This window comes from Borostomias antarcticus (genome assembly GCF_949987555.1).
Source record: "Borostomias antarcticus genome assembly, chromosome: 6".
NCBI classification, from domain to species: Eukaryota; Metazoa; Chordata; class Actinopteri; order Stomiiformes; family Stomiidae; genus Borostomias; species Borostomias antarcticus.
The window spans coordinates 23,617,968-23,678,915 of NC_140239.1; the positions used below are offsets into that span (position 1 = coordinate 23,617,968).

General features: G+C 43.0%; 3 protein-coding genes across 3 annotated transcripts; 2 read left to right on the forward strand and 1 right to left on the reverse strand.

Moving 5' to 3' along the window:
* Positions 1-24,424: 24,424 nt before the first annotated feature.
* On the forward strand, positions 24,425-30,260 carry lrfn2b (leucine rich repeat and fibronectin type III domain containing 2b; the record flags this gene model as incomplete). The annotated part of the gene is made up of 2 exons (XM_084439276.1): positions 24,425-25,803; positions 29,288-30,260. Exons 1-2 carry the CDS (start codon positions 24,431-24,433, stop codon positions 30,258-30,260), a joined length of 2,346 nt encoding a protein of 781 aa, XP_084295402.1. The 5' UTR covers positions 24,425-24,430.
* Positions 30,261-42,037: 11,777 nt separating this feature from the next.
* LOC311310831 (ankyrin repeat domain-containing protein 9) lies at positions 42,038-43,253 on the forward strand (the record flags this gene model as incomplete). The annotated part of the gene is made up of 1 exon (XM_084440403.1): positions 42,038-43,253. The coding sequence occupies one exon, from the start codon at positions 42,038-42,040 to the stop codon at positions 42,920-42,922; it is 885 nt and encodes a 294-aa protein (XP_084296529.1). The 3' UTR covers positions 42,923-43,253.
* A 4,293-nt stretch (positions 43,254-47,546) lies between these two features.
* On the reverse strand, positions 47,547-58,483 carry LOC311310853 (4-galactosyl-N-acetylglucosaminide 3-alpha-L-fucosyltransferase 9-like). Its single transcript, XM_084440431.1, has 2 exons — positions 58,342-58,483; positions 47,547-48,733 (listed from the first exon to the last, which is right to left on the reverse strand). Exon 2 carries the CDS (start codon positions 48,722-48,724, stop codon positions 47,612-47,614), a length of 1,113 nt encoding a protein of 370 aa, XP_084296557.1. The 5' UTR covers positions 48,725-48,733; positions 58,342-58,483; the 3' UTR covers positions 47,547-47,611.
* Positions 58,484-60,948: the final 2,465 nt, after the last annotated feature.

Here is a 60,948-nt window from a genome sequence, read left to right on the forward strand (position 1 = left end):
AAATGGGGTCATTACAGCTGTTTGTATGTGTATAAAAACTTTTGTGTACAAGCACTTAAAGTATTGCCATTTAATTTCAGTGTGCTCATGTGCAATGACAATAAAGTGAACTTCAATTTGAGCGTCTAAATAGGCCTAAACAAAATAAATAGCCTAATAATGGACACAGAGTGTCTTCAAATCAATCAAAGCTTTATTTGTATAGCGTATTTCATACCCAGAGGCAACACAATGCGCTTTACAGAGAACAAGGGAGGTGGGCATACATTCCACCCCTACATATTCCAGAGGAGAGACATGGCAAACACTGGTGTATGTCTGTGTGTGTGTGTGTGAGTGTGCCTGGGTCCAGGTAGAGGCAGGGGTCGGGGGTAGGGTGGGGGTAGGAAAAGGATATGGACCTGGGTTAGGGTGAGGGGAAGGGGGACTGGGCCCAGGCCTAAAGCCGGAAGTGGACTGGTGTATGTCTGTGTGTACGTGTGTGTGTGTTAACTAAATGCTACGACATCCACAGCAGACACAGGGGTATCTATCGGACTCAGGGTGGTCTGCTGGTGACAGTGGGGCATCCACTGGACCTGGTTAGAAGATAGGAGGGAGAGAGAGAGGCACTAGGGAGAGGGGAGGCAGAAAAGGGTTAGTAGCACGTAGAGCCATAAAAGCAACGCAGATATTAAAACAGGCAACCTGGAGCAAGCTCCTGGAGTATATTTATCTAACGGCTAAGAACATTTATAGAGCAATAAATTACATTAAATTACATTTTCAGAGCAAGAAAGTCTAAGAGCATCATGGGAGAGGTATGGCAAACACTGGTGTATGTCTGTGTGTGCGTGAGTGTGCTTGGGCCCAGATAGAGGCAGGGTTTGGGGTAGGGTGGGGGTAGGAAAAGGATACGGACCTGGGTTAGGGTGAGGGGGAGGGGATCTGAGCCCAGGACTGGTGTATGTCTGTGTGTGTGTGTGTGAGTGTGCCTGGGTCCAGGTAGAGGCAGGGGTCGGGGGTAGGGTGTGGGTGGGAAAAGGATACGGACCCGGGTTAGGGTGAAGGGAAGGGGGACTGGGCCCAGGTCTTGTGACATAAGCCTTACCTAGCCTATACTCTTTTCAGGTTGTGTGCCAAGAAGTTGAGTTTGAGAAGGGAATTTTTTGTCTTGTTGACATTATATCCAGGATATGTGCTCCGATATATCCACACAGCATGTCTTCGCCATAGTGCTTAACCATGTTACATGTGCATTGAAGCAGAGTGAGTGACGCATTTTGCGTGCGCTCTTTTTTATTTTATTTTTTTACAATATGATGCGGTTATCTAGGCTTAATAGGCTAACCTATCCTAAAAGTAATAAACAGAATTGTGTACTGATTATCAAATTCTGAACATTTTGAATTTCGAATGTCTGAATTGAGATTCTATTGTCAATACAACGGAACGGGGCCAGCCCTAGTGCTACCTAGAACACACACACACACATGGTATTGTTTACTGTACATAATGATCAAGTAAATATTGAGGTAGAAAAAAAAAATGTGGATAGGCCTACTTTGGACTCAGTTTGATGGATGAAATGTATTTAAATGGGAACTGTTAAATACTGCCATACTGTACCAGCTGCAATAACAAAACAAAAACCAAAAAATATTGGTATCAGCAGATATGGCTCAAAGACGATCGGTGATTGGTATTGGCCACAAAAAACGTTATTGGGGCATCCCTGGCTAAAAGTGACGGACAAGAGCACTTGGACTGGTCCCCGGGCATGGCTCAGGCACACGCCTACGGCCTGCTCCCTGTCGGCCTTGGGGGAAGGATGATTGGATGGGTTAAGTGCAGACAAACATTTCATCGGTAACGGCCTACTGCATGTGTGTGTGTGTTCATGTCGCCCCTTGCATGCGTGTGTGGGTGTGTCAAGTCGTGTGATAAATAAAGACTTCTTCTTCTTCATTCCAAAAGCATGTTTCACACATACATTAGGAGCTGCAACAGTGTACATTACATTACATTACAGTCATTTAGCAGACGCTTTTATCCAAAGCGACTAACAATAATTGCATTTAACGTAGGAAAAGCCAATGTACTACTACTTGCCAGAACTCACAAGTGCATCTCCTTTCTAAAACAAGTGACTTAGAGCATAATCTAGTGCTGAAGGCAAAGTACAAAAATCTACATGTATATACTGGCAATATGCAGGATAGATAAGATTAACGTGATCTTCTCTCATTTTAGTAATGAATTGATCCCTCAAAATGGTGGAGGAAGACATAACTTTTCAGACTTTCGGTTCGCCCAGTAGTGCAGTGACTTCCTGTGAATTAGATTTCTTGCAACAGTTTAATTCAGTTAATTACAATCAGTATTTGGAGGCTATACCCATATCTCTGTTTAGATAAGGTCAAATGCTAATGACGTATGGTGTTGTTGAACAGCCATGATTAAGTAGAGTGCTACAGTAGGCATCCTAAATTAATAAGGGGAAATGCAGTCAAGGTCATGCAGTTGCTTTAACATATTGTTTAATTCAGCTATTCTGTTTTGCCTCTCTTGACCTGTTTCATTGTGATGGAAAGGCTGTGCAGTGAGTGGAACGTACTTATTTAAGATTTGATTTCCATATGGTAATCCTTGCTTACTTCATCCAAACAAGTTACAGTAGAAAATGTTTTTGCTTGCTATGCATAGCATTTCAACGGACATTCAGACTAAATCACCGCTCCTATTATTTATTTATTTTGCTGAAAACCTAGTGATAGTCAGTGTTATTACACAAAATATGAAGATGAAATGCATGATTGGGTTACCTCCCTGTTAAAAGCAGTCTTGTTAGGAATAGAGCTGTCACAGCTGAAGTGCCCCGTCAGCCTGGAGCACCCAGCTGAGACTGTCTCCATCATGGCTGCTCTCTGCTGAAGAGCCAAACCAAATGCTGGAGGGCCCAGTGACATATTTTAATAAAATATATTGTACAGAGCAAACATCATTGTTATACACAGCGATAAAACAGGAACCCATACTGTTTGTACTTTGATTATGCAAACAGTCTGTGTTTACCATACTGTTTATACATTCAAAGCTTTATCAAAGATTTATTTGTATTGCGCATTTGTGCTACCCAGAGGCAACACAATGCGCTTTACAGAGAACAAGGGAGGTGGGCATATGACCCACCCCTACATATTCCAGAGGGAAGCAAAAAAACAGTATCACCCGGGGGTCAGATAAGTGAGCTGTAAAAATTCTTCCCTGACCACTCTCAACAAGGCTATCGAGCAGGCTCCTGGAGTATGTTTGTCTACCGGCTAAGAACATTTATAAAGCAATAAATTACATTAAATTACATTTTCAGAGTAAGAGAGACTAAAAACATCATAAGAGAGACATGGCAAACACTGGTGATGTCTGTGTGTGCGTGAATGTGCCTGGGCCCAGATAGAGGCAGGGGTAGGGGTAGGGAGGGGGTAGGAATGGGAAACGGACCCGGGTTAGGGTGAGGGGATGGGGATCTGAGCCCAGGACTGGTGTATGTCTGTGTGTGTGCGTGTGCCTGGGTCCAGGTAGAGGCAGGGGTCGGGGGTAGGGTGGGGGTAGGAAAAGGATACGGACCCGGGTTAGGGTGAGGGGAAGGGGGACTGGGCCCAGGCCCAGGCCTAAAGCCAGAAGTGGACTGGTGTATGTCTGTGTGTATGTGTGTGTGTGTGTGTTAACTAAATGCTACGACATCCACAGCAGACACAGGGGTATGGGTAACCAGCATCTGTATATATACATCTATATACAGGATATACACCAATGTATACAAAGGATTCACAAGCAGATAACATACAAGAGATCAATAAAAGAGCATGGTTTAAAATAAATATATTGTCTTAAAATAAATATATTGTCTTACAAAGAGAGTCTCCACAGTTGGGATGAGCAGTGTGTAGTCGCCAATAAACATTGTTTGATTTCATTTTCACACTCATTAAACCAGCAAATATATTTATGTATATATTTAACACAGCTTGAAATGGTGCATGTGTGCAGCTGCGCGCACCAACATGGTATCATTTATATGAATCGGAAGGGGGTCACCTCCATTAATATCCAGGTGGTTTGTGATGCACATTCGAGGGTGTTTGCCAATTATCCTCGGTCTACTCATGACTCTTTTAAATTGGCTTATTTCGTCATTACTACAGTCTTGCTGGATGAGTGTCTAATAGGAAACAACAGCTATCCATTGAAACCTATGTCTATTGTGCCCACAACAGCTACACACTATTAACATTTAACTATCTTTTTTCCAGGGCCAGATCAGTGATCGAGAGAACCTGTGGAATGTTAAAAATGTGTTTCAGATGTTTTGACATGTCGGTTGGTGCATTACAACACAGCCCTCAGAAAGTGCGTTCTTTCCTCTTTTGAGCAGCGCTCCTACTGTAGCACAGCCACGCAAAACTGTCATCTCTGTCAGGAAATTGCCAAATCTACTATACGTATAGTGTTGGCACACTGGTATTTAAAGGGATGGAAAACAGGTGTTGTGATTGGGAATTATGAAACCAAACCCTCACCACACCCACATTGTATTTTACTACCTCATGTATTTTACTACCTTAATCCAACCTCTTTTACAACTGCGCTGAGGTTGCACTATTGTCCTCGGTCACAAAATGACAGTGTTCGGATTCATCGAAACAGGGCCCACGTATGTGTGAAACTACTGGTTGAGCACAGTGACTCAGGCGGGGGCGGCAGGTGTCTTGACGTATCTGCTGCCTGGCGCAGTAGCACTGGTGCAGCCCCTCCATGGGTGTCCGGAGGTGTCACTTTGATTACAAGCCCGGTCGCTCACAATTTCCAGATAACCCAGGCTGCTCAGTCATGATAATGGCGTCGATTTGCGGGGTGATGTGGAGGGAGATTGATGTGTGGACCAGGGTCGAAGCATGGCCCTACAGACATACAGGTGGGAGGGGACCAAGATCTGGGAGACCTAGGAGAGATGGAGGAGGAAGGAGCAAGAGCGGGAGGGAGAGAGAGAGGGATAGTATGTAGATCCCATCACAAAAGATTTCCGATAGCGTCGTTAAAAATGCTAAATTACGGGATTTAAGGTGAGACTAATCATCATAATGTGTGGTGACTGGTGACACAAAAAGCATTTAAATCCATGGTTACAGTTTCATTGCAGACAACTGTTATTAGTGTTCCTTTTTGGTGGTATTACGCACCCCCTACGATGGTAGAGAGAGGGTGTGTGGGGGGAGAGCCCGGAGTGCACCACACTGCCCCCCGCCGGCTGTGACCCAAGGGGGGCGCCACAGAGCCGGCCAAATGCAGCCACTCATTCATCTCTAGACATTTTTACCTCCGCCCCAGTGAATCACGGGGCGTGTCCACGTGGCGGGTCCACTGCTTTTCATGAAACTCGGTGGAGGGGGTGGAGCCTGTGCCAATTTAGAACCCATTCAATTTTGGTGTGCACTGAGCCCCGAAATGCATTCAAGGGCGGAGATCTGTGCTCTCTGAGCAGCATTTCTAGTTGCTTATGACATTGTACATGCTGACACCACACAGCACAACATCCGTTTCATCCTTTCAACATCCTCCGCCCACAAGCCCCTAATTGATATTTAGCCAGGGGTGGCGGGGTGTGTTAGGGCCTAGGGCAGCAAACTAATGTGAAGTAAGTGTTCCGGGGGTCTAATGAACACTGAAGCCTGAGTGATGGTTTCAGAGAAGAGCCGGCCTCTGTCTCGCCTGCTCATACATCCTGTCCCTGCTTTGGGCTCAGTCCATTTTCTTGGCTGCCGTTATTGCTGTTGTTGTTTGCTGTCTGCCCCACTAACGGACGGCGCCGGCACCCGCGCCCACTAACAGAGCTCCAGCAGGAGCGCAGGCAAACAGTTGAGGTTGAGATGATATGTCCCAGAAGAGAGAGCGAGGGGCAGAGGCAGAGAGACGTGCCCTGGAGCAAGCGCCTCATCGTGTCCCCAACATCATGCATACGGATTAGAAGAGAGAATTCTGTGTGCATATCTGCTCTGTCTGCTTCCTCTTCATTTTAAAGCATCCCTGTTTGCCAACCGTATTTTTAGCAGACACTGGTGGCTTGCTCTAAGGGCGCAGCAGTCAGCGCTGGGTTGGATTGCTCTCGTAGAAGAACAGAGCAGACTTTTCACTTTTTTTATTCTTTTTTTTTTTTATTTGTGGAGGGAATCATGCATTTCGAGTAGGAGGAGGTAGTGTGAACAAACGTTCATCTGGAGTTCCCAAAGTTAACTCCTGTTTATCGTTTCACAAATGGGTGGAGTGGGGGAGTAACCATGTTCTACTGTGTGAAAACAAATGTTTCACCAGATGATGTTGCAAATTAGACCTTATGGGATTACTGTAAGACCCTTTCCAAATGTCTGTCTGAAGTAGGGAATTGTTTAGAAGTGTGATAACTGTGTGTGATTGAGTGGTATTCTGATGGGTATGGTGGTGTAATTAGTGCATGGATAGTTTAAGCCTTATAGGGATAAGTTAAAGTTTGTCTGACTATGTTTTTTTTAAAGTGTTATACTTAGGGTTTCAAAGGGGCGGAATGTTTCTGGTAAATTTCCAGAAACTTTTAATTTTTACCTTTTTTGTAGCCTTTAATAGCTTTTTTTTCAATTTTTATTTTATTTTATATACTTATTTTAGGATTTTATCCCTTTTTGATCCAATTGACCTTGACCTAGTGTGTGAGGATTCGTCACACAACCCGGCCGGTTGGCAGTGCGAAAGTGAGAGACAACTCCTTGACTATTTCAGCTCACAACCATAATTCCAACACCAGTCAGGGTTGCTGTTGTGTGACGAACTCTCAAGTCAAGATTAAACTAACCACCCTCAGGGAGCAGCTGCCCAATAGGTCCATTTGGGATCCGGCCATACTGGGATCTGGCCTGACCACGGTTCCCGACGGGCAGCTCCAACGGAACACAATGCAATAGACCGCTACACCACCGCAGACCTTAAATGTAGCCTAGTTGGGGAAAAAACATAAAATGCAATTCTAGATCTTGCAGCATGATCTTGGTTCAAATCAAATTCAGTTGAATTTCAACCATGGCAGTGCATTCCTCCATCACATGCACAGCTATGTCCTAGCATCATGCACACTAAGAGGACTGTAGGATCCATTTAAGTTCTACTCACAAATAGATTAAGCAAACAATAGCATTTTAAAAAACTGTATTAGAAATGTTTGCCTGCATGTCTGCTGATTACAAAACAAAATGTTTATACAGTATGTATGTCTGTATATGACAAGGTCAATACAGTTGGTATAAATAACCCCAAAATTCCCATCTTATTTCTGTTAATTCCCATACATTCCCGTTAATTCCCATGGAAAGTTATACTACTCTGATTTTGTCTTTTTAAATCCACCCAAAATAAGTGTCTTATCTGCGAGTTATCTGGTAATTGCTTGAACGGTACGCTTGGTACGCTTATCAAATTGATTAATATGAGCTTTGCACCTCCACGTTGGTGATTCATGTCAGATAACCACCCACCTTGACGTTGACTATCCCTTACTAAAACAATTACATAGGAAATGAATTAATTAAGTGGCCAGTGTGGTTCTTTTAAGTACACTGCTCAAAGAAATTAAGGGAACGGCAGTCATCTATCATCATCGCGGATCTCCATGAACTAAATAACCAAGTTGAAAATCTGATTACATTGTGCAATTCGCCGGGAACAAAGTGACGGTCAATGGAAACCAAAATCATTAACCCATTGAGGGCTGGATGTGATTAAGTGTGAGTAAGTGTTGCCTTAATTCTTTTGAGCAGTATATATTGCTCTAACGTAGTTGCTTCTTCAGTTCATGTAGCCTAGCTGAAGCTGTAGCTCGAAGGCTTGACAGTTAAGCTCTGCGTTGTTGCTGAAGTCGAGCCTGGTCCCCCTTTCTTCCTGCAGGTAGGTGTGATGGTCAGGATGACCTCAGTAGCCAGGCCTTTGTTTTGGTGTGAAGGTGGAAGTCTGACCTAAGGGAACAGCAGCACCACCACCACTGGAGAATCTCTACTTGCATCTCTGTAAGTGGTCCACCCTCCTCTCTCTCTACATCCACTCAGACTATGTGTTACCCTTTGAAACAATAATTCATTGTTCAAAGGTCACGAGACATTGCATTACATACAGCTGGTGTATTACAGTAATGGAAGTACATGCAGACGGTGATGGTCTGCTGAGCCTGAGCCCTTGTTAGGTTGGTTGACTGTGGCCACCATGGGATCAGGCGAGACGTTATAAATAGCACCTGAGAGAGGTCGGTGAGAACCGCCGCCTATTAGTGCTCCTGTCAAAGACGACCTTCCAGGAAGCTGCAGCATAATCTGGCGGGCTGTATCGCCATGGCAAATCACTTTATAAAAGTCCAAATTCGCTTTTAAATTTCAGATGAATATTTCAGCAGTGGGCAGCAAGCCCACTTTGTCCTGTAAAAGCCTACATGTAAAGAATCTCTTCTTAGGGCGCTGGCAAACTGAACCCAAAATGTCAGTCTGGACACTTCCTTCTCTGTGACATGGGAGGCAAACATAATACTTAAACCAAGAGAGATGTGGCTGTTTTTTACTGATAGTCTTAGAAATAATGCCTGGCTGGGATAAATGAAAATAGCTTATGTCATCAAAGCTAAGAAGTGGCAGCATTGCACAAACCGCTTTGCCGCAAACTTTGAAAGTTTGCCTTATGTAAGCATTGACGTTAAAGCTCTGCTGGAGGCCTTGAAATACATGTATAAGTCTGCCCACATGTAGAGATCTGATGATGAGACACTAGAGATGGGCAGAAACAAGGTGTTTTGAATCTCCTGCCAGGAGATTAAATTAGCCACCAGACTAATTACCGTCCCTCTTTGTAAAGATGTTGAAACCACATTTTCTTTTCTGTCCCGCTATCACTTCTTTTCTCTCTGGAACAAGTTGATCACTCCAATTTCAGCATGTGAACACAAAGCATTTAAGATAAAACTGGGAAATATGAAGCAGATGAATAGAGACCTGCTGGTACGGGCTCTCATCAAGTCCTGTGTGTGTCTGCTGAGCTCTGTTTTTTTGATCAGTACAGAGGTAGAGATGGCAAACTAAACCTAGACCTAGGCTATTGCGGTAGCTATTTGTTGTGCATTAAAATAAAACTTAAGACTGATATAGCGGAGTGAAGAAGGCAGGGAACCCCTCTCCCCCCTGCTTTGCACCTAGCCTTAGGCTTGGGCCTATTCGCTTCACAGTTGTTTCCCCAGTCTAGAGCGGAAAGCGGATATTGATGTTTGATTTTTTTTTTGTAAGCGGATATTGAGCTGTGACATCTGCCGCCTACGATGTTAGTAGCTAGCTAATCTCAAGATGAAAAATAGATAACTTAATCCATTTGCAGCCCCAAAAAAGCTGCTAATACTTAACATAATGTAATAGAGAGGTTAATGTAATGGCATCACCACCTATCACACCGACGAAAACTGAGAAAAAAGATGTGAGATGCAGGGCGATGCAAGATGCAAGAAAGAAACTCATAAACGTGGACTTTATCTATTCAGAGATGACACCAGCAAGAAAAATAGGCATCTTTTATTGTGCTGCCTGCGAATTTGAGTTCAAAGTTTGACAGCTTTCCCAACTCCTGTGGTCTCCCCTCAGCCTAGACTGTATGGGGGGAAAAAAGAGGAACGAATCGTCGAATCTCTGGTTTGAACAGGTGAATCTGATTCAACTCACAAAATTCAGTCAGGTACAGCCCTACTATCTAATAATTTTGTATTTTCTATCAAAATCATCTCTCAACACATTTAATTTAATGAAAAGTGTTAAACCATTCCTCTAATAGCTCGCAGACACAATTAAGGAGTTTGGCATATTTCCTAATTATTCTAGGTACTGTAGAGTATTATACATATGCTTGCGGTGGTGATTTTCTGTCAGAAAGGATTATCTTAATTTTCTCTGTGAAGCCCTCTGATACAGTGAACTCCCACAGCTGCACGCCCACCAGCCCACATTCCTGCCAATCTACCTTCTCAGTGCGCGGAAGGTTCCAGTGCTCTCCGCCTTCCCTTGAAGTGGCTAATCAGCGCGCAACACAAACTTGGCCCATACTGTACAGAATATATGTCTGTCCATCACCATGTTTCCATCGCATCGTTGAAACGCCACAATTTTCCATTGGTTAGATTGGAGCTACAGAAACATATTGGAGATTATGCTGATATTGTACTGCGTGGGTTCACCTGCATTGGTGACTCCATAGTACAGCAGTACTAGACAGTGCCAACATGTCTATGGGTTTAGTCTGCCAGACAGGATTTGCAGATATTGACATATTTCCTGAGGTGCTGTTCTATCGAGTGGGAAACCTTTGACATAAAGCTCTAAGAAATCCTCCTGAACCCTTCAGTCCCCTCCCTTGCTTGAGTAGGAAGTGTGATAGATGATACTTTAAGTGTATAGATTAGTGTATAGAATTGTGGCTGCTATACAGTAAATCGTTGTTGATGCCGTAAGACAGAGAGAGGCCATAAGGTTATTTAAACCCATCAACATCCCGGGTTACTGTATGATGGTGAAGAACTGAACTGATCAGATTAGCTTGTCTGTCAATGCTGTATACGGGAATGGATTCTGTTTTGTTGGAGCCGGCATCTATTATGCAATGAATCATAATCGTCCAAGGGATCATTTGAACACAAGTGTAATTGTTTTTTCGTTATAGAATCATTACATATTCCCTGAACTACTGTACTGCACTTACACAGAGAAGACAGAAAGGTGTTTTTGTGTGCATGCGCACGCCTGCAGCTTCATGTGTTTTTCTCTACCTGTTCTAATGCGTTCTCTATCTGTTCCCCAGGTCCATCATTCCCTCTGGTGTAGCGATATGAGAAGCGCAGGTCGTTGTTGCCAGGCCCAGCCCCATGAGTGAACCTATGGCAGAAAGACAGCGCAATACAGGTGAGCATAGTGCACAGACCTGCAGCACGGCTAAACCTTATACAGGTGTTTCACTTTACAGACAAAACTTTGTAGACAAAGTAGATGGGGGAAAAAAAAGGTCACAACATCATTTAAAAACCTCAGCTTTTGAGAGAGAAATCTAGAGAAGGCGTAACCATCCAGAAGCAGCAGCAGGCTGCCCAGGGCTTCTTCTCCTCTTAGCTGGCCGCTGGGTGCCCTCAAAGACGGGAGGCAGAGAGGCCTCAGGGCCTGGACTACAACTCTCCTGACTCCCGGCTAACGAACATCAGCAGGCTTTTCTCCTCCAGGATCTCGGTAGATTTTGACTCTCACCACATCTAATCAAATCTATACCCCCTTCCCCTCGGGGAATGCAGAACCTGGCCAAAGAGCACCGTGGGGTGCACTTATATTAAAGAAGTTAAAGCTTTTATAAAGAATTTACCAAAGAAACTTGAATTGAAAGGGGTCCTTTTTTGTGAAGCCAGACCAGGTGAATTGATTTAAGTTTTGTAGTCTTGTGTATGTACTGTAGTCTAGAGAAAACCAAGTGTTTGCTTTAGAATTGTTGTTTGCGGTTCTACTGTGTATCTTGATAGCATTAGTTATTTTATTTGATGCTAAAAAAAAAACAATTGACACTTAATTTGCATTAGGTCTAGGCTTGTATTTGTAATTTGAAAAACAGCATTGTGAATCAAGATATATCTCTCTGCTTTATTCCTTTCTTATTAGATGATCTTTGCTTTCACACACACACACAAACATAAACACACACACACCTCCCACCAACCCCCGCCCCCACCCACCCTTGCTGTCTTTTTCTTGATTCAAGTTGTTTCTGTCTGCTGTGCACAGCGTGGGGTTGCCAGGTTCATGGCATGAGGAAGAAGCATCACTCTCACCTTTGACCCACCACTACAGGTGGTGTCCTGCCATGCAGTGCTCAATAAGGCTTCCTCTGGCAGGAGAGGAAGATGAGAAATGACCCCTCGGTGCGAGCACTGAGATTGTTAAGCCGATACTGAGAGATACCAGTTACTAATATGGATAGACAGGCAAGTCCAAATGCAGCCATTTTGAATTTACTGTACATCTCATAGAATTGATATGGTGTGACACACAGTGTCTTTCTGGCAGGCAGAACTAATCGATTAACCGATTAATACTAAAAAACAGATAAAACTGTAGGGTCTGTGTTTTGGTTTTCTTTTGACGCTTGTTCGGTCCCCAGGTGTGAAAGGTGAGGAGTATCTTCTGTCAGGGTAGAGCCGAGAGAGGTGCTGTGGTGGGATATGCCCCCCACACACACACACACCCCTTGTCTGTGAAACGTTATCAGCAGGATTTCAGCATTTCAGGATACCAGGAACCCTTTGAATTTCATAGGCATTTATGATTGATACACTCATCTTAAATGCCTTCTCAGTGGCGGAGGTGTATAAAATCCTATTCCCACTATCACTTTTGACACAATCCTTGACATACTTTAAAATGCTCCTATCCCTTTAAAAGAAAATTGTGATTGATTGTGGGATGACATTTGACACAGCTTAAAAACTCATCGTGTCGAGTGAGAAATTAACTCAGGAATATTAGGATTCAAATAGAACATTCACTCATTATTACCAGATGGATAGGATCCGTTTTCCTACTTGCTCAGAGAAAGACCGTATTATCTAGTGAACTAAAATGAATAGGACATTGTTATAGTATTATATTTTATATTGTCAAGCTTGAGCCTTGCATTATAGGAGAGATTTGGGAACAGTGTCTGTCTGTCAGATGGTGCTCCTCATGCTCCCTGTTCTCAGAGGAAAAGTGGACAGAATGTTATTATCACAGGAGCAGTGGGGTGAAGGAGGTTCCCAGACAAGGTTAATTGGTACCACGTCCGGTGGTACGAATATGAATGATTCTCTTGACGAACAGAATTATTTATTACCTGGATGTAATTGAGCTGGATAATTGGACTCATTATGGGGCACAGGGATCATCTTGCCCATTCACTACCTGGCAGCCTAGTGGTAGAGGATGACTGCGTGGGGACCAATCCAAACCCTATTCAGTGGCATTCTTCTCCTTGTCGATTTCGATTACCAGTGGCTGGGCGCAAACCTTTCACAGTACAAATTACATTTCTAGTGTTCTGCACACACAGTACACACAATAACACTACCTCCACAGTTGCTGTGGCAGTGGTCATATCTATGTACAGTAAACCTCAGCAGAGATTGGGCTTGGCACAGCAGCAGACTAGTTCCTTCTCCCAGGGTACAATCATACGGACACTGTCGACTGTCAGTGCTGGCATCCCTGAAACCTAAGAAAGTGGAAAAAAGGTTCGCATTCTGAATAGAATGAGGGAATGTCCACACTGAGGTAACGGATGCAAAAGAGTTCAGATGTATTAAAACAAACCAAAACCAAACAGAAATGTTGCTGTCAAACGACCATCCCCTTGAGACTGATGATGTACACCTCATTTCACCTGATCACCCCCCTCTACTCCAATGTCCCCTTTGAACAGGGGTTAGAGGCCCTACATTTCTTTCTAGAACAGAGATCTGAAAAAGTCCCATGTACTACCTTCCTATTGGACCTGGCCACCATTTTGTTGAAGAAGAGTGGGATAAGCAATTTGACTCCAACAGGCAGACTGTGGCGTGTAGGTTGTTCACTGCTGCTGGGAAGATCTGCTGCTGCTGAGAGAGAGAGAGAGAAAGAGAGAGAGAGGGAGAGAGAGAGAGATTGATTTTTAACAAACCTTTAATTAACACTATTCAAACACTCACATGCTCATGGATGCCACAATCCACATACAATCACACCAACAAAAAATAAATCGCATACCTTTACAAATAAAAAACCTATGCAAAGATAGTATTAAAAACCAGCCCCCCCTCAATAACCGAACAGACCACTTCATTAAAACACCACTGCAATACAAACTCGTCCACATTGCTCATCAGAGAGAGAGAGAGAGAGAGAGAGAGAGAGAGAGAGAGAGACGCAGGGCCCGATGAGGAGGACAAGTGGTCCATCCTGCTGCCAGCAGGGAGAATGTTCAACCAGCAGAGGAAGAGAGAGTCGGAGAGGAATAAACACATAGCAGAGAATGCATTCAGATGGAACAAAGAACCTAGACCCACCGTTCTCTGTTTCATGTGGACACACACACACACACATTAATCTTCTTGAATCACACTGGGAGGGCGAGAGTGGGGGAAAAGGGGCTGAGAGTCCAGGGGCGAGGGGCAGGCCGGGCGCAGGGCGCAAAAGGGCCAGGACCATAACAGACAGGCTACATTGATAACCAGGTGGCTTGCAGCCGGTTTCTCTATACAATACATCTGTAACTGCAGGCACCGCAAAGGAGGGCTCACACATCCCCTGTGGCAGCTGTCTGCAAGTTTAACAAGACAAGCTGAGCATAATTGTTGATAATTGCTGTGGGAGCCATACTTCTCTAGCTGCAGCCACACAACAAGGAGCTGCTGTGTTCAAGGGGGCTTAGTGGTAGAAAGACACCTGGAGATCACAAATGGGGATTTAGCTCTGCCCTTAAGCTGGGGACTATTGTACAGTATCTCTCTGACCGACCGAAAAGCCTGGGCTACTATTGGATGGATTTCTTCAAGGGGATTGTGCTTTGTGGCTTGGCTGTAATTGGACAGGCATGCTTTGGCTATTGAAAGACCATTGACTGGTTCTATCTATGGGGGCGCGGTTTTAAAAATGCATGCGTCTTAAATTTTTCATTGTTGCATTATGTCACAGGCAGTGGCATAACTGCACTGACCCAATGCAAGATGGTCAAAGCGGGCCCCTTAGACAATATAACGTTTCACATTCACGTCCACCTTCTCAGGAAAATGTCTCCTGTCCACGGGATACTCATGCAGAAATGTGATGGCGGCAGTTGTAGCACTTGGCTCTGGCTCCACCACATCCTCTTGGACCTTCTCACCATCTCCCGTGGCGTTGGATGGCGTGCTGGTGCTAGCTGGTGTCTTATTCAGCTCTTGCTCAGTGGGACAACTAGTGCTTGCTATCTTGCCTTTCCTTTTAAATAAACTGCCTATTTTTTGGAAGCTTTGCTTGCTTGGAAGCTTTATTTCTTGGCTTTCTATTTCAATTTTTGCTTCTGTTTGTACTCCTACGTTTCTCACTTGCTCTTCTCTATGAATTTTTCCACACAGTAGCATGACCATAATTACCGTAACGCAGAATTCTGTGTAAGCACACTTTGCACATTTATGAACATCAAATCGACCATTATTCCATATAACATACTGTAGAGGTATGAGCCAATAAACGTTACTTGACATGAATGAATGACATCAAGTATGTGAGACTGGAGCAGATGACTTGGCTCACTAATATAAATACTTACAACTTACCATTAAAGTTTTGTGGGCGCGTGGGTACTGTAGTGCTTGAGATCTTACGATAGTAGAGAGATAAAGAGGTGCACGTGGCACAGGCCCAAAACTGCTGCAGGCCCCAATGCAGCTGCATCACCTGCATATAGGGTGGTTATGCCACAGGAACGATTACTTTATGTAAGCTAGCAAGCAGGTCAGTACTTTGCACAAAATTGAAAAAGACTGTTAGAAACAGTATGTCATCTTATTTTGTGGGTCACTCTTTGTATACGTTGAACTCACTCGGAGAAATGTGGTTGGAAATCTGGTCTCCACCTTTCTAGTTCTTTGCTCCTAGTTGATAAGATGGGCCCTGAGATAGGTAGGGCTTTATTGAAAATCTGACTTCATAATAACTTCCCACTGGGTCGCCATAATTACATTTGCCCGTGCTTTCCAACCTCACTATGCAATACCACAGCATATCTCCCTGAGTGATTTATCGTTTCAATTGTCTCCAGAGAGGGCTTCTGTATTCTTCTCATCCTTTTTTGTCTTCTCATCCTTTTTCACAGGCCGCCTGAACTCAATCATCCTGATCTGATCCTTTCCTTCATACCCCTTCATTCATGACCCATGCACTGCACACGTGAATTTGTCCAGTAGTCTCTTCGTATTTGGTGGAAATTTCAAAGGGACAATAGACGGTAATTTAATCCCTGTCAATATGAGCCTTCCTAGGCTAGCTACTCCCAATGGCCAGACACAGCAGTGGCCTTTCATCGTTCCATTAAGTTATGTGACAGTAGGGGGCCACACATTCTCGTAAAGGCTGTTTATGGACAGGTATTGTTTACCGTAAGACAAATTATGCCTCTTTTCTGTCTATTCAGTTACTGTATTTCTCCCCAGGTCTCCTGCAGTGAAGGGTGCAGTATTCAGCACAACCCCCATTCCCTGTAGGAGAAGCATGACTTATGATGGGTTGGGTATTGACTTGGCAGACTACAGTTAAGTCCTATACGCCCCTACTATTAATATTTCATTCTGGTTTAATTGCTCTTATTACCTTGAGATTGCACTGTGCTCTGTCGATAACTATTTTATGGGATAATTAATCAAGTTTTGTCCCCAACTTTATGCAGTGGCAATCCAACATATTCAAAGTCCCCTTGGCTGTCCTGGGAAGTACTTTAACAAAAATAGATTAACAAATAGCAAACATTCAAAAGTGGGCCAACACTTGCTCAGTCTGTTGTTCACAAAAGCCAGAATCCCAATGGAGAGTGTTCCATTGATCATCTTGAGGCAAATAACTTCCCTGTCCCCAGAGCCATTGTAGAGTATTGAAGTACTTACTAGCTCTATATTACCTTGGTACACATACTTTGTTCACATAGACAGCAGATACCAGTAAACATTAACATATATGTTTATGCAGGGGTCTTGCTGTGCTTAAAACTCAATCTCTAATCTACATGAGGAAGGTTATGTAAGATTTATTACAATGCTATAAATATTATATTTCATTACATTATTAATTTAGCTAATGCTTTTATCCCAAATGACTTACAATTATTGCATTTAACGTAGGAAAACCCAATTTACTACTACTTGCCAGAACTCACAAGTGCATCTCCTTTCTAAAACAAGTGACTAAGAGCATAATCTAGTGCTGAAGGCAAAGCGCAAGAATAGCAATCTAAAAATACAATAGGAGCTTAAGAGGAAGGATTGTGATAGTACTTACATATACAAATAAATATTGCTTCACCATTTTGATTAGTTATTAGCTATAAGGCTTTAGAGCACTGGATAAGATTTGCCTTTCGTTGTCATCTCAAAAGCCTTGAGACTGGGATGATCACTGATATAATGATGGTCCAACACCTGTGACAAGCTGTCACATAGACTGTAGGATGGAAGCAATATTACAAAACCCACTTTCATGAGCCATGATGATAGGCTACTGTATACAATGTAGCCTGAGTGATGGACCCAGCTATTGTACAGCAGAAATAACTGATATTATTAATAACTGCTATATTACTGCCATCAAAATTATCATCATGACTGTGTCTACCCTTCACATAATCTGATATAGGATATGATGCTTGCCTCTGATTTTCTCTTTCATTCTCTCTCTCTCTCTCTGTCCGTCTGTCTGTCTTTGTGTACCTGCGTCCTTCTGGTCCCACTCCCATTTTTTGTTTAGTGTTCTCATCTTTGGTCTAAATTGTGTGTGTGCGTGTGTGTGTATGCGTGTGTGTGTATGCGCGTGTGCGTATGTGCGTGTTTGCATGCGCGTGTCCGCCTGCAGGCTTTTGTGTGGGAGGACTTGGAAAGCCATCTGACACACACTGATAAGAGCAGTAGCACTCCAAGACAGAGAGAGGGAAAGCGAGAGAAAGGCAAGCAGAGAGGGGCGTAGAGACAAGTGGAAGCGTCAGTTAGTGGAAGTGGTAGCATGAAGGGATAGAGGATGGGCTAACTCATAATAAAAATAGCCACTAGAGAGAAATACCGGTTTAAAGTTTGACATTAAGTGCTGTTATATTCAGATGTGGCGAGACTAGGTAAGGAAGACAAATAGTATTGGTTCAAATGTGTTTGAGGTTTTCTCAGTGAGAAACTGTCCCCCACATTCCTAAGTCCACCTGTATTGACTTCACAGCAGGAGCAGGAATAGGCTTGTTTGTTGAACCAGACAGGCCTATCAAATAAAGAATCTGGCCAAATCTCTTTTTCTCAATTCAATTAAAAGGGGCTATTTTGGCATGGCAATATGTTTACATTGCCAAAGCCAGTGTAAAATAAAAACAAAAAATGTACATACAATTAAAGATATACAACCTCTGCCCATGAATGCATTTGGTGGCTCTGTGCATGTGCACATGCTTGTGAGCAGGGCATGTTTGGTATTGCTGCATTCATTAGGTCAAGATTTGTATACCAGTCCAAATGTCTAGATATTTCTTAAAATAAAAAATACAAATGTGAGCACCATTTCAAGTTTACAGATGTACTGTATTTAAAGGTATGGGCTCGGTATGTACAGTACTGTACATAGACATACTGATCTGAGATCAGCATGGTGCAGATGGTGCAGGAATACACCGATGATTTCTCTCTCTTTTTTGTGGATGGCTGTAAGCCAGCACCATAGAAAGCGTTTGTCGGGATGTCACTCCCTCCCTCCCTCCCGGGAAATCGGGGTTCAAGACCCGATGGGTATGATTTTATGGGACTATACCCCAAACCTCCACACATTCATCCTTTCACTCCAACCTTTTCCCAGATAGCACACAGATACCGGTCCTCCATCAGAATCAGAGCGACAATCCGCTATGTTTCTACTGGGGGGTTTCTAGAGGGGCACCGTTGTTAAACAGCTGGAGAATTTCTGCTGGCGAGTCGGTAGCGGTCTCAGAGCGGAATTCCACTTGCATTCGCACACGCTGACGCCATGCCCTGTCGCTTTTCTGATGGTAAAACTCATGTAGACCTCTGTTGGGATACTGTCGGAATTCCGCTTGCTTGGCACGCCCTCTCCTGTCCCTTTTCCCATGGTGCAACTCGGTGGATCCACTCCCAGATTCTTGAGTGGATCCAGTTATAATTAATATAATTCAAAGCATTTTAATAAATATGAGCATTGTGATTTGTCATTTTTGGTTGTCACTGGATGTTATAGAAGTTATATATAAAAATGTGGTTACCTGGTGGTGCTATGTCATTTATTGAATTAATGTGCAGTAAATGAACATTTGAAATACTCCTGTTTTGAAATTATACCTACAGTATAGGTGTCTCAGTAATTACCCATTATATATATTAGGCTATACTTTGCATGTATTTACCAGGTAAATGTTTAGTAATTGGGGGACTATGAAAGGAAGGGTTACCAAAAAAATGTTCAGAGTAAGTTAATTTAGCAATAGAAATCCATAAGTCTAGGGCCAACGGGCCTAGGATATAGACAATAAACTACTGGTGGAATGGTGGTGGAGCAATAGCGGGAGCATTTCGAATTACAAGCGGACCGCTATCCCTGACGATAATAATCTGCCAGAGGCTTGCCGCTTGCCATTCGATGTGCAAATGGCCAGGAACCTGCCAGCGGATTCGGCCGGAGGTCCGCCAGCTCGTCCATCGGGGACCCGCTGTAGGTCCGCTAGCCTTGTGTTATATTCCGCCGGAGGCCCGCCAACTCATCCATCGGGGACCCGCTGTAGGTCCGCTAGCCTTGTGTTATCAGGGTTTATCTCTTACCTTTGTCCAGAAACAGAAGTTGAACCAATTGCAGCAAAATAGCTAACGTTACAGGAATCATCAGTGTTACTGCTTTAGCCACTGGCCGCTACCATTAATGCTAGCTGCTGCTAGTTGTTGTGAGATCATGAGCTAACTGGCTATCCCGCTCTTATTGTGCTGTATTAGCATTGGAAGCATTGGAACTGATGTGTCCAGGCGACAAGCCCTCTTAATTTATCAGACATTATTTCATGTCATTTCAATTCACAGCTATGTCAGTGGCATGACTAGCTTCCATCCTACCAGTCCTGAACAGAAACAAGCCAGCCACGCACATAAGCCAGGCTGGACCTGGCCTGGTCTCTCTCTCTCTCTCTCTCTCTCTCTCGTCCCTTGGCCTCAGGCTTCCTCCTAGACTCACTACGGGGGAGCTCTGATCGCCACAGAAACGGCTTGTTTTTGTCAGCCCATATTTTTAGCCGGTCTTGAATGCGTAATTGAATAACTGGTTTATCAAAGGGGTCCTGACCTGAAGCTGCTGAGGGACAGAGCGGTCAGATGGTTTGACCACTCAGCCAGAGAGGAGCAGAGGGACAGGGTCAGCCGTTCTGGGCTTGGTTAGGACAGACGCTCTGGGGGACTTACTGCACTCTGTCGTCCTATCACCTGTTATGGTCGGCTGGGGAGGCTGGAGAGTACAGATGTTTTTATTTTTATGTAACCTTTATTTAACCAAGTTAGTCCCATTGTTGATATACTGTATCCTGTTCTTTCTAATGATTCAGGGTGGAACTTGTGTGTGTGTGTGATCGATCAGGAGAGTGAATGACCTATTTAACATACATATTTAACAACTATGCTTATAGACTCCTATGTACAGTATAATGTATATTGTACCCCTCCCCCCATGACTGCAGATCCCTGCTGGAAGATGGTTTGGCCATGAAGCTTGCTGATCTGTGGCCATGTGGTCCATGGTGCCGTGAGGAGAGAGCCTGGTGCTGCCTACCAGGCAGGCTGGGGATGTTGTTGTTTTTATTAAAAAAATAGATGGTGCTCAATGCTAGCCTGTCCTGTCGAGCTCTCAAATGACCTTCTCATGCTTCCTCCAAAACATGTTAAATTTCAAGCTCTACTCCAAGCAGGCAGGAGTTTTTTCAACTCATATAACTTCCAGAAAGGGCACATTTTCTCTCCTGAAATGCCACCCTGTGTCTCTGGGCTACTTAGCGGACATGCATCCTTTGACACATCACGCCACAGAGGAATCTGAGAATGTATGCTGAGCCGATAAGGTTAATTAGCCAGACAATAGAGAGCCAATCTCGTTGCGTCACTTTTGCTTCCTACAGTAATTATTAATCTTTTAAAAGGAATCCTCCTCCTTGTCTCTCTAATGATACTTGGCAGAGGAAAATATGTGCCAGGGAGGGAGAGAGAGGAGGATGTGGATAAACCAGACTTGTTTGTGAATGAGCTCCGGGCTTTAGTACATGAGAGACAAAGATGTAAAAAAGGCTGCCTGAGTGTTTTCTTTCTTTTAGTTAGCTGAATAAGCTGATCTTCACCCCGGATGGCTGTTATGAAAACCCTGCATGTCACGTTTGATAAATGAGAGTGGTGTTGCTGGAGAAATCCACGCAGCCGTGCGGGAGGACTTAAAATGGCACTGCAGTAAAAAAAAAAAAAAGAAAAAGAAAAAAATGACATCAGGAATTGTCGAGCGGTGCTATGTGTGATGGAGGGGAGTTAGGGGCAGGGAGGGGAGGGGTGTCTACAAAAGGGTACTCCACTTAACACAAGACAAGTGAACCTCTAGGGCCTGACTACCTACTCCACCCTGTCTCCATTTTCCCGTACCCTGTAACCGTTTGGTCCGTGGGGGCCTCCCAGGTCACATTGTTATACCCCAAACACTCTAAACTGTCCGCTTACTTAGCCGCTGAAGTTCCCCATCCTTGCCAAGCCTCCACAGCCTTCCCGGATAAAGGATGAGTTTCTGTCTGGGGGAGCAGTTCAGGTGAATGCTATTAGGGACCTGTTCTCCTTACAGATCACATTACGGTTCTGGGCCTGATCCAGCTTCTGCTCTTCTCCAGACCCAGACAGAGGAGTTAGAACTGATCTCTGATCGTCTCAACCAGGCAAAATCCTCAAATCCCAAAATTGAGTCACATCAGCTTACTGTAGCCAGCATACGATAAAAACATGTAGCGTGGAGGCAGTTGTCATGATATTTACTGTCAGGTTAGGGGGGGAAATCACAACCAGGTGGTGAAGTAAGCAGTGCAGGTTTATGTGTTACTGCGCTCTGCTGGTGTGCAACGGTATTGGCTGCTGCTGATTGGTCTAAATCTCATGCTACTAACGGACACACACACACGGATGGACAGACGGATACACATGTCACATATAGAAGCGGCTACACCACTTAAAAATAATGAATCATATATTGTACAGCCACCTTTTTAATTTAACCTTTACTAGAATTAGTCCCAGTGAGAAAATATTTATTTTGCAAGGGAGCCCTGCATACAAAACATGCACCTTAAAATATAGATACAAAATTACAATCAATCAATCAATCAATACAAAATATGAATATGAATAAATATAAAACACAACAAATACAATATACAAGAATGTAGATTGTCTTAATGGAAGCAATTACAAAACATACGGAAAAGGTCTGTAATCAGTCATTTGAATTGTCCTCTTAGTGTGTTCAATTTGAAAGAGTTGTGTTGTTTCTTCCATAAGAACACGGTGCAAAATAACTAAGATCAGACTTGACCAGTTCTGAAGGGATCAAAGGGATCACAAGCACCTGTGATGTCTGGCGTGTCTAGAATTGATCAAGGAAGGTATGTGAGGAGGTAGCTTTTGTAAGAAGGCTCACTACAGAAGAGAGTCCAATATCTCTCAAACACCTTATCTGTATATTTTTACAACTACACTATAAGAGCATTTGTAGACAACTTGTCTGCTAAACCAATTACAGAACTGCAAATGCCTTTAAGGACAGTTCTGATAATCAGCTGCAGCTTGGAACTTCTCACCTCCAGCTGTGCAACCTAATGAGGTAGAAAAAAAAAGTGTACTGTAAGTATGGGGTTGGAGGGTGGGGATGGTATGATTCAGAGAAACCTGAATCATCGTTTCTTTTGTGAACTTTGTCACACTGATAGGATAGGCTCTACACAGCTCAGCAATTAAAGCTGATACTTTCAGAGTGAGCAGGCTGCCGAAATACCCACACCATAACATGAAAGCTCTTGAGGCTCCTCTTTGAGTTCAATCAGTAGAGCTACACTTGATCCTACGTACTCCCCAAATTGTCAGTGAATATTTCCAAAGTTGAATTTCGTGTTTTACCCTCAGCGTCAACAGTTTACAGTAATTCTTATGGGCCTACTTGCTTCTACTTGACCCTGACAGAGGGTACTCTATATTCTTGTAAATTTTTTTTCAAAATTAAAGAGGAAGAATGACAGTATTATTTGCTGCAGAAATAATTTCTTAACAGTTGATTGATCAGCAACCAATTGGCATATCATTCATCCCTCCACAGTAGTGCTGCCTATAAAGAACCAAAGATACCTAAGCCTTTCATCTCTTCTACAGTACTTTCCTCAGAGAAGTATAGTATTAAGTAGGTTTAGCATCCAGCAAGTGAAGCTGCCCTGTGCTGATGTGTGTGTGTGTGCTTGTGTGTGTGTACGTGCGTGCGTGCACACATTTATGCACACGTGCGTGTATGCGTGTCTTGTCAGGTGTTGTGATGAGTGTGTACATCAAAGCCCTCTTCTGATAACTGCCGGTGTGGGCAAATGAAAGGCTCAGCAGCAATGGTGCCTGCCACGCTTGACTTGTTAAGTGACCTCTCTGGTTGTCCTAACTCCCTGACCCCAAATCAATCCATCCTCCACAGGATTCGTCCTTGGCTCTGACCGAGTGATTTAAGTGTTCCCCACGGTCCGCAACATTGGCCCACGTTATCCAGTGATGGAATGATCCTATTTATATTTCCATGGGGCCTCACTGTGACTCGATGGCTGCTTTTTCTTTTTTTTCTTTAAATCTCATTCCATGTCAATGAAGAGCTTACTCTAAGGTCCAGTCTTATGCTTATCCATCCTTTCAGCTTTCATATTTTCTCTATTCATCCCTGTGCAATGATTAGCACCTTGAACTTATGGAGCACAAAAGCCCCAGAGATGCTTGGTGTTGCAGAAGGTCTTTGTATTATGTCGAAGTCAATATAAATACAAATGTACTGCAAAAATATGCTTCTCTGTAGGCTATGCCACTTTAAATGGAAATCCTCGCCAAGATGTGTGTGGGTGTTTGTGTGTATTAGAGAAAGGAGGAAATCCAGAAGAGATTGTGTTGTATATTTTGCTGTCTGACAAGTAGGTCTGTTTGTTTAATAAGCCGGGTCGGTCTAACACAATTGAAAGTATCCTTTAAAGTGTATTCAGTACTTTCAGTACTGTAAGTGTATGTGTGTGGGGGTTGTGTGTCCTGTATGTGTGTGTGTGTGTATGTGTGTGTGTGACATTATCAAGGTAGAGGGGAAGATTAATGGTGCATGTCATAGAGCCAGCGGAGCGCTAAGGAAGGACAGGACAGTTTATGTTCCATGTGGCTGCATACCTAGTTGTGTGGAATGAGTAGTCACAAACGAGGGCTTCATCTTGTCCCCTTTAATTTTCTCTCTGAATGATGCTCGTTTATTTTTGGCCTTATCCCCTTGTATTATATCTTTATCACCCACCCTCCCTCAACCTCCTTCTCTCCTTCCAGGTTCGTTTGTGTGATTCTACCATGGACCACGCCCTCTGCTACCTGCTGGTTGTGGGAACCGCAGTGATGATGGCCCATGCGTGCCCCAAATACTGTGTCTGCCAGAACCTGTCTGAGTCACTAGGGACTCTGTGTCCCTCCAAAGGCCTTCTCTTCGTGCCCCTGGATATTGACCGAGGCACCGTGGAGCTCCGCCTAGGGGGCAATTACATCATCCGCATCACGCAGCAGGACTTCGCCAACATGACGGACCTGGTGGACCTGACCCTGTCCCGCAACACCATCAGCTACATCCAGCCCTTCTCCTTCGGGGACCTGGAGACCCTGCGCTCACTCCACCTGGACAACAACAGGCTGACGGAGCTGGGACCAGACGACCTACGCGGCCTGGTCAACCTGCAGCACCTCATCCTCAACAACAACCAGCTGGGTCGCATCTCGGACAGGGCCTTGGAGGACCTGGCCCCCGCCCTCGAGGACCTGGACCTGTCCTACAACAACCTGAGGGCCCTGCCCTGGAACTCGGTGCGCAAGATGGTCAACCTGCACCAGCTCAGTCTTGACCACAACCTGCTGGATTTCATCCCGGAGGGGACCTTCGCCGACCTGGAGAGGCTGGCCCGCCTGGACCTCACCTCCAACCGGCTCCAGAAGCTGCCCCCGGACCCCATCTTTGCCCGGGCCCAGGACTCGGTGATCATCACCACGCCGTACGCCCCCCAGCTGTCGCTCAGTCTGGGGGGGAATCCACTGCACTGCAACTGTGAGGTGCTGTGGCTACGCATGCTGGAGAGGGACGACGACCTGGAGACCTGCGCTTCGCCTCCTGGCCTGAAGGGGCGCTACTTCTGGTACGTGCGGGAGGAGGAGTTTTTGTGCGCCCCGCCCCTCATCACCCAGCACACCCACAGGATGCTGGTCCTGGAGGGCCAGACGGCCAGCCTGAGGTGCGAGGCCATCGGCGACCCCACCCCCACCATTCACTGGATCTCCCCCGACGACCAGTTGCTGGGCAACTCCTCCCGCACCGCCGTGTACAGCAACGGCACCCTGAGCATCCTGATCACCACGTCCAAGGACTACGGCACCTTCACCTGCATCGCCGCCAATGTGGCCGGGGAGTCGACCGCCTCTGTAGAGGTGTCAATTATCCAGCTTCCCCACCTCAGCAACGGCACCGGTGAGCCCTCGCAGCCTAAGTCCCGCCTCTCAGACATCACTGGCGGCACCAGGATCAGCAAGCCCCCCAACAGCCAGCCCGAGAGAGTGGTATCCGTGTCCGAGGTAACAGCCATGTCGGCCCTGGTCAGGTGGTCAGTGAGCAAGTCGGCTCCCAAGGTGAAGATGTATCAGCTCCAGTACAACTGCTCTGACGACGAGGTCCTCATCTACAGGTAATAATGGAGACTAAAAGCTTTATGATGAAGGTGGGGGAGAACAAATAGCTGTGATTTATGGAGGAACTGAATCAGTCAGAATAAATGAAAGCGGGACTCAACAAAAGTGTTATTTACAACACTTCACATGATTTGTTTGGGTTCCTAAAGTAACATTTAATTTCTCTGGCTTTCACTAAGATAGATAAATTAGGCCCAGATAGAAAGATGCTGTTTACGGAAGACAAAATACACACTGTATCAATAACACTAGCATCACATTCAAGTGGAAGTGTTTCAAACCCACTCTCCCATAATAGCGCGCAATGATGGTGTGTTGATCCTCGGGGATCCATTCATCATCCAATGTTTCTCCATTCTGCTCAGTTTCTGAACAGAAAAACAAGTCCCTCTCTCTGTTCTTCCTTCTCCCCTGCCTGTTCTTTGTCTAGTGTCTAGTTCACTGGGCATCGAATTGCATTGGGTCAATTATGCATAGTACTGTAACCCTTAACCAGGAGAATTACTAAGCTCTTTGGGTGGGGATTCTGTCAATCCACCCATGTTTGATGGGGCTGCAGCTATATTTAAACCATGGGAGTCTCATGTACAGTAGACCAGTACATGTCTCTGATGAATGAGAAATCCGATTGTTTAATGCCATTTACTCTGGTAAACACCTGTAAAGTGGCTGATTTCAGCCTTCTCTTGTAAATGTTTTATTTCAACTCATGACAGTTTACTGTCTTGACTCGTTCGGAATAGATTTTCCTTGAATTCGATAGTGAATAACTGTCACTTCAACAAACCGTATAGTCACATGGAAGCCTGCATGCAGCTTGTTACCCCTCATGACTCATCATTAAAAACCAGCCTCCTGCCTATTCAACACAACACAATACAAACCATCATCTGTCCTCCCCTGTCTGGGCAAAAAGCTGGATTTCCGATAGAAACACATTTATGAGCCGTATGTTTGAGTGAGATTATAGGCACATAAAGACTGATGTATGAACATGAATAGATTATGGGCATTATCTGGATCCAGTGCCCTGTAGTAATGGCAGTTACACGTCACACACAGACCTCAGTAATATTTCACTGCAATTGCAATAAGGACTCATAGCAATACTTTATACCATATAATGGTTCAAGTGTCACATGCCATGTGATTTAATGCCCATGCTTCTTAGTCTCAGAGATGTGTTTCAGGAAAGATAGCCAGCTCCTGGCGCCACTATTATTGGCCATTAGCTTAGTGGAGCAAAGTGGCAGATCCACTGTTCTTCCACTACGCTGCAGAGGAACATGCTCTGTTGATGAGTACATTGTTGGAAACGGAAGACGTTCCTCATTCTGTACGGCAGGACAGTTGTGCTGTACCAAGAAAGCTTGTTCCATTAAAAGGAAATAGCCATGCCAAATGGTCTCTTGCCCCATTGAAAACAGGCATGTCAAATCAAGCCCTGTAGTGTTTTTAAAAGTGAACATGGGTAGTTTTAAGAGATATAGTATTGTGGAAGTTATTATATCTTTGAGCAATTATTGTCTTAAACATTAGATTTAAATGTGGTTAGATAATGGGTTTCTCATGCACAACTAGCAAATAGAGTCCACATCAACATCGTTCAGCATAGTTCAACACCATCACTCTTACTGTACATGAAGCAAAATACTGTATGGTAACCCCTTTTAGCATTCTATACTTATCCTGACCCTCTGCTCACTGTTTCTCTTTGATGCGTTCATCCATTATAGTTAATGCAGGGGGGGTGTTTTATTGAATCCAGGATACACTCAACAGTACGGACACAGACACAGACAGCTTCACAGTCCATTTCCTCTGCCCAGCTACAATACAGCATCATCTCCCAAGAAATGTCCTAGTGAGAGTCAGCTAGTGGGAGCCCATTAGGAATTTTGCTTATATAAGCATAATCAAATTTCTCAGCACCCTGACGTTTAGGCTGAATCAATGGGGCAGGAGACTATTTGGCATGACCTTGTCTGTGTTTGTCCAGGGAGAGGACGTCTTAAGAAATCAATGAGAAGAATGAGTTATGGTTCTGAAACCAGAGTCCTCTGCACAGTCTGCAGCTGGTGAAAAAAATGAGCCATGAAATAGTTTAATGATTGTTGAGAGGAAAAATGCAGCCCGAAGTAATGATTTGTTTATTTGTTTTGTTAGGTCTTTTTTCAGCCAAGGAACTGTCTCAAAATTGTAGCTGGCTTTCAAACTTCGAGATGAGGGGGCCAGTGGCCAGTGCCACCCCCTCCTCCCTCTCCTTGATTAACGTTATGGGCTCATGCCGTTTACTGGAAATGAGGAAAAAGTGCTCTCCAAATTGGCTCTCACTGCCAGAAGGGCTAAAAAAATGGTATCTCCTTATGATAAGCACTGTCAGACATTTTTCTGGAGTTCCACTTTGTCCCTATGTATTTGAATTAAACTGAGTTAAACAGTCCATGCAGATGGCCTGAAATCAATTAGACACAGACAAAGCAGGAAGCAATGGCGAAACGGACACTAAGCTATGAAATTTTCCTCCTAATGCTAGGCAGCCAATTATGACTGTGTAATAGATTACTGTACATTGCCACATGAAGAACTTTTTGTGCCAAAAAGTATATTTTGCTCTGCTGTTAGTGTGCAGTGTTAGATATGCACATCTATTCACGGTGCGCAAACACAAATCAAGTAGAGAAGCCCTATCAATGGCTTGCTTGTCAATATCACTTGACTTTAATAAATGGCCAGAGATAGGCCTGTGTCTGATGTTGTTGAATGATGGCCAGGATGGTAGCAGCTCAGAACTTGGCCTTTAGACATATAGCCATTATGTTCCGGTTAGTTCTGCCTTGGGATGGACATGGGACACCGGTAGACACCGGAGACGGCCCATCCATCTCTGCTTTAGAAAGCTAAATGCCTATCACCTGACAGGCTCCCCAATATTGGAGATGGATACTTAGCCATTACTTGAGCTACTGAGGTACCTGAGCCTTTTTCAATCTTCCGTCTTTCACAATGTCCTGGGCTTTCTGGGTATTTAAAGTCAAAATCAGTTGTATTTGTCACATACGCCATTCATATACATGTGATATGGATGTATTTATCTCTGCTACATGGCTCACATATCAAATGGACCGTCTGTTCACTGCTGCAGGACAGATGGCTTGAAGAGATAAAGACAATTGGGCCTAGCTGTCGGTTAGCATGATTCCATGGGAATGGGGAATGGAAAACCTCCCTCGCTTTTAATGAACAATCACGTCATGAATAATCCTCACAATGTAGACAGTCGTTAGTTTTAATCCAGTGCCTGTGTCATGCTCAACCGAATGGCACTATCATTAAAGTATGTCTCATTCTATTACATTTGTATAGCTTTCCCGGGGTCTCAGGCATTACATCAATGCCAAACTGTCATCAGGCTCTTCATTGAGAGAATGTCCACAGCAATGAGCAAAATTCACTTCTCTTCCTTTTGTCTCTCTGAAGGATGATCCCGGCCTCCAGCAAAGCCTTCCTGGTTACAAACCTGGTGTCCGGAACCCGCTACGACCTGTGTGTCTTGGCTGCCTGGGACGACACTGCCACCACCCTGACCGCCACCAACGTGGTGGGATGCACCCAGTTCTTCACCCAGGACGACTATACCCAGTGCCAGTCCCTGCCCAGCCAGCTCCTCGGGGGAACCATGATTCTGGTGGTGGGGGGCATCATCGTGGCCACCCTGCTTGTCTTCATCGTCATCCTGATGGTGCGCTACAAGGCCGGAGACAATGAGCCGCCGGCAGGCAAGCTGACCAGTGTCAGCGACACCCATTCCCAGACCAATGGGGGCCGGTTGGGGCAGAATGGCGTGCCCTTGCCCCATCCCCTGCCCAAACCCAAGGTCAAAGTGACGCTACAGGACGAGGTGGTGGAGTTCAAGTGTGGCTCCCTCCAGAGCAGCCTCACCTCCTCCTCCTCCTCGTCAGGCTCACTAGCTGGGGGCTCTTACAGCCCCAACAGCACCCTCGCCAACATGTGGAGGTCTGCAGCTCCCTCCAAGCCCCGGGCTAATCTGGACCACCTGCTGGGGGCCTTCACCTCTCTGGAGCTGCGGGGGACCGGGCAGGGCCGGGACCCGGGGCCCTCCAGCAGCCCAGCAATGGAGGCTGCTCAGCCCCTCACAGACAAGGAGCCACTGCTGGGCCGGGCATTGGACTCCCGCCTAAGCCGGCTTCTGATGCTGCCCCTGGACACCATGCCAAAGAGGAGCCAGTCCTTCGACATGGGGGATGTGGGGGCCTCCACGGCGGCTGCCAGTGCACAGTTGTGCAGCTACCCGCGCAGGCTCAGCAGCATCTGGACTAAGAGGAGCCTGTCCATCAACGGCATGCTGCTGCAGTGTGATGAAGAGGGGGACACAGGAGGAAGCAAGGGGACCATGGACAGCTCTGAGTGGGTCATGGAGAGTACTGTCTAGGAAAGATGACGACATTGGCATCTTGTCAAACACTGCCCAGATGGAATGGCACCAGGCCCGTTTTCATAGACCCATTGGAAAGAGGAGAACTCCCTCCCCTTCCTGCATGAAATTAGTTCATGTTAATCTCCTGTGGATCCTCCATTGTTGCGATGTTCAAGCCAAGCCACTCCACTACCAGACCAGGCCAATGACACTCAGTGGATGTGGTTGATGTGTGGATTGGGATTGATTGTTTATGTTCGTATAGATGGGCATAGTGAAGGTCAAAAACAGGCCATACAGAAAGAGATAAACCTGGTGGATCGTGCGGTCTGTGAGTTGCACCAAGTCGTTCAGAGATGTGTCTTTTGTTCAGAGACCCATGGCTCCCTAGTCACAAGGAATATAAAGCAGACCGCCATGTTTGTTGACAACATCAAAAACTATGGGCCATGGCTTGGGACTACTATTGCAAGTGAAGCTTATATGTAATGAATTCAAAGTTTTATATTTTTATTTTGCTGGTCAAGCACACATTGTTCAATACTGGTATTTTCCTCTTCACAATAGGAGGGTCTGGCTGAGTTTTGCATTATAAAAACCTAAACTTGTGTCCATCCTCATTTCTAATATTCACAGAGCCATTTAACCCATTCTGCCTGAATGGTATATATAGTTGTGATGTTATGATTCATAAAGATGTAAGAAAAAGATTTATTGGAAACACTGTACTGTATGTGAATCTATTTACTTTATATACAGAGTATATATTTGAGGTTCAGTAATTGCATATCTGCTCCATGTCAACCTGTATGTAATTACAACTTGTAACTTACAGTATCAAATCAGTAATCTCCTAAACCATGAATGTTTTCTGAATATGGCCATGTGATGGGGGTCAATTGAATGTTGCTGAATAGCTGTCATTTGGGGATGTTGGTATTAAAGGTCAGGAGAAAATTGTGAGAGCACTGTTCTATGATTAGTTTTATAAAAGGAACATTGCCATAGTTCCTTTCCATCTTATTTAAGCCAATATAGAAAAGACATCCTAATGGAATCAACCCATTTCTGGCACAGAGAGAGATAAGGCCAAATAACACTTGAACATGCCAATCCACTGAAAAGGGAACTGCACTGCAACAAATGATTAGAGCATTCTCTTCCGACTGTTGGTCCAGGTTAGTCTTTTTACACATACTTTGATACACCTGTATACAGTATCTGGATTTCATCGCCAGACTTTAAGCAAATCTTGTTCACCAACAGAATGCACCTCCGGCATGGACAGTGCACAGGGAATTGTTAGAGCTGCTCTGTTTCTCCTACAGTATGGGAGCTGATAATACACTAATTTCTCGGATCTTGTCAACAAACCCATTGAGTTACAGCTGTCCGGTTAGCTCGGTCAGGAGTGATTGACTCTCAATGTCAGGGTCAGAGGCTCGAGCCCCACGACAGGTGCAGCTAAGCATTTCATTGAACATGGTATCCGTATCATGTACATACTGTATGACAAGTATGCATTTTTAACATTTCATTGTACGTGGTACTTGTATGTTGTACATATGACAAATAAACACCCTTCAAACCTTGTCCAGTATTATCTACAACTGATCTGATACATACTGTAGATAGGATGTTACAAAACCCATTGGACAAGAACATACTGTACAGTGCTAAGGTTTCCATTCAACAATGTATCGAGTACAGAATGCATGTTTACCAATGACTGATCCCTGAGAGATGGAGAACCATACATACTCTTTCTCTGCCATTTCGCACATTTTGTGTTGTCTGAAGGACTCTGTTTCACATTTTGAATTGACTGCGCTTGTAAATTGTGTATGTATATTGGCTTTTTTGTACAATTCTATTCCAGTGAGAATATCCATGTCACAGGGGAAGCTGTGCATCAGTGTCTTGATTTTCTTGGTGAGCTGGGGTAAGGAGGGTGTTTCACTATGTTGATACAGAGTATGTACATTTCTTACCTGGAGTTGTAGAGGATGTTTATGTGGTCAAGTCTATTGTTTTTTGCTACAAAAGATAAAAAAATAAGATATTCGAAAACAGTGATGTTGTGTCTGACCATTCTTGTAAGATAATGTGTTGGTTTACAAGCATGTAAGCCACTTAATGGTATTATTTAGTCCCTAGATCTATATTTGGTAGAACACATTTTCAAGGTTATAGGAGCAATGAGGCGATCTCTGTCTAAAGCAGCTGTGGGACTTGTGGATTTCTTAGTGTTTTACTCAACTAGCCTGGGCTTCAATGTCACCTCATACCACTGATGAACTTGATACCCCTCCACTTCTGCTGAAAACAAGGCATCCCTGTAGCCTGTTAACCTGCTATGAACCCCAGGGTGGCAATGCATTTTAATTAGGATCACTGCAGGGCTTTAAAACCTTGTGCAAACCCCTGAATCTCTAATTCCTTGTTTGACACAAGACTTTGCCTCTTTGAGGCTGTGGGGGGAATATGTGTGTGATACAGGGTCATAGACTAAGCTTTACTTGAAGAGATCACACAGTCAGAGGTTAAATGAGCACAGATATTGTCAATGCTCATTAGATTTGGACTATGGGGGAACATTAATTTAATTGTCCGTGTGTGTGTGTGTGACACAGGGTCATAGACTAAGCTTTACTTGAAGAGATCACACAGTCAGAGGTTAAATGAGCGCAGGCGATGTCAATGCTCATTGGACTATGGGGGAATATTCATTTAATTTTCCATGTCTACTGTTACACTAGATACTTTACACATTGCCACATATACCAATCTCTAAAGTTAATGGTTAATTTGCCTATAAGCTAGTCAGCACCTTCTGACTGGGAGACACAAGCTCTCACTCATTCTAAAAATCTGTCTACTGTACCAGAGTGATAAAGTAAATTTGATGTTGGTCTGAGAGCCAAAGAGCTTACATGATCAGGGATAGAAGGAAGTGTTTCAGCATTCAGGTCTCCACTCTCCTTATCAGCCTTGCAACACAATGTGTGTGTGTGGGGGGGGGGGGGGCGGGGGAGCTGCACAGTGCAAATCAAATAACACTGACTTTTCATTACAAAGTCCATACACACACGCACTGCGAGGTAGGGGGTATAACACAACAGAATATTCAACCTCCAACATCCAACTTCAACTCCTCATATGGCTGCTCACTACAAAAGCCATCCTTCCATGGGTTTATGGCTTGGGTTACTGTAGAGGTCTGCAAAATATAGTTGTGATATGTGTATGTTCTTTATGCTGAGTTGTTTCAATATGGGAATACATTCGCCATAATGCGTTGTTTCTTTTGTGAATACCAATATCCTGTTTGCTAGCCAATGTAGCCTTGTGTCACCAGGCTGTCCTCGGGAATAGTTTCTATTCACTCCAATTCCAGTTTAGAGCCCCCTTTCCGGATTCTAGAGCCCACCTACTAATATCCGCTTTCCATGTGGCACTGTTATCGTTCGTTCGCCAAAGATAGATTGCTATGAGATAGAAGAAAACATGGACATACCAGACGAAGTATTACAAAAAGTTGTAGAAGAAACTTGCCGGATCCATAAGATAACACTCGACATTTTATTGTCGAAAGACGTTCTCGCGTGCCTGCTGATCGGCTTCGGAAAAAGCCTAGTGCTAATATTTCAAACAGGGCCCATGCAATCTGCTTGAGAACAAGTTATCGACGAATAAAAAGGCCGGTTGACAGAATCGTTACAGTTGTATGTACGCTATCCATCATGGAAGATCAGTCCAGCTGTTGAACTCATATTGTTTTGTTGTATTGACTTTTGTACTACAATAGACAATAACAACAACTGACTCTGTAGGCCTACAACTGTAGGGAATAGGCCTAGATGAGGATCAAACCGATAGAATTGACAGACTGCTAGACCATGGATAGCAAATTGCCAGTTTGGGAATCTTGCCTAACTGATAACTGATTAGTGCTAACATGTTACTGTAGGACTAGTCTTGCATAGCCAGACCTATCTCCACACTTTGTTTATGCTGTGCCAGCGCCCGAGATAGGTCTGGCTAAACAGTATGGACGCAGCGACGGTGCTCTTGCAAAATAGTCTGGATCGAATCCGATTGGTGCCGAGATTAATTAGCGTCGCCACTGATTGGGCAGTGTGACAACGAATGACAAGGTTTATTGCCAAAACCTACATCAGTTGAGTCAGACTACTGTAGGACAAGCAATGACAAGAATTCCAATGTACCTGTAGGCTACCAGTACTGGTTATTATGGCAATTAAACATTGCTATTTATATTCTGTGTAGGCTATATTTGTCTTTTGTGAGCTGGGGTGGACAGCCAATTTCTTAAAGGGCATTAAAGGTCACAGCTCATGCTGTTTTTCAACAACTTAAATCGGTCTCTGGGGTCCCAAAAAAGTAAAATTGAATCTCAGTTTTTGCCTCTGAGCTCTCTATATAGGCCTCTCTGTCTGTCTGATGCCCCATATGGGCATTTGGATATAGCTATATGCAAATGAGCATGCAAATGAGCTGGCTGCCAAAGCCCAGAAACGAAACTAGATGAACATGCGGCTGTGCTTTCACCATATATGTAGATCCTATTTCGGATCCAGAAAATGAACAAGAGAAAGAAGCTGAAGTTGAACTACCAACACAAATGCAGCAGGACTCTTCTGAATGGTTTGCTAAGTATTGCACCCTTTTCTATTTTTATAAACCTAGTCGGTCTCTTTGTGGGTATCATTTGTTGTTCTTTAGGTGCGCATGGGGAAATTGTGAAATGACCCACAGAGGTCGAAAACCTTTGCTGCACGGAGGTTTGCTAGGTAAAAGCGCGTCATATTTTGATGATCTCAGAATTGATATGTGACTGGACTGTGGAAACTACCTAGAGAATAACACTTCTGGCAACTTGCCTTTCTCCATTTTGCGCTAGGTCTGATGGAGGAGGACAATGTGTCATGAATCAATATTTACAGCCTATGGGTAGTAAGCCTACAGGTGTCTTGCCCAAGGATTCGAACCGCTCACCCTATGATCATTGGACCGCCCTCTATCTCTATCTCCTAAACTACAGCCGCCCCTGCCATTAAAAATAAATTGTATCCACTGACTCCGTCTTGCGTCCGCTGGGAGCTGATGGAGAGAGCTGTGCTGGGATTTGCAGCCGACAACAGAGCAGTAATGTGGAGCCATAGTGAATGGACGGCAACAATATGTTTAAAACAAGCCTGCCTGGACTACTAAAACTCCCTCCTTGCTGGGGCCCCGGCGTCAGCCATTTAACCCCTGGAACTTGTCCAGAAAGCTGCTGCTCGTCTGGTGTTCAACCACCCCAAGTTCTCCCACACAACTTCCCTTCTCCGTTCCCTACACTGGCTCCCTGTAGCGGCTCGCATCCAGTTTAAAACTCTTGCACTAGCCTACAGGGCAATGAAAGGAACAGCCCCCTCCTACCTTCAGGACATGGTCAAACCCTATACCCCCATCCGACCACTACGCTCTGCTACCTCTGGGTGACTGGTTGCCCCATCACTTGGAGGCCCCTGCAGTCGATCGACAAGGTCACGGCTCTTCTCTGTCCTGGCCCCGAAGTGGTGAAATGAACTGCCCACTGACGTCAGGACAGCAGAGTCGCTGCCCATCTTTCGTCGCAGGCTCAAAACGTATCTCTTCAAGAAGTACTACAATGATCCTCCCTCTTAAGCATCTATTGTGTATTTTAGATTGCTATTCTTGCACTTTGCCTTCAGCACTAGATTATGCTCATAGTCACTTGTTTTAGAAAGGAGATGCACTTGTGAGTTCTGGCAAGTAGTAGTACATTGGCTTTTCCTACATTAAATGCAATTATTGTTAGTTGCTTTGGATGAAAGTGTCTAAATTACTGAATATAATGTAAAAGCCCAAGCCCGTGATTTTTCCAAGCGACTCCTAGAAAAAAGAAGCCCAAAAAGGAGCCCAATGTCTCGTATTCTAAGCGGACTTGGCAAATATGGTTCTCTAGTGAGGAAAACAATGGCTAAATTTACAAAGCAAAAGTTGGTGGGGAATATGGAAATGAGTATTCAAATGACCGTTTGTGATATCACAATGGTTGGAAATTCAGAAAGGCAGACCAGAAACAAACGACTGGGTTGTTTGACACCAATGTTTGCACATTGGTAGGACCATCATAGACTAAAATATATGTGCAAACAAACTTAAAAAGTGAGTTTTCCATAATATGTCCCCAAAAATCCAACTCAACATTTCACATTGTTACAGTATCTAATAGCGTAACAAAGTAGACCTATGTCCCATTGTGATTTGCTTACCCACAACTTAATAGTATAACTGAGGGTTATAATGGGGATTTCATTAAGTCATTGCCATGTGCAAATTATCTCTGAAGTTATCTTAAAACCTGAAGTAGCCTTCGGAGATGTAATTTTTCTAATGGACATCAGGTAAACTGTAGTGGGTTTTCCTCTGCGGCACAGGCCGTGACTCCAAAGGTCAGAACCTACTTTGGTGTTATCATCTGCGTTAGGCTAGGATGTGGCAAGGAGGGGTTGAGTAATATTCATTGCACCAGAGCATTGCACCATTATAATTAATGTCCTGTAACGACCTGTCTCTCCCAAGATGGGAGCAACCTAGAATGGCCAATTAGAAGTTGTACTGATAAGACTGACCAATGAGAAATGCAGGCCTGTTGGCCAAACCTAGTTTGGACTGGAAGAATGTGTATCCCATGCTTATAAGACATAACACGGATGTGATAAGCTTAGCTTTTGTGTGGACTGTAACCTCGCTGTATCACCTTGCATGGAAGCAATAAACCTGGATTAACGTTCTCTCGTCTGACATCCTCTTTATTTAAGGACCCTAAATTACAGTAACATAAACTTTCTTTTGAATAATTATTGATCAGTAATATGTGTAAGTTAAGTTTCCATCAAAACTGCTACAGTATCTACAATCAACGCAACGTAACACTCAGGCAGTTTAAATTAAGTTAAATTATTGTTGTCCCGACTTCCAGAGGTGGAATTGAACACCTTACCCATACAATAGACAATACCAATTGACTCTGCCTATGCCTATACAACAAATGACTCTGCACAATTGTGTACATACTTAAATGTTATTTAATTGCACTACTGACACAAACACAGTCATCCATTATCAGATGGGATAAGTACTGTAATAACCTCCTACAATATTGTTATAATATCCTACAGTAGTTATAACCTCCTACAGTACTGATATAACCTCCTACAATACTGTTATAACCTCCTACAGTAGTTATAACCTCTTACAGTACTATTATAACCTTATACAGTACTGTTATAACCTCCTACAGTATTTATAAACAATGGTTTAACTCAGGATCCTGTTCAGATAAAAATTACAATAGTAGCCCATAGTTGTCAACAAAGGGGCTACATTACAATTATGTTTTTTCATTTCATTTCAAACCTTTATTTATACTCGTGAAGCACTGAGGGGTCCCTCATTTACAGCGATGACGAGTTTACACAGAGACACAAATCAAATCAACAAAACAAATGCAATGTACAATAATAATAATTAAAACAGTTACAAGTTGAAGTACATATGTCTAGAGCCATGGACTGAAGGAAGGATCTCAAGCTTTAGAGTCTGTTGTAACATATTCCAAGTATGAGGAGCATCATGGAAAAAAGCAGCCCTTCCGAATTCAGAATGCACTCAAGGAACCCTGTTTAGGGGTAGGGTTAGGGATCAAATGCTATGTTTAGGGTTAGGGTTTAGGGGGTTATCTGGAGTTATATTGTTAGGGGTCTAAGGTTATGTTTAGGGTTAGGGTTAAGTGGTCCCATAAAGATATGAAAGTATGAGTGTGCGTGTGGTGTGTGACTATGGTGGGAGTGTTTGAGGAGCTGAGGACCTCTACTGAGACGTAAAATGTATGAAAGGAGATGTATCGGATCTGTGAAGGCACCGCCTGGCAGGCAGCCTACTGCTGGGGTACTCTTCACTAGAGCACCTCCGCCCAAAGACACTGTAGAAGAGGTACTTCCCAGCTATCATCAGTAGTAGCACCCACACCAGCCCTACACTGACTATAAACTCACAGCATCCGCAACCAGCATGAGATAACACAGCACCAGTTAGCTGCAGAATCAATCAATAGCTTTGCATTTAAATGAGAACTCTGTGCCGATGCATGGCATTCACATAGTGTTTTCAAAACACTAGCGCGAACCAGTGCACATAGGCCTGGTTGGCTTTGTTTGACATTTAATTCACTTCCTGTAGCAAACAAGGTGAGAATGGAGCACATCAATGACATGATGTGATTGCTGCACTGGCTGGAGTGTGTTGCTGACCACCAGCCAAATGCAAATTGAATGGGAGGCTTAACCACGCAGACTCATAGTGAATAATAGAGGACAGAAGGGATGGGGAAGGTTTGACTGTACACACCGTAATCTTAATCTCATTGAGGTAATAAGAAGTTGAAAACCTTGTAGGTATTGATGGGTAGTCCGACTCTTTTCAAAGAATTGGTTCCTTCGAGTTGATATATCCAATCATATCGAACCTTTTAAGCTTTGATTTAAAAATAATAATAATAATAATATGCCAGCGCCAGCCTAGTAGCCTACACGCACGTATGACAGCTGACCCCACAAAACGTCTCTCTGGTGCAAAGAATGTGTAGGCCTATTTACATTAATAAAGATACAATGTTTTTCACTTTACCTTAATTGGCTGTGCGTGCTATGTTTTTAAAGCTAGCAATAATCCAGTTAGACACAGGAGATAGTTCAACCGTTTACTCAAACTCTGCCACACATAGGCTACTGACATACACACGTACCACACACTACACATCAGATGATCCAATAGCAACCTACACTATTGTTCCTGTCAATTCTGTCAAAGCTGCAACTGGTGTGTACATAACCTGTATGCCTTATTGTTAATGGATGGAGGAGGTGGATACTCGGATAATCGACAGACTGTTCGGTATGTATCTGACACTAAAAAGAGTCGTTCAGAAAGATGTGTTTGTTCATTTTCACCCATCACTACTTGTAGGCTACAATAGAGAAATGGAATGTAGAATGCAATGAAAAATGTTTATTTGACTCGAGAGATATCCTACAAAAATAATAACTGATTACTATTAGCCATTACAGAGTTTCAGAGTTCACTGTTTCAGTGGATCTTCTTGGCTGAGCATCTGGTCTGCCTGTTCTTTAAAGAGGTGTGCGCGTAAACATTCACACAACTGGAGACTGTTGGTCAGAGCCTGGGACAGATAGGATCTAGGTACCACACCAAGGTTGCAGAGCAACTATCTACACACTTTCAAAAGACACCAGAACTGTTCTCTATTCCCACTGATAATTATGTTTCTGACAAAATGTGCATTAGCTACCGGGTTAGTGTTTGTTGCTTTACTTCGAAGCTTATTAAGGAATAAACAAAACCTCAACTTTTATTGTCATACAGCACACGGTGATGGGGCGTCAATGCTGAAACACACACACACACACACACACACACACACACACACACACACAGGGAGTGACAGGAGTGTCCACTGATGAAATTCTCCTCTGCCCTCCAAGGGGGCAGACAGTAGGCAGCGGGCGCACCATGGGGACCAACCACGTGCCCCTGTCCGTTAGAAGTTCTTCTGCATGTTTTTTCATATTGGGTTCTTAGGGAGGAAACCCTTGAAAACACGGGGAGAGCCCAGAGACCTTCTTTCTGTGAAGCGACTACTACTGTAGATACTGCGCCATATGCCCCACGTCAGCTCCGGAAGCTGGGATCGAAGCGAGGACCTTACCGAGGTGTGTTGTCCCCACCATTTCAATGGCCTATATCAGCACTGAGGGAATACAGATTACAGGCAATATACTGTATAATGTCAAGGGTTTCAAAGCCAGATCAAACTTCCCTGAATGTTCCCACAGTGATCTGTGTAGAAACTTCACAAGCCTGCATGCACAGTGCACTCACGCCCCCATGTGATCAAATCGGAAACCTGCCTTTTAGTCCATGGGTCAGACCAGATTATAGTACCACTCAAGGTGGCAAAACTGATCATTTTTTGAAAAGATCCATGTCTGTAGATGATATGTTGGTATGATAACCATTCCTGAGTGGTAGCTGTGTCACAGTAGCCAGCTCATGAAGTTACCAACCCCCTAAAGTACATTTTATTTTAGATGCTGGTGCATATCCTGATATATGCTCATGGTAAGGTCATTTTTCAATGTTTTATAATACTGTGTTTGGTATCATTTTAAAGAAGACCTTCTTAGTTTTCATTCAAGCCCAGTTGTGAATCTTCCTGACAGATATAGAAGTCACCGGTGCTTTTCAAATCGTCAATGACACACATTTTCCCACAATATTCGCCTAAACGATATGCTTTCTTTTAGACCTGTGGCATCTGGGAACACCAGGGACACAAAACACAACAACTGGAATGCTCACAGGACTCTAAGGATTCAGGAAATGTATAATATACCCATATTATTTCATTGTGAGAGGTGATTGTGAGCCTTACATTAGAAGGGCTAGACTAACTAGACCAAAAGTTAGGTCACAGAGATTCAAGATTCATTTTATTCGTCCCATAATGCACAGTGTACAGTCACAGTGAAATGTTGCTGCCGGCTCCAAAATTATGCTACAGATAAACTCTAATACTCACTTACAAATTACAAATGTACAAGTTACAAATTTACAATTTACAAAAATTACAATTTTACAAATTAACACAAAACACAATAAGTAGGGCCTACCTAGCCTTTCTGTAAGTATAAAATGATGATGGGATGATATAAATAAAGGTCTGGATGGATTATGTACATATGGATGGATACATAAATAAATAAGTAAATAACCCGGGGGGGGTCATGGGCGAGGACGTCCTACCAAAACATTCGTGGCCATAATTAAGATGAATGCGGAAGGGGAGACCACAGATGAGATCACCAAGGACCGGGAGCTGGACGAAGATGCGAGGCCTGTCGGTGGACGACTTGATGATGCTACATAATGGATCATAAAAATACTAAAAAATCAGTCAATTTAGCTGTAGGTCTACAGCCTTGAATTTTTTTTATCAAAGTCCCATATCTTCATACGCAATTTACCTTGTAGGTCGTCCAGTGACCTACAGTAGCCTACCATACATTAGCTGTAAAGAGAATATATAAAAGTCATGTTAACCATCTAAGTCAAGTTGTTTTGTGTAAATCTATCTACTGTTCTATTTGATTTGCATTGTAATTATGTGTTGATTTGTTGATGTTTTTGCAGTTTTATTCCATTTGTAGGCCGCATCTATCATAAATATCATGACCTGCATCACGTTTGACTATTATTCATGCTTTCCTGGCACTTAGGCTATATTATGGTATACACTCGGCCTCTTAATTGCCGAATCAAATAGTCAAATCAAAATTGTTTCAGAGGCACTGCAGTCCACGCGCCAGTCAACTTCATGGCAACATGGAGACAATATCGAAAACTTTATGTTAGAGCCCAATAGTTTAGAGTAGCCAAATGTGTTTGCGCCTGCGTAGTAGCATTGTACTGCAGTGGGAGTTCGCGCAGTGGGATAGTGTGTGTGCGTGCGTGTGTGCTTGAACGTAGGCTAGGCTCGTTAGATTGCACGTATAAAATAATAATGGGATTATTTGGGTAGTCTATATTATGGACAATGATGTTATTCTTTTATACGATACAGGCCTTGAATTATCCACGTTTTGGGTGAAGGACACGAACTCTGGCATTTGGATCTCACAATGTCGAACCCAGCGACTAACTCGGGTAGATTACGTTCCGAAGAGAAATGCAAGCAACGAAAATTCCTATCATTTCTTTTCTATCAGGCGGTACGGGACCTAAAGCCCGTATGGATGTTAGAGGACATGCGGACAATGGAGACCTTTTACTGGGAGGAGGATGCGAGCCAGAGAACCTACACTCCATCGGAGGCTCTGCTTTATGCAATTGTGCACGACCACCAAGCCTATGCTCAATACTTGCTTAGTCATTACACTGACGAGGCGCTGGCCATGCCCAGCGAGCGCTTTTGTTGTTGTCCGTCCTCGGCACCGCATTTGGCGATGGCCGTTAGGTATGACAGACGGGACATTCTTGGTCTCATATTACAAGAGGCGCATCGACTGCCTAGTCTGCAGTCCTACATGAACCGAGGCGGGTGCTTTCATATGGAGGATGGTAAAACCCCACTGCATCTGGCCTGTGAGCTACTGCGATCTGAGGCAGTCATTCTCTTATTGGGTAACGGCGCATCGCCTCAGGCTGAGGACCACAACGGCATGACGCCTCTGGATGTAATTCTGGAACAGCTTTGGGACTCCAAAGTAAATATCGGAGCAAAGAAGCTGTGTCTAGACAATATGTTAATGTTCATGCCCGAGATTCGTTTCAAAATGAAGAGTGCACTCGAAAGAGATGCCGTTTGCTGGTCCAAAGTTCTTGGTGAGGATAAATTCAAATACCTCGTTGGTAAGAATCCGGCCCCACTGTCTCTCATGGCTATGCAGACAGTTCTGAAACAACTTCGCCCTGAACAATTTCCCGACAGTCTTCACGAGCTCCCTATTCCGTCCTCGTTGAAACCACTCCCATGCAAAATGCGCGGCCAGTTGAAAGTGGTGTAAAAGTGTAGCCTAACAAATACAAGTGTGTAGCCTTGTATTTACATGCATTTATTTATTTTTTAAAGACGTTTGGGCATGATCAGGTTATCTGTGTGAAGAGCATGAGATGTATGTTTTTAAATTGAATTAATTCACATTTCTTAATGGGTGCTACAATAGGCTCTTATGGTTTTGTCAGTGACTAATCTTCCGGTCAATATGAAATGACATGGTGTGAATATTGACTCCTCTTGACATTTTTAAAGTTGTGTGTAGGCCTAGGCCTATTGTAAATATCCAAGAATTTGAAATCAATTTAATTATGTTGATCTAATCACCATACTAAATATGAATAACATAACATAAAATTACAACTATTTTTACTATTTTGTATTCCCTTTCTAAGATGACGCCATATAAGGCTGCTATGGCGCTAAGTGCGCCCTGATTGTATGATTTCATGGCTTTGTTATGCTAAATAGCCTACTCTCATCTTGGAACAATGATTTAATTTGCTACTAAACATAACAAGACACTGACAACTGTGTTGTGGTTATTCTTATCAAATCGAACTTTATAGCACATTTCATACACAGGGGCAACACACAGCGCTTCACAGAAAAGGGGAATGTTTCACAACAAATGATCAAGACGACATGAAAGCTTCTAAACAAGTGTATTTGTTATTCATAAAGAGTTGACCGAGTCGTGTGTGTGTCATGTGACATGATTGCATTTGAATGAATCAATACCAAAGATCTATGGAAGAGGAACCTGAGATAATTAATTTAGCCTTAGACACTTGTTCACCTAAATGTTGCTGTGACATGATAGGGCCACTTACTTAAGTAAGGTTATCATCTCAACTTGACAACTTATCTTTCTCTTGACAATGGGGTGTTCTGAGTATACTGTAAACACTGGAAATATGACACATCTGAAATCACACTCTTTTATATTTAAATATTTTAAACAGATACAGGAAAGGAAAGTGTTGCACTTTCCGTTCAGTGTTTTGATCTGAAGAGTATTGAAGACAGGGAAAGTCTTGTAGAGGTTTTAAGATGATAATGCCTCTGCCTGGTTTTCTGTCATGCCCCACCTGTCCCCCTGGACTTCCTGACCCCGCCTTTCACCAAGACTTCCTGTCTCCCATCTTGTGATTGTCTGTTTCTTGTTTGTGTCGCCTTGCTCCAGTCCTTCCGGCTTCTAGACGCCCCCAGCTTTAATCCTAGTTCCCCCTCTAGTCTCTAGTTCCCCATCTAGCCCCTCACTCTTGCGCCCTGGTCCCCTTCTAGTCCCTCTGGTCCTTCTAGTCCCTCTGTAGTCCCTCTCCAATTCCTTTCCAGTCCATCTCTAGTCTCTCTCCAGTCCTCTCCAGTCCCCTTCTAGTCCCTCTCCAGTCCTCTCTAGTCCCCTTCTAGTCCCTCTCCAGTCCTCTCTAGTCCCCTTCTAGTCCCTCTCCAGTCCCTGCCCTGTTCTGAGTCTGTGGTGGTCCTACCCCCACTGCCTTTGCACACAACCTCGACATTTTGGTAACCCTTCATTTTACAGTCCCACAAAATTGTGCCATATGTATTCTGCAATGTTACTAAGTAAAACATGACAATTTACTCGATAAGTAATCTCAGAGTGTGCTGAAAAGCATTGTTTGTTTCCTTACCAGGCTCTTACCATGTACCTTGTAATAGATTATTCCCCTTTCCATAACAACCTAAACCAGTCACAACTGCACAGTACTTACTAGTTGAGTTGATGGGTATTGGAGGTTTTTCTAAGTATGTCAGCTGTAGTTGCCCTGTCTACTTATTGGGTAGGGCCTATACACAAAGCTACTGTTACACCCCTGCAGATCTCTCAACAGTGGTTCAACAAGTATGTTGTGTAAGATGGAACAATGGAAAGAAGTATATAAGTGGTGCACACGGTCAAATTTAGGCACTTTTATTAAATGGAGCACATGAATATGAAACTTGTCACCATTTAGGCCTACAAAACAAAGAGCATTTAACACTTTTAATATAATAGCTGACAGGCACACGCGCAGCTCTTGTTCAACAGCTCTCAGTCTCTCTCTGTTTTTTGTTTTAATTGCAGTTAGGCTTGAGAAGCTGAGCTCGCAAAGATATTTTGTGGAAAAGGGAAGCAGAGTTGAAAGGTCCTGTCTCAGTTCAATGAGTTCTTCTTGCTCCTGCAAAGTCATGTCCTTTCCGAAAAGAACAGATGAGCTGTATGGGTTCCTCACCCAGTCCAATGAGTCAGTGGAGGCTAAGAGGAAATAAAATGACGTCTCCTCGAGGCTTTCCAAATGTTCCCCTATTGTCTCGTACAACACTGCATGTCCTTGACATTCTTGAGTGAGAGGTAACATGTCAAGCGATTTCTACTTGATTGCATACGATTGCATAGCCTACATGTCGGCTAAAAAAGTCATTGTCAGTCAGTCATGTCAGTCATTCTCAAAATAATAATAATAATAATTATAATAATTACTGACATTTGACAATTTTCCACGGCACACCTGACAATCTCTCACGGTACACCGGTTGAAAAACACTGGTCTAACAGGTGTGACCAGTACCATCTACCAGGATCCTCCTTCTTAAGCACCTATTGTATTTATATTTTGCTACTGTTGCACTTTGGCTTTAGCTGTTGCACTTTGGCTTTAGCACTAGATTATGCTCTTAGTCACTTGTTTGGAAAAGAGATGCACGTGTGAGTTCTGGCGAGTACTAGTAGTACACTGATTGCCTACATGAAATGCAGTTATTGTAAGTCACTTTGGATAAAAGTGTCTGTCAAATGACTGTGATTAATGTAATAATTGTTTCCCGTACGTCATACAGTATGTGCAGTCACCAAAAAATGCAGGGACACACCTTCTTTTGGAAGGGAAATGAAATATAATCTCAAGTTTCTCTGGTTAATGTGTCACCAACAAAGCCACAGAGTGCTAAATATATCACCCTAGGAACTATTGCAACACACACAGCAAACAAACCTGTGACGTGTCATTGGGGTTCTAGAGTAGACAAGTACAGCTAGTACAGTGTACACGTAGTAAAATGTATAAGAAAGGGATACAAGATAAGACCAAAGACATAATGTACTGCTGATACTCAAGAGACACCTTAAATCCATACAATATGCCATGCTTGACTGCCTCATCTCAAATTCAGAAAGGGGTGAGATGACCTCTTTCCTTCCTAGCAAACACCATTTTAAAGAGGAACGCCGCTGTCATAGCAAGTTTAGCTCAAATGTTGCTTTGTACTCAAACCGATCCGTACACACCAACATTTATCCGATCCGTGCAGTAGTAAGCTAGCTCCTTTTTCCTCTGTGCGCGCACCTCCTTTATAATGGAGGTCTATGGGCCTCTGCTAAAAACTATGATAAACATGCATTTTCAAGGCAGGAAGCGCAGGGTGTGATCTTACCGGTGTCATTATGCTGTCATGTGAAATATATCGCATTCTCAAACCGAATATTGAAACAAAAGTTCCATTTGAGCCAGAACTATTTCGCCGAACGCACTACACCATACAGTACCTTTCACACTGTAAACGTCCGCCGCACGTAAAGCTAGACGATTGTTTACATCCTCCTAGCCATGCCTAACACGTCAACACATGGGGATGGTGATTCATTTCACAAGACAACATTCTTCTGAGACCGGTAAGGGGCTTCCTGGCGCTTCCTGCCTTGATAATGCATGTTTATCATAGTTTTTAGCAGAGGCCCATAGACCTCCATTATAAAGGAGGTGCATGCACAGAGGAAAAAGGAACTATCTTACTACTGCACAGATCGGATAAATGTTGGTGTGTACGGATCGGTTTCATTGAGGACAAAGCGACATTTGAGCTAAACTTGCTATGACAGCGGCGTTCCCCTTTAATCTGTATCCATTGTGAGGGTTTTAACCCATACTGTATATAGTCTTGATATTCAAATGTGTATGCATTGTAATAGTGTGGTATGAGATCCAAGCCTATGGTGTCAATTTCATAACAATCTCATTCTATAAGCTCTTGAAACGGGGTATTCGTATAAACATTAGAAATATGACCCCTCTGAAATCACACTTTTATATTTAAATGTTTTAAACAGATACATGAAAGTATTACGCTTTCCCTTCAGAGGGTTGATCTGAAGTGTTTTATTGGCTATGTTTGTGACAAAGTAATAAGAGGCACTGGGTTAGGGTTACTTTTGAGTCAAAACCAGGGTGGGACCTACAGTATATATATATATAGTCATAGTATAAACAAAGCCACAAACCTGCAGGTATATTAAAAGCAGTTCTAGAAGTATGTTGGGTAAGACGCGGTAAGACTCATAAATGTCAAACTCTAAATTTGCATAACTTAGAACTAATCTTGCATAACTAAGATTTAATCTGTTTAGCCTTGGAAGACACTTGTTCATCTGAATGTTGTTGTGAAATGATAGACAAAGCTATACCCTGCTGGTATCGGTATGTACTGTAATCTGTTGGAAGACTGTGTTTCTTCCCAACTCCCCAAAATACACCAAAGAAATCAAATGTGGAGTAAAATATATACATAATGCCATTACATAACCTTGATAAACAATCTTTTTTTTATTTTTTAAACACACACACAAAAACATTCCCAACAGTGCAAGATAAAATAACAATTATAATCCCCCGGGGATTAATAAAGTCGTACTACTACTACCAAGTTACTCTGAAGTCGTACTACTACCACCAAAATACCACTTGTAAATATCGTGAACAACCCTGTACTCTCTGTGTCTTCCCACATGGTCACAGCCATAACAAATGGCCTGGATAAATTCTTGGTTCTGTATGATCAGGTGACGCCTGGCAGAGAAGTGTTCACGCCAATCAAAGTAATGCATATAGGCCTTATCGTCTTTGTCCAAATTCAGGAGAAAGTCAGCCAATTCCTTTGCATCAGGAAAGTCATTCACATGGATGAAGGAATCTCCTGGAACAAAGTCCTCATAATTTTGTCTGGGTGGGCCCAATACTACTGGCACAGTACCTACAGCAAGTGGTCCATTCAGCTTTTCTGTGATGTAGTCTTTATGGATTGAGTTCTCAAAGGCAAGGTAGAATTTACAGCTTGCGATGGTTGGGAAATAATTATCATAACTCAAGAAACCCCCAAAGGCCCGACCAAAGACATCCACCTTAATGTGTTTGGAAAGCTCTCTGTAGTAGTCATACCTCACTCCAGTCCCAGTTCTAGGGTCATTGTTGCTCATGATCCAGCAGACCAGCCTCTCCTTCTTGGGCAACACAAAGTCATCAGCTTTCACTTTCTTAGTCAATCGCCAGCGGACAGGAATGTCTGCATCCTGCCGGTAGCTCAAGGTCTCATTGAAAAGGTTCTCAATACCAGGCACTTTCACTGTGTTTGTTGGAGATTCCAGTTGCAACCAGATCCACTTTTGGAATATTGGTCTGGGTGATGGGGGTAGGTTGGATAGATCTGTGTGGATTTCCCTGTGGGAGATGAGCAACGCATCTGCTTCACTGTACAGGGACCTATCATCTGTTAGATAGCAGCCATCGATGTTGAAGAAAGTCTTGCAATCCCCAAAATTAAATATATAGTTTTGAGGCCAGAACCAAAGCAGCATGATGGGCTTTTTAGGCAGCTCGTTAGCAGGAGAGTCCGTGGTTTTCCTTCCTGAGATAGGCATGGGATGGCAGGTTATAGATGGAGATGCATAGTTGTACATGAGAAACAGTGTTGCAAGCCCTGCCACAAACACCAACAAGGTGAGGATGAGACGGGGAATTCCAGACTTGGCAGAAGTCAGCATGCTTGGGTTCTGCAAAAAGATAATAGAAATGACTTTGATTGTAAAGTAGTTGTGGTAACACTTGGTCGGAAATTGCACATGGCAGAGCAACTGGTATTTTAAAGGTTATATAGACCAGATTTTAATTTTGACGAATAAAAAAAATAAAAAAACATAAATCCACAGAGCTTTTAGAAAGGTGACAAATAAAAGTATTGCTTGCCCCTATTATTGGGGGCCAAGCAGCGTAGCTGCTGCAGCACCCATTGTGTTTGTAGTTTTCTTCTTTATTTATTTCTTCTGCCATGGGAGTCTATGACAGCCTATAGAACCGTATGGTCAAAAGTTGTGAAAATTGGCACACTCATTCGGGACAGTGCCCTGACCCTCCTCACCAAGTCTCATGTCCACACCTCGCCCTCTCTAGCGCCACCAACGTGTCAAGGTTGGAGGTGCATTTATGCATGCAGCTTTTCTTCAGCAAGTCATATTTTCAAACTTCAGGTGTCCTTCAATTCCTTGGCTCAAGCTGGATTCAACGCACTCTATGACGTCATTGTGGCCATCATGGTTTCTCCGCCATTTTGAATGATGTGCAAAACCCTTAAAATGTATCTCCTAGGAATGTATTCCTCTCCTAGGAATTTCGACCAATCTGCACAAAACTCGGTATACACATTCTCTAGACCATGGGTTCCCAAACTCCATCAATGTGGGCCTCCCCTCTGAAAACAGTGACACACCCGCGCCCCCCCAACCCCCCAAATTTGTCCATTTTGCAAGGCAGCGTTAGCTAGCCCATAACGTTACACAGCTAAGTTAGCTCGGTGGCACCTGCTAGTTAACGTTATGACGTTTTCGCACAATACATTCATGCCTGCGGGGGGAGACTCTCTCTGCACTATCCATAAATTTAGTATACATCTCTCCCATTATTTATTTCGATTTTCTGACCCTCAAAATCACGTTTCATTCATAAAAACCATAGACATTTTAAAAATAAAAAACATGTTTTTCCCTCTTTTTTTTTTTACAATCCCTCAGCGCCTCCCCTGAATTTCTTTGGGGCCCCCCAGGGGAGGCCCGCCTCACAGTTTGGGAATGCCTGCTCTAGACCAATGTCCACAAAAGTTGTACAGGATTTTTTGATTATCCATTGCGTTTGCTCGTGATAGCCAATCAAAATTGGCAGAAAAGCTGCAAAACAGGAATTGGGGTCATATCTCAGTAATGTTTTAATCTATCAAAACCACATTTGGCACACTCATCCGGGACACACCCATGACATCTGTCATCAAGCCTCATGTTGACATCTCATCTCATCTCACGCCATCAGCGTGTCAAAGTTGGAGTTGCGTTTATGCCAGTAACTTTTGAACTGTATGTCCAATCTTCAAAATTATGGTAGTAAGGGATTCCCTGGCTCATGCTGAGTTCAAAACCCCCCACGATTTCATTATTACTTAATTGTTTTGATTGCAGAATGCAAGGAACACTTTTGTTTTTCTGCACAATTTCACCAGTTTTAGAGTGGTGACAAGGTGCATTTTGGAAAAAAGTCACACATTTTCTAAACTTCCATCCCTTCCAATTCTCACAGCTCATACACATATTATATATGAAAATGTTTGCACGACTCTTGGGATTCATAAAATCAAAAAAGCTAATCTCTCTGATGTATATTTTTCACTGTGTGACAGTTCGAACGACGCCACCCGCTCCATTGAAAACAATGGAGCCACGCTCTAGAAAATGACAGAATCAGTGTTGAGTTTCTAACTCGTCACCTCTCCTACACTTCTGAAGACCGAAGGACATATTATACATGGAAATGTTCGAGAGGAAGCGAAAGCTGACATGCCTTGTGCACTAGGGCGAGTCGCTTTTGCAAGATCTGTCACAGCAACGTAGCACGTTGGCCTCGCAATCAACAAGTCCAGAGATCGAATCTAGTTCAACTACATGTCAGATATTCCTCCAATCTGCATGACACGTGGAAGGCCTACACATAATCTGCAGCCATTTAACTTGAAGCAGTGCACATCGTTTGCCAGATTAACAAGTGTAATGAATAATCAATCTGGTTTCAGTCACAGGATGAACATTACTCTGCTTTCTAAAGATGGCTGCTGTGAAAAATCCCTATTGCTATTTCACCACAAACAATGTTTAATGTTATCTTTATTTTTTACTTTACATATGTTAATTTCAGTTTCAGACCATTTCAGGGATTAATTGCTCTCAGGTTGTGAAAAGACTTGAGACCCCACTTTGAGGAATAGTAGCACAAAACATTTTGCAACATGTTGACCATGAGGGAGCACTGCAATAAGCAAATATGTGTCTGTGTTTACGGCAATGCTTTTGACATGATCGTATCAAGTTGCTGCTGATACCAGGACATGCCTAATGGCCACTGAAGAAATATTAAGCGAATTGGCCACAGGGAACTATAACAAGCCAAAATTCTTAAAAGCCACGCACTAACTTGATTAAGAAAATGACTGAATCAATATTGTGTTTCTAACTTGTCACCTATCCTACACTTTTGAAGATGGGAGGACATAGACCTCAAAATGTTCGTGGGATTGTCTGGATTCTATAGAAGTAAATAGTTAAGCTATGTTATGTATACTTTTCACCGTGTGCCAATTTAAATGACGACACCCCCCTCTCACTCAACCGAGAGGAAGCAAAGGCTGACATGCCTTGTGGACTAGGGCGATTCATCTTTGCAACATCCGGCGTAGCACAGTTAGCACAGTGGATAGCGCGTCCGCCTTGCAAGCAGCAGGTACAGAGATCGAATCCCATTCAACCATATGTCTGACTTTTGAAATTCAATCCATTCATCATCCTTGAACCTTGTCAAACAGCTGATTCCTTGGCTGCTTGCAGCTAAACTGCTTGGCCCCCACATCCCTGCTTGCAGGTATATTTGAGTCTGAATTTAAGACAGGTTAGACAAGAACGTCCTGTTAACCTCTGTCTGGTTTGGCATGCCTCCAATAAGGTTCATGAGCCAACAGTACTACAGCATTGGTATCACAGGTATGTCGGCGGACATGAGCAATCAGGAGTCCTAATATTATGAGCTCACAAGCCTTGCTAGAGTTGTTATTAATAATTTCTTTTAATTATTATTATTATTATTAAATGACTAGTCCACATACAAATCTTGACTACTACACATAAAAAAAGATTCCTGGAATTAGTAGATAGATGCACATTCATGTTTCAATAATGTTTCTCATGAACCAGAAGCTGGATCATCTCTAGTATGTGTTATGGCCCTGGCTGGTCTGCTAGGGGGTTTGCCTGCCTGTCTGCCGGTCCTTACTGTGTTTTGAGTTTCAGGGGAGCAGCTGGGCATGGCCGGCGATTGGGGGCAATCAAGCTGACTGGCAGCACCTGGGCCCGGTGCTGTCAGGGACCTATATCAATCCCTGCAGTCCCGCAGCGCTTCGGTGATCTCCTCTCCTCCCTGGAGGTACCCATTTTGTTCTTAGTTGCTGTGCCTTTTGTTTGATTATATTTTGGTTCCGTTAGCTTTGGTTAACAGTTATGTTTTGGATTCCTTGGTTAGCTTAGGTTTGTTCTTCTATTGGTTCCCTTGGTAAGTTTAGTTTCCTTTTACTGCACCTTACAACACTACACACATGTACGCTAGTTCACTCATGCATGCACCTTCTACACTACACTACTGATCTACTGATTATACACACACCTCATTTCCTTTCAGTTTAGCCTAGGTTAAGCATGTTGTTGCATTTCCTCCAATAAATGTATTGTTAAACTTATCATTTTTGGGTCTGCGTCTCCCACTTTGTCATGGCCGTCCGGTCCAGTTGGAAACGTGTGACACAAAATTTGCGTGGTTAAAAGAGGACTGCAATGTATTGTAGATTGCGCTAATGGTGCTATGATTGCAGAATATAGTGTAACCACATTATAAGTAGGCTACTCAACTGCTTCACATGAACAATGCTATATGGTCAACATGGGGAAGATTAGTCCACATGGAAACAGTGTTTTCTTATTTATTATATTATCATAGTACAGTATATCAGGCGTGCAACTTGCCACTCACAACTTACCGTGACAAGTGGTACAGGCCCATGATCCTATAGGGCCTATAATATCATAGTATAGTATATCAGGAGTCCTAGGCTACTTCATAATATCATAGTATAGTATATCAGGAGTCCTAGGCTACTTCATAATATCATAGTATATCAGGAGAACAACTTGGCCAGTATGACTGGTGACTAGTGCCATTGTGAGTGGTATGTTTAAGACCTTGGGCTGCGTTGTCGGCTCCTATCCTGACGTCTATACCGCTTGGACTCCTTTGTCATTCAGCCTGATATTTACTCGGCTTGCGCATGTTTGAAGGACCCTGCGTCCCATTACTGCTTCCAGGTATATTTGTACTGTATGTTTTATAGTAACGGGACGGAGATATGGTTGATTGGCAGTAGGTGCAGGGAGTGGCCCTGCTAGGAGGTGATAAAGGGGGGGCTTTGTGGTCCTGTTGTGTCTCTCTCGCCGTCATGTGTCTATTTATTTCCCTTTCTAGTATGTGTGTGTGTTCAAGAGTGTTTTGGGCTGAATCCCAACTCACCCCTTGGCCCTACCCCTTGCCCCTAACTCTTCATTTTGTGGTTCAAGTTTAATGGTAGGGTTGTCCCAATCCCAGAGGGCCTGAAGTGTAGGCTTGTTCTCTGTAAAGCGCATTGTGTTGCCTCTGGGTATGAAATGTGCTATACAAATAAAGCTTTGATTGATAGGGGTAAGCGTGAGGGTTATAGCCATTGAAACTGAGATTTTTCAGACCTACACTTCAAACCAAGGGCATCAGGGCAAGCAACAAAAGAATGCCACACATTTCTGAAATACTACTTCTCTTTTTTTAGGCGGTAATAAACTTGTTTAATTTAAAATCTATGGTCAATTTATCAAGATAGAGCCAATTTTAAAATTTGCTCAGACGTTTTCAGAGCTAGTCATCAAGATGACCGGGCGGTCAGCGTTCATGGTACACCGCTGATGACAGCCGTATCTCAGCAAGTCATTTAGAAATTTGCCACTGGCTCTAATGTCTGTGTTATGGTCCATTTTGTGTAGGCTAATGTTCGTCAATCTGTCTCAGAGCAAAAGAAAAGCACAAATGTAGAAATGTATTTTCTTTGTTAAAAAAAAGATTTCAAAACTATGATAACCATCATATTATTTTTGTTTAATGTTTAAATTATATACATTTTCTTTATAACAATCAGAGCCTAACGAAAAATCACTGTCATGCTGATGTCTTAGCTAACAAGATTGTTTTAAGACTACTTGACAGTCCTGCATTTTGGGACTCCCAAAGGCTAGTAATGGATGGATCTCTGAGGTTTTTTATTTTTAAATGGGAAGTTGGTTGGTGACTGATTCTATCGTCATTGGCAGAGCACACACTGGCTACCAAGAATCGATCACTATTTGTAATCGTTAGTCAACTGCACTAAATTTGACATATTTGGATGGATTTGATTATTCACAAACAAGAAATCGTTAATGGAAATTAAAATTAATTAATAAATGAAGAAATTAATTAGAAAATAAAAAAACATACTTCAAACGAATTTGCCAAGATGGCGCGGTTCAATAGGCCTTCACTTTTGAGTTCGGACCCTGGGGGCTTGGTAACAACCCTCTATAAGGTCCGTTAACAGCTCCGCCAAGGAAGCTGGTTGGGGAGCGAGAGGTCGTTGCCCGGGGCAAGTTCTCTACTCTAAAACTTACTTGTCAATAAACCTGTTTCTGATTCTGAACTGGTATGGGAATTATGTAATTAATTTTTTGGGTAAAATCACTAGCGAAATTTGCCGCTGTATATGATCGTAAATAGCCTAACCTTATAACATGGCTTATAATGCAAAATTCCAAACCTGTCCTTAACCCGGTGAGAGGTTTCAGCAGTTCCTTAATTATTACCGGATAGGTTGGTCCATTTAGCGACCCCTTTGAGTTTAGCCGTGACAGCCTACATGTGAAGTTCCGAGTTAACACCGTGGAAAGAACACCGCTAAAGTAGGGCCGAATGTTTATTTCCCCAGAACGCCTGCCTATACAGAGAGAAGGTGAGAAAATACCAGAGAAAAAGCTCACCGATATGTAAAGCAATAGTTCCTTAAAAATGATCTACAGTATAAAGAGTGGATCATCATCATTCAAATGTGCACTTGCTCTAGTGCCTCTCCTCGAAACTAGACCGTTGTAATCTATGAGAAAGAGAGAGGCCACATCTCAACTGGTTAAAAGAAGGGGAAGTATTTAAATCCACACCCACACTGCCTCAGGAGGTGCTTGACGTCAGTATGAAAACAAATGTAGGAGGGGCATGGTGGGGCATATTTTGTTACACCCTGTTATCCTTAGATGCTGTCAACTGTAGTAAATTCAGAAAGCCGTGTGGCACTGTAATATTATCAGTGTTTTCAGGCAATCCTATTTTGTCTGTTTAAAAAGACTATTCATAAGAAAATCTGTTTCGCAAGGTGTGAGTTAAGCCCCACCTCATATTTAAAGTTTGCATGGTGTTATTTAAAGCTGGAGCAAAATGTGACAAGATAGGAAAGTGAGAAAGGGGAGATATAACATAACCATACATGTAAATGCAGATGACAATATATCTCACCCCCGGGATTATTTATTATAGCTATAGCATGTACATAACTTACATCATATACATATCTTACAAAAACAGCTGTGCTGTTAGTTTAAGTGAATAGTTTATTGCATATCTAATATTTGCCTTTACTTAACTGGCTGGTTTTACAATTTTCACTGATCAGAGAGTGAATTTTTAACTCACACTCTTAAAAATAACAGTCGCACATGCAACCATTTTGGTCGCAGTCTCGAGCTCTGTTGTGAGCATGATTCACACATGCACATAAAAAAAATCTCAATGACAGTGTTATGTCAGTCTTATGCACAGCCCATAGTGTCATGACAGTTTTTCAGTAACACTTTACAATAAGGTACACAAAAAAGAGTAGTTACTTAGTAACTACTACAGTAGCTACTGAGTAACTACTGATGAACCAATAATTAGTTAATGATTAGTTAATGATTAACTCTGAGCTTAGTTAATGAGTAGTTACTTATGGGGACTACTATACTAGTTACTGAGGAAGCAATGATTAGTTAATAAGTAATTACTGATTAACTCTGATTAGTTAATGAGTAGTTACTGATGGGATCTAATATAGTAGTTAATGAGGAATTAGTGATTAGGTAATGAGTAGTTACTGATTAAGTAATCTCAGAGTTAATCAGTAACTAATCATTAACTAATCATTGGTCATACACACATAATCAGTAACTATACATTTTTGTGTACCTTATTGTGAAGTGTTACCCATTTGTTCCCCCCTATAAAAACGAGAAGCAGATGACTTGAGGCTAGCCCGAATACTATAAATATGTTTGTAGAAATTCTAAAATGTTTTTGAAATATTGATAGAGCCAGTGGATTTCTAACAGGGGGCCAACTATGTTTCAAATTCCTGAGGTGCAGTCAACATTGGCCCAACTTATAGCCCCAATACAGTGGGTCTGCTTGGCCGTAATGGGTAGATGTGGGTGGGCTGGCCCAAGCCCGTACTGCCCATCAAATGCCCATGTGGGGGCAGTGCAGCACTGTTTGCTGATGTGGATGTGGTGACAGTGCAGAATCAGGAAGGAGGCAGAGAGGGAGAGAAAGAGACCCAAGAATTACAAATAGGCTTATAGAAATACTGTAACAGTCTGTTTAAAGGCACCAGAGGCGATGTTGAATTTGGGCTATACAAATAACTGATAGGATAACATAACATAATATAGTGGGCGGGACACGAACCTGCTATTCCGCTCCCAAGTCAGATGTGCTAACAACTATACCAAGAGATATATCTCGCTCAGTAGGTTCGTTAGCACATCCTTTATACTAGGGGAGTGAGTTTCACTACTCTACGACTATACTCAAGCCTCCTATTTACACAAGCAGGGATCAGGGGAGGTCAAGCAGCAGTCAGCAGGGCAAACTCCATGGCTTTATGTGATCATGTTAAAAGCATGGCTGTAAACACTGAAATAAAGTTGTATGTGAATTGAACAGAGATTGGGTTTAACTGAGATGTCCTCACTTCGACTGGCTGTGACAGACGAGCGCTTTCAAAAATCAAAAATCCATCTGGTAACATTTGTGACGCTTGGTCTGATCTTGGTAAAGATTGGCCTGTGAGTCTTTTAGACTCTTTCATAAAATCCAATATGGCAGACAATCCAATATGGTGAAAATGACATCATAGGGTGTCATAGGGCGTGTTGAAATTGGCTTGATCCAAGGAATCCAACTTCACCTTGAATTTGAAAATCGGTAATAAGGTTTAGAATAAACGCACCTCCAACTTTGACACTGGTGGCACTAGAGTGCTCGAGGTGTCGTCATGAGACGGTGACAGGAGTCGGGCTGCATACTGTATGAAACAGTCGCAGATCAGTGTGCCAAATTTGATTGTCATTTTAGTAGCCTACTGTGCGTTACAGTGTAAAATGTTAAAGATTTGTACAAGAGGAAACTCGATTACCTACTACCAGCTCAGTGGCCTTGCGGTTAGAGCGTCAGCCTTGAGACTGGGAGGTTGTGAGTTCGATCCCTGGACAAGTTGTACCAAAGACTAGACTAAAAAGCAGCAAGGGTTGCATTGCGGGTAAGTCCCTGTGACATACTAGCATCATGTCCAGGGGGTGTACTTGTACATCGAGCTGCCTCACGCTACAGAAACAGGAGATGGGCTCCACTGGGCTGGAAAAACATTGGTTCTCAAAAGGCTTACTGAAACTCAATTCCACCAAGACATGAAACTTTTCGGAAGAACACCAGACTGACAACACGTGTCAGAACGTTACTTCCTGCTGCTGACACCCATAAATCTATTTGACAGTACTTTACTGCTTTACCAATAGCAGGGCTGCCAAGTTTGACCAAAGTTCGCCCCCCCCCTCCCAGGAGAAGAAGTTAGGAAATAAAGATGCCCACTTCCTTTCAGGAAGTAATGGAGCTGGTGCCAGAGCCTATTTGGGGTGTTGGGCATTTCTCTGCGTGAACCTGTCACGTGTGGCGTGTGAGCGTGAGACTAGGCTGAAATGCGTGTCTCCTCAATGCGTGATACTTGGCAGCCCTGCAATGGCTATTTTATAGCCTATAGGCTATAAGTGTTCTTAGTTATGTACTATCACATATTGTATATTGTATCACATGTACAGTATGTTCATTCAAGGTTTGTATTCTAGTAAGACTATGATGTTGTTTCTTTTTTTCTGCCACTGATGTACAAAATCGGCTGCTGTGTTGTACCTGCTCACGCACCTGCTGCTCTTCTCTGTATACCATAATAAAGAAAATCATTTTCAACAACCAATTACAAAAATGTAATGGCCATTTCTTTACTACTTGCGTTCATCTGTTATTAGCACAATTTCATACGGGGCTCTGTTAAACAGTTTTCCTGTGAAGATACTCATATCCATTTTCGAATTTGAAATGAAATGAAAGTGAAAGACAATTAATCTGAATCATTAATACAGAGAGAAGGTAGACAACTCACCAGTATGTAACGTAATGTAGTTCCTTACGCTATGAATTATCTACAGTAGCCTATACAAAGTGGATCTTCAATTCATGATGTGCCCCTCCAGTGAAATACAAGAGTGCCTGCTCTTTAGTAGGCTACCTATGCTTGTTATAATTGTAATTGTGTATAAAATGGTGTTTGTTATAATTCTAGAAACAAGAAATCATCTATGAGGAAGAGACGCGAGCTCAACTGGTTAAAAGAAGAGGAAGTAAATTCGATCCACACCCATATGGCCTAGGGAGGTGCTTGGAAGTACTGAAAAAAATGTAGGAGGGGCATGGTGAAGTACTTTCTCAACTGAGTGAGAGTCAGAGTGCGCCTTTATCTACTAACAGCAGGGTGTCACCAGAGTTCAGAGCTTGAGCTGTTAAGGGGAGACACTATAGTCAAAATTGTGTTTTTTCTTCCCAACTTCAATTTTCAGATTTTTCAAGAGGCTATTATTCTACTATAACATGTAGCCTATACTATCACTACATTGACAGAGAAATGGCGAGACTTGATTAAAAACTGCTATTTTTCAAATTGTTATACCTGTGAAATGAACATCTTAATTCATAATGCTTATCTTTATCAGCCATTTCTTAAAATTACGTTTTTTCAGTACCTGACGTCACTCGGTACCTGCTATCTCAACTTCCAGGGCAGGTGCATTCACTAAACTTTACATACTGATTCTAAGATATATTCTGCAAATATTTACAGCTGGAATCGTGAATATTTTTGTCTTTTCATTTTAGGTTGAATTTCCTGTCTAAAAATACACCAATTATTTTTATACAGTATTTTGTTTCTATATATTTTGAAAATAAGCTTGTATTCACAAACCCAGCTGTAAATATTTAAGTTTTTAATATTGTCAAAACAAAAGTAAAACTTTAAGCCTGACTTTATCCATTGTTTAGATAGTACCGAAATATATGCAAATGTAGCCTACAATATGAGTTATTGCCTAATTTGCATACCTACACTTTTTTTTGAGAGAGAAAGTGTAATACAAAAAATATTTATCTTGATGGGAAGATTAAACTGGTAAAAATTCATGAGGATATCTTTAAAGGAAAAAAAAAAATATTCAACTGTAGTGTCTCCCCTACAATAGTTCAGATCAAAACGTTGACAAAACTAGCACTTTTGAGAAAGTTGATAATTGCTCTACCACCGTTTAGGTCATACAATGGATGTGGGTGGGCACCTTGAAAAATCATTCAAAAGCATGTTAAACTCTTGATTTCAAAGACAAGAAGCTCACCAAGGGGGTAATTGGTGTCCGTTGGTGTTCTGACAAATTCGTAGCAAAGTATGAATCCTGTAGGGTTTTATTGATCATTTTATGACATCCATTGACTTGTATTGACGCGACCGTTGTAGATGTGTAGATCAATCCGCAGAGGGGATTCAGGAAGCGGAACTACTTACGGTAGCTATTGTTTATGTTGCTAAGCTACCTAGTTTGGGGAAGTTTACAAATGTATGTGCTGCGACTAAATAGTTATATGCTAAATATTTAAAAAAGCCTTTCCAGATTAACTAGAATCTTACTTTATGGCGAATTATATGTCAGAACGCCAACTAACACCTCGGTGAGTTTCTTGTCTTTGAAATTGAGAGTTTAACATGTTTTTTGAATGATTTTTCACGGTGCCCACCCACATCCATTGATTGACCAAAACGGTGGTAGAGCAATTATCAGACTTTCTCAAAAGTGCTAGTTCTGTCAACTTTTTGATCTGAACCATATGATCATAGTAACCTTAAAACAGGGCTAAACATGATTTTCCCATTACTACTCCTTTAAATAGCTCTTTTGGTGCTTGTTTCAAAATGCATATTGTACAGGGGACTGTTGGCTCTACCAGGTGCCTGGATTTGTTTGCCCCACTAGATGGAGACTTGGGCTCTGCCAATCTCTCCAAGGCTGATAGAGTTCCTCAGGACAAAGATCCAATGGGCAGATGGTAGGCGAGGAGCGAGGGAGAGAAAGTGACGAAATGGTTCCAGTAGCAAGAGGGGCTTTTTCAAATATAGTGTGTCGAAGGGCTGAAACCAGGGTTTCCCTAAGATCTCTTTCGCAGACAGCAAAGTTCCTGACGATTGAAGCAGGCCGCAGATTGGACCTTCCTGAGCTAGCTAACGATGACGGGAGATGACCACACTTTCTGACTGTCAAGGAACTGCTCTGGGGATTTGGGCATTACAGCAGCAAGAAAAATAAAGAAGGTACAGAACAGATCAAGAGTAAAATTACATACAAGAGTAAATAATATACATGGAGGGATGGTGACGACATAGGTCTCCTGATAATTGTTTGCTCGTGCTTGAAACGTGCACAGGAAGTGTCAGCTTTTATTACACCATCTGGGCTTTACTCTAACACCGTTATGCCGTTTGGACTGAGGAACGCACCTGCCACCTTCCAGCGGCTGATGAACCGTGTGGTGGAGGGGTTGGCCGGCTGTGCAGTGACCTAGATGACCTTGTTGTTTGCAGTGACACCTGGGCTACTCACATGCAGCGGGTTAGAGCTTTGTTTGACCGGCCGGCTGCTGCCCGGCTTACGGTAAACCTTGCCAAATG

Bases quoted from the DNA above. Each gene is read 5' to 3' on its own strand.
- LOC311310853 (XM_084440431.1), bottom strand. From the start codon at position 48,724: ATGCTGACTTCTGCCAAGTCTGGAATTCCCCGTCTCATCCTCACCTTG.